Below are 72,089 nucleotides of genomic sequence, written 5' to 3'. Positions count from 1 at the left end.
TAAAATATATATCATATGTTAGTCATTCCATTGATGTAGTTGATAATTATACTGATCCAAAGGAAACCATTAGGCATGGGGAAAAAAGACTTTTAGTTATTTACTTAATTACTCATTGGTCAACTAAGGTTCCGCCAATCATATATTTATTGGACAACATTCAAAGAATTTGGAAAGTTTGGGCATGTAACTTTATCTGTTGAACTTGATTAGGGAAGACTATAGGAAATACGATGGGAGATGAAAGCATATTGTACTCGTCATAATTTACCTGTACATAAAGTAAGGTTAGCTGAATTATCTCGGAATTAAAATAAGGATATTCAGAGAGTTATAGCAAACCTTCAACTTGAGATTAAGAAAATGCATAATCATCTGGAACAATATCACACGCACATTAATCCATTTCAAAATATATGAAATAGTGAGGGTGTGCAAGATACTGTTGCAATAGTTAATTCAGAACCTGAGATACTAGATTTTAGTGATATTATTGACGATAATGACTTTGTTATATGCCTTGCTCACTGTTTACCCCCGTGCTGTTAGTGAAAAACAATTGAATGTATTTGTATTGTTTTAAATAAGACACGTGATATTGAAGAACCACTGATCTAAAATGTTTGATTTTTTTTCAAGGGAAATATCTATGTTATCGTCATTAAAAATTCATTATGTATAAGTATGCTTGTTCTTTCATTATTATTATATTATATTATATTATTATTTGTCACTTAGCTAATATGTAAGTTAACAAAATTTCTTTCGTTTTCATTTTGCAAGTGCAGCATTTAGACTACACAGGAGAGACTATAATCAACCAAGTCCATTAGACCAATTCCCATTGGAACAGCATCGCAGTCATAGATAAGAGGCTCTATGGTATGAAACAATAGATGATAGCACTTGCGAAGAGATGGAGCTTAGAGATGCACATATTTGTGGTGCCTAAGGGGAATGCACCGTCAAACTACAAGTATAGGGTTGCTTTTAGGGTTACCGATTGACGGTGAGACAATTGGCAAATTCTCACATTAACATTGAAAACGTATGTGAGGAAATATGAGAGTAGAACTTATAGGAGACATAATGAGGGGAAACACTTACTTTAACATGACTATCTCAGAAGTTCGCACATCTGCCGGTCGATGCTAATAAGATTACTGTTCCGCGTGAACTTGATGCACTTGTCGCTACTTGCTGATCTACAAAGAGCTGGTGCATGCAGTTGGGGTAGAGAATGCCTTGTAGACTTACAAATCTTTGACGTTCCACTAATCCACTTTTGAAATAATTGGCGGTGCATTACATCTCTTACAGATTTAGGCATGGGATCGATCCCAACAATCGCTCCTACTATTGCTGATAGAGCGCCACATGCAGATGCACTACTTGCTACTCAGTATGTACGTCTAACTTATTATTTTGTATAGTTTTGTCACTTGTCACATTAATTAAAATTTGACTATGTGAACTTGCATGTGGAGTAATGCATAATAAATTACTAAGGTAATAACTCATGTTGTAGCATAAATCAAATACAAGTTCGATAGGATGAGCCTTAATCAGGTAAAAATAATTTAGCTTTAAAAATTATTGTATGTAATTGTCGATTCATATCTCTAATCTATTGTCATACATGTTTTTCCATCCTCTCAATTTTAGATAATCTTTCAACCATATTCAGATGAGGAGATATACTAAACTCCCATATTATTGTATACAAGGAGAGCGCATATGAAGATCTGTGGTGTAACTATTATTTTATGTTGTCATATTGTAGAGCGGCACCAACCAGACATGATCACACATCAATTTGGTCTACAATGACCCATACCACGTGACCCCATACAATAGGATGAACTTCATTTAATGTTGTTGTTACTAGACTCGGATACTAATTAGGTCGTAGCACATGCAAGTTGGATCAATTTATGGGGTTGTCACGGACAGAGGGTTATATCAGGTAGGTCCACATCACAACCACTCCATTACCATTCACAGTATGTAGAGTGGCATAAGGGCATCATCTATGCACAGATGGATATCGCTTAGAGGCCTCATGGTAGGTGCAATGGTAATATTCATATTATTAATTTTTTTCATTCACACTGAATTTATATTATATAAAGATAACCATATGTTGTAATAAATTTGCTTATAGGAGGACAGGGTTAAGCACTTACATATTAAGTATGCACAGCTTGAGGGACCAGTGGCAAAGGGCAGAAGGCAAACTACAAAATCCATGTATTATGCTATGGAAGAAGAAAGGCGGTTTACACAAAAACCACCTCCACACCTAGCTCTGCCAGCAGAGCCCATCACCAAGAGAGGTGCCCATCCCTTCCACTATCCCTAAAATATATCCATTGCTACCGTCAATAGTATACCACACATTTGGCACATATACTGAACTAGGTATATTGTCCTCTACTCCAAATGTTGTGAATGACTTACATATGCAATTCACTGGTTAGACACCTGAACCTTCCATGCCTTTTCAATCTGTTTCCTTGATGCCATGGGGATTTGATTAGACTTTCGAAATAGTTCGCATGGGAATGTCTTAATGCTTTTTAGACGCTCTACACTCCATGAAACCTAGAGATGCAATGTTCTAACCATTTCCAAGCATTATGTAGATATTCCCTCAAGTTCTAGAATTAATCTATTTTTTGGGATATTTCTGAGATTCTTTCTAGTCCCTAATGCTCCGACATTTGATCAATCCCTTTGAATCATGGATTGTTCACTGTGCACGATGATTTTGTTTTGCCAAGTCAAATTGGAGATGCATCAAGACTGAGATCATGTTCACTAGATCTTAGCTGAGGAATAAACAGATATACCTGGTTAAAGTGCTGTGGAACCATCATTCAGGCTAAGAAGCTACTTGGAAACCTGAAGAGGACATGAGGAGACAGCACCCATAGCTGTTCAGAGACTGATGCTAGGTAAAATTTCGAGACGAAATTTATTTTAAGGGGATAAGAATTGTAACACCTCTGTGTTCGGTAATGCGTTCTACTGTTCCGGTGACCAGTGTTGTCCGGACAACTAGGATGCCTAGAACTACATTTAAAAGTTAGTGAGGAGATATAAAATAATGAAAATATAAGAAAGGAAAATACAAGAAAAACAAAAGAAAAATAATAGCAATTAAATGTAACCAAGTTAAACGAGCCAGCACCGCAGCTGTAACACCCCGAACCTCCGAGTTATGAATAGTACCATTTTTGATCCGTGACTAATACTATTCAAAGACACCTTGAGGACCAAAAATAAATATAAAATTAATTGAGATAGACACAATAAAAATTCTAGTGAACAAAAAAACTAAGGACTCATCGAGTATTATAAAAAGAAGGATTATGACCCGATGAGGGGCATTTTGGTCAATTCACCTCAAGAGTTGACTTTTGACCAAAATGTCAATTAAATTAAATGAAATTAATGAATTGAATTATGGGGTAAAAATTGAAGAAAAATTCAAGTAAAAAAATATGTAAGGGAAAATTTAAGAAATGAAAACTTAAACTTTCATTTCCATTATGACAAAATTAAAATGAAAGACTTATGGGCTTTTGATAGTTAAATTTAATTATTTAATTAAAAGGAAAAATTAAGTGTAAATGTAAAAAAAAAAAAAGGAATAAAAATTTAAGTTTAATTATCCTTATGACACAATTAAAATTTATAAATTTAATAAGCTAATTTTGGGGATATATATATATATATATATATATATATATATATATATAAGAAGACAAATGTCTTCTTCATTTCTTTTCTTTTTTTCATAAGAGGCCACCACCCTCTCCTCTCTCTTCCTCTCTCTCTCTCTTTTTCTCTTATTCTTCCACTTCTTCCCCTCATTGATTTCCCCTTCCAAGTTTTAATTCCCTTAAATTCCCTTCATAAATTCCATAGCCCACTAAAAGAAAACATCAAAGAGATCTTTGATTGAGAGATTAAAAGCAAGGAGAATAAGAATTGGAAGAAAAGTGAAGTTGGAAAGAAATCAACAAGAGGTAATTTTCTTTTCATGTTAGATTAGTTGTATAAGCTTGGAATGAAGTTAATTTATGATAAAATTTCAAAAGAAAATGAAAGAAAACATATATGGAACCTAAACTAGGGTTTTGGCCAAATGGGAGAAAAATTAGGGTTTTGAGCATTAGGGTTTAGAGACCAAAAATGTAAAGAAGTGCTAAATGATGTCTTTGACATAGTTTAAGGAAAGAAATGGCCATTTGTGACCTAATTAAGTGTGTTAGAAGTGTTTAAATCAAAGCCAAATTCGGATTGGGTATGAAGCATGACCAAGAGTCAACTTTGAGGGACCAAAAATGAAATTTTACAAGTCCAATTGGTATGGGACCAATTGGGACTGAAAATAGGTACTAAATGACATAATTTTCATTTAGGAAGTATGCTCAAAAAGTGACCAAAACCTAGTGAACAAACTGACCAAACTTGAAAAACTGCAGTATGAACAGTACACATGAACAGTAATCATGTTTGGGTCATAACTCGAGCTAGGCAGGTCAAAATGACCTGAAATTTTACCAGTAGTTAGATAAGATATAGACCTAAAAATTTCATGAAGAACACAAACCCAAATTATTCCATTAACCTAATCAAATTTTTGAGCAAAGTTGAGTTACTGAATCTGCAAAACTGCAGAATTGCCATATGAGCAGTAAAGTTTCAATGGCTATAACTCTCTCTAGAAAACTCCGATTTAGGTGATTCTTGAACCGATGGAAACCTAAAACATAGTAAAATATTTCATATGAAGAATGTTAGGCCAAATTATGAACTTAACTCAATCAAATTGCGAAACGAAGTCGGGTCACCGAATCTGCCAGAATCTGGGCACCTAAAATTGACCAAATAAACAGTAAACTTTGCAAGGCTATAACTCTCTCTAGAAAACTCCGATTTAGGCGATTCTTAAACTGATGGAAACCTAAGACATAGTAGAACATTTCATATAAAGAATATTAGACCAAATTATGGACTTAACTTGGTCAAATTGCTGAACAAAGTTGAATCTATAAATCTGCCAGAACAAAATCTGCAGCATGAACAGTGACGTGAACAGTAATGGTGTTTTGGGTATAACTTGAGCTACACAGCTCTGAATCAGGCGATTCAAAAAGAAAAATAAATTTAACACCTAAATGAACAATTTTCATGAAGAACATCTCACCAAATTATGATCGAAACTAGGTAAAAATTGGGTTCAAAGATTGGGGCACCAAGCTGTCCCAAAACCAAAATATTCTAAAATTTTCAAAGCTAACTTAGGATGCATTAGACATGCATATAATGAGTTCTTGGCAGCAATTGAGATTGGTATTGAGGTATTCTATTTGTGTAATTTTAGTAGAAAAAGAAGTTGGAATGGACAAGGAGAAGTAGGTAACAATAAAGGAGAGCATTGAAGGTTTGTGCACAAATAACCTTTTTCTTTGTTTTAGCTTCGTAAATTGATTTGAATAAGTTTATTTGAATGAGTTTGATTTGAAATGAGTTTATTTTGAATGAGGTATGTTTTTCTTTTATATTTGAGGAATTTGTGTGTTGCCACCCCTTTTATGGGTTTTATGATGATTTGAATATGCTATTGTTTTGCAAACGTGATTATTGATTTAGAAACTCTTGAAAGTTGTTTTGAAACCACAGTTAGCATAACAGTCCCTTCGGAACTCCCCAGTAGTAACGGCTACTTGGGGTTTTATAATTGATATTGATTATGTCTCCCATTAATAATGGTTTGTGGGGTAAGACTACATGAGTACTCATTAGCTAGCTAGCCCTTCCCTCATTAATAACGGTTAGTGAGGTTGAGATTGCTTTGTCGTGGTGTACAACACGGCACTGATCGTGAAATTTTGTGTCATGGCCTGAACTGTGTGTTGATGTTGGCAACACTAATGCTTTGTGAATTGTGATTTATGAAGTATGATTTCTCATTTGCAATGTTATTCAAATAAATGGCTCTTATGAACTTAGAACTCTTGTGAAGTTTTCATGCTTAAGAAAAATGTGATTTATTATGCTTTGACAAATTGTGTTTTACCTTAAGTTTTAAAGTTATTAGTTGTGCACCACTGAGTGATATACTCAGCGATAGCTTCTTTATGCTGTCGCAGGTAAGGGAAAGGAGAAGGCTGCCGAGTGAGAGACTTGAAAGCAGCATTTTGGTTTTATTTGTGGGTATTTACGTTAGGTATACCCTTGTGATTCGTTTGGATGTATTTTGCACCTATATGTATGGATGTACAGATATTGAGCAGTTTGTATTTAAAAGCATTGCATTGCTATCTCATTTTGAGTTTGTAACTATTTTGTATTTTACTTTGAGACTTACGAAAATGTAACTTTTGTAATATTTAGTCTATCATTATTTCCAATGAATGTTTACATGGAATTTTAACTATTCTCATGCAGTTTTCCACAAAAGAATTGATAAGATAAAAAGTTATGGTTTGTTTTAAAATCCTTTGTAGCATAACTAATGGGTTATCTGTAGGTGGAGTTTGGTAATTCATTAGGTATGCTACGGGAACATGTCGTGCCTTATAAGGGATAGGGTGTGACATGTTTTAGTGGTATCAGAGCTTTGGTTTTTATACAAGTTTTGAAATTGCATATTTGAAAATTTTTGATAAGTACAACTGCTCAATTGTCATTATTGATACATATAGTGCATTACATCATAAATATGGACTAATGGAAGGAAATCTCCTTGTGTTGGTTGCTCAGGGAGTAGAATTCCTTGTGATTCAATATGGAAGAGGGGGATCACACAGTAGAGCAATCAGTAGCAGCTGAGGTACAAGGGGAAGCCCCAGCTCCTCAGAATGCCAGTGGATCGACTGCACCAATCCCACCCATGCAGTTTCCTGCTCAGTTTGCTCAGCAGATGGCTGCACTATTTCAACAAATGGCTGGCAATATACCAGTCCAAGCTCCTGTACAAGCACCTCCAGTGCAACCACCATCCCCAGCCAGACAATATGACAAGTTAATGAAGTATGGAGCAATAGAGTTCAAGGGTACAGTGGACCCATTGGAAGCTGAGCAATGGTTAGAACGGATGGAGAGGGTCTTCAAGAAATTGCACTGCACAGATGAGTTGAAGTTTGAATATTCAATTTCCTTGCTGCATGGAGATGCATATGAGTGGTGGAAGACCATTCCCCACGCTTTTGGCGCTTGATCTTGACATGGGATGACTTTCTAAGGGAGTTTAGACAGAAGTATGTTCCTGATACCTATGTGGATATGAAGCTACAGGTGTTTCTTAGTTTGAAGCAAGGGAACAAGACTGTAGCCGAGTATGAGAGAGACTTTTCTCGCCTCAGCCACTATGCTGGAAGCCTACTCACTACTAGTAGAGACAGATGCAAACGGTTTGAGGCCGATTTGAGGCCTAGTTTGAGTTCTACATGACAAATTCTCTGGGTTGATATCACAGGCCCTTGAATTGGAAAGGATAGAACTGGAAGGGGCATTTGAGAAGGTAATCACTGAAAAAGAGAAGAGCAGTAAGCCTACAGGTCAAAGTCCAAGTAACAATTCGGGTAAGAGGAAGAGCTTTGGGGGACCAAGTAATGAGGATCTAGTAGGGAAGATTCTCAAGGCGAGAGGCCACCTAGATCCGCAACAGAGATCTAGGGGTTCCTTTCCTACCCGTGCTTGTGAAACTTGTGGCAAGACTCATGGAGGAGTATGTTATAAGGCCATAGGAGCACATTACAAGCTGTGGTGGAAGTGGGCATTTTGCTAGAGATTGCAATAGTGCAGATCTGGACCGCCTACTACCACTCGGGGATCTGTTCAGGTTACGCTTCTAGAGGACAACGGACAACTAGTAGAGGCGAGGCAGGGCGGGGGTAGAGGTAACACTTACAGCGGCGAGGCACGATGAGCCAACCGAGGCAGTGGTGCACGGTCGAGTGTACACCATGTGCCAGAGGGATAAAGCTGAGACATCAGATATTGTGGCTGGTACTTTCTCCACTTTTGATAGAGATGCATATGTGTTGTTTGACCCTGGTTCTACACATTCTTATGCTAGTGCCAGTATTGCATGCTCTATTGTTATTCCTTGTGTGAAATTGGATTATGATGTGCTAGTGACTAGTCCTTTAAGACAAAAGGTTAGGGTGAACAAATTATATAAGGATTGTCCTTTGGTGATCCAAGGACATACATTCCTGTCAGACTTAATTGACATGCCCTTCCGAGATTATGATATCATCTTGGGCATGGATTGGTTAGCCAGGCATCACGCCATGATCAATTGTAGACTGAAGACAGTCACTTTTGGTCTTCCCGAGTATGCAGACATAGTGATACACGGGGAGAGACAGTTATTGCCATCCAATATCATTTCAGCTACACTTGCTAGAAAGATGATTAGAAAGGGATGTGAAGCTTATCTAGCTCATGTGATAGACACCCAGGTGGGGAGTCCAGATCTTAAAGATATTCCTACAGTATGGGATTTTCCAAATGTCTTTCTGGAAGAATTATCGGGATTGCCTCCAGAAAGAGAGGTGCAGTTTGAAATTGAGACTATGCCTGGTGAGGAGCCAATCTCCATTACTCCTTATAGGATGGCACCTGCTGAGTTGAAAGAGTTGAAGGTACAATTGCAGGAATTGTTAGATAAGGGTTTCATCCGCCCTAGCGTGTCACCTTGAGGAGCACCAGTATTATTTATGAAGAAGAAGGATGGTACTCTCCGCCTATGCATAGACTACAGACAGTTGAATAAGGTGACCATAAAGAATAGATATCCTCTGCCACGGATCGATGATTTATTTGATCAGTTGAAGGATGCAACTGTATTTTCCAAAATTGACTTGAGATCGAGCTACTACCAGTTGAGGGTGCAGGAGCAAAGTATTCCTAAAACTGCCTTTAGGACTCGGTATGGCCACTATGAGTTCTTGGTAATGCCATTTGGGTTGACTAATGCTCCAGCTGCTTTTATGGGCCTAATGAACACTATCTTCAAGCCATATTTGGACCAGTTCGTTGTGGTGTTCATTGATGATATTTTGGTGTACTCAAAGAATGCAGAGAAACACGACAAGCACTTGAGGATAGTATTGCAGACCTTGAGGGAGAAGCAGTTGTATGCCAAACTGTCAAAATGTGAGTTTTGGCTAAAGGAGATTTCATTTTTGGGGCATATTGTATCTGCAGAAGGTATCCAGGTGAATCCTAGCAAAGTAGAAGCCATTCTCAATTGGAAGCCACCTAGAAATGTCACGGAAGTTAGGAGTTTCCTTGGTTTAGCTGGGTATTATCGAAGGTTTGTGAAGGGATTCTCCATACTAGCATCTCCACTGACCAAGCTACTTAGGAAGGATGTAAAATTTCAGTGGACTGATCGATGCCAGGAAAGTTTTGATGAGTTAAAGAGGCATTTAACTGAAGCTCCAGTCTTAACCTTGCCCACTTTGGGTAAGGAGTATACCATATACAGTGATGCTTCTCATAACGGATTAGGTTGTGTGTTGATGCAAGATAGAAACGTCATTGCCTATGCTTCATGCCAGCTTAAACCGCATGAGAGGAATTATCCTACACATGACTTGGAGCTAGCAGCCATTGTCTTTGCCTTGAAGATCTGGAGACATTACTTGTATAGGGAGAGATGTTATATATACACAGATCATAAAAGTTTGAAGTACTTGGGCACACAAAAGGAGTTAAATTTGAGGCAAAGGAGATGGTTAGAGCTGATAAAAGATTATGATTGTTTGATAGACTATCAGCCTGGAAAAGCTAATGTTGTAGCTGATGCTTTAAATCGCAAGACTATAGCTGGTTTGAGGGTTTCTCCTTTGTCCATGGTGCATGAATTAAGGGCATTGCATGCTAATTTGGAGATTAATGAAGATGGGCAGATGGTAGCTACTTGGCAAGTGAAGCCAATGCTGGCAGAACAAATTAAAGCAGTTGCACAGAAGGATGATAAGTATGTGAAGTTGATGGAAGAGGCTCGGGATAGCAAGAAACCAGAATTATCAGTAAATGATGAGAGCTTGTTGTTATATAAGGGCAGAATGTGCATTCCTGAGAATGTTGAACTGAGGCATACCATTTTAAAGGAAGCACATGATTCACCTTTTGCAATGCACCCTGGTGGAACCAAAATGTATAGAAGTGTGAAAGAGCACTATTGGTGGAGAGGAATGAAGAAAGACATTGCATAATATGTTGCCAAATGCCTAACTTGTCAGCAAGTAAAGCGAACACCAAGTGCTGCGAGGTTGCTCTGACCATTGCCAATTCCCGAGTGGAAATGGAAAAGAATCACTATGGATTTCGTGGTTGGACTTCCACGTACACAAAAGAAACATGATGCAGTTTGGTTATTGTTGATAGATTGACCAAGTCTGCACACTTTTGCCGATGAAAATGGATTCTGACCTAGAAAGATTGGCCAAACTGTACATTGATGATGTTGTGAGGTTACATGGAGTGCCAGTGTCTATTGTGTCGGACAGAGACCCAAGGTTTACTTCTAGATTCTGGGGTAGTCTCCAAAAAACCTTAGGAACTAGATTGAACTTCAGTACAGCATTCCATCCACAAACAAACGGCCAATCCGAAAGGATCATTCAGATTTTGGAGGATATGCTTCGGGCTTGTGTGATTGAGTTTGAAGGGAGTTAGGACACACACTTGCCTTTAATTGAATTTGGCTACAACAACAGTTATCAGTCAAGCATCGGAATGCCTCCATACGAAGCACTTTATGGCAGGAAGTGTAGAACTCCCTTGTGTTGGGATGAAGTGGGCGAGAGGCAGTTGATTGGTCCAGAATTAGTGCAACAGACAGAAGAAAAGGTTAAGCTCATTAGAGACAGACTCAAAGTTGCAACGGATAGACAGAAGTCCTACATTGACCTAAAGAGAAGAGATATTCGGTATAGCATGGGTGACAAGGTGTTCTTAAAAGTTTCCCCATGGAAGAGGATCATGAGGTTTGGTAGAAAGGGGAAACTAAGTCCTCGCTTCATTGGGCCGTATGAGGTTCTGGAAAGAGTGGGTCCATTGGCATATAGACTTGCATTGCCTCCGGAGTTGGAAAAGATATACAATATCTTCCATGTCTCCATGTTGAGGAGGTACAGATCAGACCCCTCTCACATTTTGCCAATAGAGGAGATTGAGGTGAATCCAGACCTGACATATGATGAAGAGCCCATAAAGATCGTGGCACATGAGGTGAAGCAGCTGAGGAACAAACAGATACCTCTAGTCAAAGTGCTGTGGAACCATCATTCAGGCCAGGAGGCTACATGGGAGCGTGAGGAGGACATGAGGAGACAGCACCCACAGCTATTCAGAGACTGAGACCAGGTAAATTTCGAGGACGAAATTCATTTTTAAGGAGGGGAGAATTGTAACACCCCGAACCTCCGAGTTATAATAGTATCATTTTTGGTCCGTGACTAATACTATTCAAAAACACCTTGAGGACAAAAAATAAATAGAAAATTAATTGAGATAGACACAATAAAAATTCTAGTGAACAAAAAAACTAAGGACTCATCGAGTATTATAAAAAGAAGGATTATGACCCGATGAGGGGCATTTTGGTCAATTCACCTCAAGAGTTGACTTTTGACCAAAATGTCAATTAAATTAAATGAAATTAATGAATTGAATTATGGGGTAAAAATTGAAGAAAAATTCAAGTAAAAAAATATGTAAGGGAAAATTTAAGAAATGAAAACTTAAACTTTCATTTCCATTATGACAAAATTAAAATGAAAGACTTATGGGCTTTTGATAGTTAAATTTAATTATTTAATTAAAAGGAAAAATTAAGTGTAAATGTAAAAAAAAAAAAAAAAAGGGAATAAAAATTTAAGTTTAATTATCCTTATAACACAATTAAAATTTATAAATTTAATAAGCTAATTTTGGGGATATATATATATATATATATATATATATATATATATATAAGAAGACAAATGTCTTCTTCATTTCTTTTTTTTTTTTCATAAGAGGCCACCACCCTCTCCTCTCTCTTCCTCTCTCTCTCTCTTTTTCTCTTCTTCTTCCACTTCTTCCCCTCATTGATTTCCCCTCCCAAGTTTTAATTCTCTTAAATTCCCTTCATAAATTCCATAGTCCACTAAAAGAAAACATCAAAGAGATCTTTGATTGAGAGATTAAAAGCAAGGAGAACAAGAATGGGAAGAAAAGTGAAGTTGGAAAGAAATCAACAAGAGATAATTTTCTTTTCATGTTAGATTAGTTGTATAAGCTTGGAATGAAGTTAATTTAAGATGAAATTTCATAAGAAAATGAAAGAAAACATATATGGAACCTAAACTAGGGTTTTGGCCAAATGGGAGAAAAATTAGGATTTTGAGCATTAGGGTTTAGAGACCAAAAATGTAAAGAAGTGATAAATGATGTCTTTGAAATAGTTTAATAAAAGAAATGGCCATTTGTGACCTAATTAAGTGTGTTAGAAGTGTTTAAATCAAAGCTAAATTCGGATTGGGTATGAAGCATGACCAAAAGTCAACTTTGAGGGACCAAAAATGAAATTTTACAAGTCCAATTGGTATGGGACCAATTGGGACTGAAAATGGGCACTAAATGACATAATTTTCATTTAGGAAGCATGCCCAAAAAGTGACCAAAACCTAGTGAACAAACTGACCAAACTTGAAAAACTGTAGTATGAATAGTACACATGAACAGTAATCGGGTTTGGGTCATAACTCGAGCTACGCAGGTCAAAATAACCTGAAATTTTACCAGTAGTTAGATGAGATATAGACCTAAAAATTTCATGAAGAACACAAACCCAAAATATGCCATTAACCCAATCAAATTACTGAGCAAAGTTGAGTTACTGAATCTGCAAAACTGCAGAATTGCCATATGAGCAGTAAAGTTTCAATGGCTATAACTCTCTCTAGAAAACTCCGACTTAGGTGATTCTTGAACCGATGGAAACCTAAGACATATTAAAATATTTCATATGAAGAATGTTAGGCCAAATTATGAACTTAACTCAATCAAATTGAGAAACGAAGTTGGGTCACCGAATCTACCAGAATCTGGGCACCTAAAATTGACCAAATGAACAGTAAACTTTGCAAGGCTATAACTCTCTCTAGAAACTCCGATTTAGGCGATTCTTAAACTGATGGAAACCTAAGACATAGTAGAACATTTCATATGAAGAACATTAGACCAAATTATGGACTTAACTTGGTCAAATTGCTGAACGAAGTTGGATCGATAAATCTGCCAGAACAAAATCTGCAGCATGAGCGATGGCGTGAGCGATAATGGTGTTTTAGGCATAACTTGAGCTACACAGCTCTGAATTAGGCGATTCAAAAAGGAAAATAAAGTTAAGACCTAAATGAACAATTTTTATGAAGAACATCTCACCAAATTATGATCGAAACTAGGTAAAAATTGGGTTCAAAAATTGGGGCACCAAGCTGTCCCAAAACCAAAATATTCTAAAATTTTCAAAGCTAACTTGGGATGCATTAGACATGCATATAATGAGTTCTTGGCAGCAATTGAAATTGGTATTGAGGTATTCTATTTGTGTATTTTCAGTAGAAAAAGAAGTTGGAACGGACAAGGAGAAGTAGGTAACAATAAAGGAGAGCATTGAAGGTTTGTGCACAACTAACCTTTTTCTTTGTTTTAGCTTCGTAAATTGATTTGAATAAGTTTATTTGAATGAGTTTGATTTGAAATGAGTTTATTTTGAATGAGGTATGTTTTTCTTTTATATTTGAGGAATTTGTGTGTTGCCACCCCTTTTATGGGTTTTATGATGATTTGAATATGCTATTATTTTGCAAACGTGATTATTGATTTAGAAACTCTTGAAAGTTATTTTGAAACCACAGTTAGCATGACAGTCCCTTCGGAACTCCCCAGTAGTAACGGCTACTTGGGGTTTTATAATTGATATTGATTATGTCTCCCATTAATAATGGTTAGTGGGGTAAGACTACATGAGTACTCATTAGCTAGCTAGCCCTTCCCTCATTAATAACGGTTAGTGAGGTTGAGATTGCTTTGTCGTGGTGTACAACACGGCCGATCGTGAAATTTTGTGTCATGGCACGAGCGTGTGTTGATGTTGGCAACACTAATGCTTTGTGAATTGTGATTTATGAAGTATGATTTCTCATTTGCAATGTTATTCAAATAAATGGCTCTTATGAACTTAGAACTCTTGTGAAGTTTTCATGCTTAAGAAAAATGTGATTTATTATGCTTTGACAAATTGAGTTTTACCTTAAGTTTTAAAGTTATTAGTTATGCACCACTGAGTGATATACTCAGCGATAGCTTCTTTATGCTGTCGCAGGTAAGGAAAAGGAGAAGGCTGCCGAGTGAGAGACTTGAAAGCAGCATTTTGATATTGTTTGTGGGTATTTACGTTAGGTATACCCTTGTGATTCGTTTGGATGTATTTTGTACTTATATGTATGGATGTACGGATATTGAGTAGTTTGTATTTAAAAGCATTGCATTGCTATCTCATTTTGAGTTTGTAACTATTTTGTATTTTACTTTGAGACTTATGAAAATGTAACTTTTGTAATATTTAGTCTATCATTATTTTCAATGAATGTTTACATGGAATTTTAACTATTCTCATGCAGTTTTCCACAAAAGAATTGATAAGATAAAAAGTTATGGTTCGTTTTAAAATCCTTTGTAGCATAACTAATGGGTTATCTGTAGGTGGAGTTTGGTAATTCATTAGGTATGCTACGGGAACATGTCGTGCCTTATAAGGGATAGGGTGTGACAGCAGGGATGGGTGACCGCACGGGGAAGTTACGGCGCAGGCAATAGCCAACCCCAGGACTGTAGGGAACCCTCGAAATTTAGTTTCGAGACATAATTAAAGACTTATTGAAGTATAAATGTCATTAGAAATATCAAAGAAAAATTAATTAATTAGTACAAAGAAAAACGAGAAATCAAGAAAACCACAAAACTCGGTGTTACAGAAAAATCGAGAATGCAACTCGAATAGGGGCATTTTGGTAAATTGACACCCTGAGTTATCTTTTGACCTAAATATCCATAAAAAAATAAATGATATTAAACCTTGAAAATATCATAAAAATTAAAATGATGGTACATAATGTAAATAGTGAAAGAATTGTGTCATAATTGCAAATGAAGGAAATTGGAAATTAATTAATCATTAAGCTAACTTAGTGCTCCACTAATTATATATTAAGTGGTCCACTAACTATGTATTAAGTGGCCATATATAAGGCCTTAGTGGACAGCTCAACATCATCTTCTTCCTCATAAATTCACTTGGTCGAATTCATCTTCCATTAGAACTCCATTGCTGTCCACCATGATTTAGCCATAAAAAAAAACTTAAGTTCCTTCATTAATCTTTACCTACACACCTTGGACAGCAATAAGGAAGCAAGAAAGATAAGTTTTGGTGGAGTTTTGAAGAAGTCCAAAAGAAGTAAGTGGTTATTTTCAATTCTTGTTTCATTAAAAGTGTAACTAAGGTTGTGGTTGTTTGATTTATGGAAGAATTTTTGAGGTTTGATGAATTGTTGGTGATTGAGCATTTCGGCAGCTATGGAACTTCACCATTTACAACTTATTTGTGCATGTAAATGGTAGTTTGGATGTTGATTTAAATGTTTAATTGTATTGAAGTTGAATTTCATGTGTGAAGTTGAATGGTAAGCTTGAAAAGTGAAAATGGAAGTTGATGTGTATGTGTAAATTTTTGACAGCCTCATGATGAAGATTGAAGTGTTTAAGTTCATGAAATGTTGTTGAAATATTGTACAAAAAAATGGCAGCATATATGTGTGTGGAATAGTAGTGATAAGGTATGTAAATTGATAATGGAAGTATGTGTGATAATTAGAAGTATTTATGTGTATATATTATTGGGTTTGAACTTTGTGAATTGTGACTGCATTTGGTGTATTTTGAAGTGGTTATATTTTGTCCAAGTTGACCTATAATGTAGAGAATTGAATGGTTTTGGTTAGTGTGAAATGCAGAATATTGTGGGGAAGTGAAGATGTAATTGGTAAACATGTGTTTGGTTTGGTGTTTGAAAAGCATGTAGAGGGCAATGTGCAAATGGACCTATAACCCTAAGTGTGTGGCTCCAATTGGTATGAGGCCAATTGGAGGTGAAACTAGGCATAAAATGTGCCAACTTTCATGAAAAAAGCCTACTTAAATTCTGTCCAGAAAGTGACTTGAGAAATGACCAAATCCGGATTAGTAACTTGAAAGCCTGAAAATTGACCATTTAGACAGCAGTTAGTGTTTTGGCCATAACTCACTCAAAACAGGTCCAAATTATCTGAAAGTTTTATCATGAATAGATTAGACATAGAGCTACAACTCTTATGAAGACGCCAAAACCCAGAAATGACCATAAGCAAGTCAAATAGCTTGCACAATTTCGGGTATAAAAACTACCAGAACCAGAAATGACCTAAAGTTGCCATTTTAGTGCACTCTGTCTAGCTTTAGTAAATTGACCATATCTTGGTCTTTTACAACTCAGAATGACCTGAAATTTTGTCCCAAGTGCAATAAGACATAGAGCTACAATTTTGCTTCTTTGATCAAAAGCTAAAAACCAAGAGAAATAGGACTTTAAGCTAGACTAATCTAGCACACAAAAAAATTGAGAACTTGACATTTACATACAATGATGCTTGAAATAATTTGTCAATGAATGCCAACTTGTAAAAATGGTAAATTGCAATGCCTAAGTGATTAAGGATGATAACGGTTAGATACTTGTGAAAATCACCATACTCAAATCTAAATCCGATTAATATTATTAAAATTTAAATTTATCTCAAATTCAATTAAAATTTATTTTCAATTATCTAAATCTATTTCAAATTCAATTATTATTACTCATAAAAAATTTAAATTCATCTAATTTTATATATTTTAATTAATATTTTATATAAAAAATTTATTTTAATTAATAATTTATATTTTGAAATTTTAATAATTTTATAAAATATTTAAATTTATTTTATAAAAAATAAAAAATATAAATATTATTATAAAAATTTTATATTTTATATTTAATTAAATATTTATATAAATAATAAGTTGCACGATTGCCATGCCCACAACCGATGGCATTTTCCTCTCCAGTTTTCGTGGTCCGGTCCTCTAATCAACCCCACCCGAAGCTAAGAAGGAGGAAAGACCCGCCTTTTATCATTAAGGAGGAAAGACCCGCCATTCTCACTCATGAAACTCAGTGTATGTAGTTTGTCTCTTTCCCTAACTTCACCTAGAAAGATTTGCAATTTAGTTGGGAGCCATTCTTGCATGGAAACCCATAAAATGCATACTCATACCCGTAAGCCAGAACCTTCGCTTGTCTCATTGGATACCCTGCTTGATTACTCGAAATTAAATACAGAGTCAAATGCCGATGAACTGTTCGATGAAACGCCCAAATTGGATGTCGTATCAGCAACAACTGCAATCGGACGGTTTGTTAGGCAGCACCGATACAAAGAAGCTATACATTTCTTCTCGAGAATGCTTTTTTTGAATATTAGGCCCAATGAATTCACTTTTGGGACTGTAATTCCCTTGTCAACTGCACTAGAAGACCTTTGTTTAGGGAAGCAATTTCATGCTTGTGCAATGAAGACGGGCGTTAACGGTATTGTCTTCGTGGGCAGTGCAATTCTAGATTTCTATGCCAAGTTGAGTTCAATTGAGGAAGCTCGGAAAGCTTTCGAGGACATCCAAGAGCCTAATGTGGTCTCTTGCACGACTTTGATACATGGGTATTTGAAGCAAGGTAGGATTGAGGATGCTCTTCTGCATTTCCGAGAGATGCCCGAGAGAAATGTGGTATCATGGAATGTGATGATTGGCGGATGTAGCCAAATGGGCCAAAATGAAGAGGCTGTAAATCTCTTTGTTGAGATGCTGAGACAAGGTTTGATGCCTGGCCCATCTACATTTCCTTGTGCCATTAGTGCAGTTTCAAATATAGCAGCACTTGGGATGGGCAAAAGTTTTCATGCTTGCGTCGTTAAGTCCTCGTGTAACTTTGATGTGTTCGTTGGCAATTCTTTAATAAGCTGTTATGCAAAGTGTGGAAGCATGGAAGATAGCCTTTTGGTTTTCAATAAACTTCCTGATAGAAATATTGTATCTTGGAATGCTTTGATATGTGGCTTTGCACAGAATGGAAGGGGAGAGGATGCTTTAATCTTCTTTGAGAGGATGAGAGCTACAGGCATGAGACCTAATAGTGTTACACTTCTTGGTCTTTTATGGGCTTGTAATCATGCTGGTCTTGTTGACAAGGGTTCTTTGTACTTCAATCAAATTAGGGTTGAGGACCCCAACATGTTAACACCTGAACACTATGCTTGTATGGTTGATTTACTCTCTCGGTTTGGTCGTTTGAAAGAAGCTGAGGGGCTTCTTCATGTTTTGCCTTTTGATCCAGGAATTGGGTTTTGGAAAGCATTACTTGGAGGCTGCCACATCCACTCAAATGTGGAATTGGGTGAGTTAGCAGCACAGAAGATCCTGGCTTTGGATCCTGAAGATGTGTCATCATATGTAATGCTGTCAAATGCTTATTCTGCTACTGGCAGATGGCAGAATGTGTCAAGAATAAGAAAAGAAATGAAGGAGAAGGGATTGAAGAGGGTTCCAGGTTGTAGTTGGATTGAAATTAGAAGCAAAGTTCATGTCTTTGTCAACAGTGATAGGAGTCATTACCAAAAGGATGACATTTACAGAGTCTTGAAGTTTTGCACTGAACAGTTAAGAGATAATGAAGTGCCAGACTGTTAATGGAGCTTTAAAGTAAGGTTTCTCACCATTGATTTTTCTGTGAGAACAGTAATTGGAAGTTTGTTCAACTTTATAACAACACTAGCTGGATGTTAAATCATTGTGCTGCTTATAATGTTTTATAATTTGTTTGTGGCTTTGTGCATTTAACTTGACCAAACAAAGAAGACAAATCTCTAGTAAATTTGTTTCTATTAATAATTACAATGGGTTCAAAACATCACCATTCTTCATCTAGGCTCTGATGAAGTTAGTGTTAACCTTGTTACACCATTCCTTTCTTTCTATCGCATAAAAAGTCAGCAAGTCTTTCAACTATACACATGGATAAAAGTTATGCCTCATTAGATTGATGGATTTACAGTATTGCTGAAGAGATTGATAAACTTAGAATGCCTATGGAGTAATCTTTTTTATAACCTTTATGCACGTACTTTGAGGAAATTTATTTTCATTGGTTGCATATTTATTTGTTGGTCTGCTGATGTGTGTGGAGCTGCAATTTGGCATATATGTTTCTAAATCTTCAACTGAAGCTAAATAATAAAGGTGAGTTTCCTTTCAGTTCTGGGTTCCAATATTTGGATGAGTGTTCCCTCTTGTACTATTGAGCAGGTACAAAGCCAAATCTTCGTTTAAATCTGTTGGATTTTGGTGCAGAACCTGATAACTGTTTTCTTGGCTTGATGTTGGCTGCCAATCCCTGTATTTCAAACTTGGGTCAATAACTAAATATAACTACACATCCCGCTAACATAGGGATAGTGATGGGCAGGTCAAAAGTTTCTGACCTGCCACGTCTCAATTCTTTGTCATAGTTAAATTCTAGGTGCTATCATTCTAAGTACTTTACAGGGCCTTGCAGCCTACTTTCTTCTTCTTTTTCTTCTTCTTCTTCTTCTTCCTTTTTTCTCCTTGCTGGAAGGAGTAGATGTTCCTTTTAAGTCATGTATAAATCAAGTGGGAAGATATAAATTATTATCTTTGGGGAATTCTCTTAAAAGAGATAATGTGTGATCTATCCAACGCTTTACTGGAGTTGCTTTATGAGCCTTTATAATTTGTTGTCCATGATTTATACTCTCTCACAATCACTAGCTCTCTCTCTCTCTCTCTCTCCTCTTTTTTTTTTTTTTTTTTTTCCTGAAGAAAAACTACTCTCTCTCTCTCTATTTTCTTTTTTTTTTCTTTTTTTTTTCCTGAAGAAAAATTACTTATCTAAATATAACACTTATTTCCTGCAGAGGCAGTTCATAAAGTTTCGCAAGTTGTGGAAGAGGTGAGTTTGCACAACTACATTCAAGATCATCGCAACTCAAGGTATGGAAGAGGTGAGTTTGCACAATTGCATTCAAGATCGTCGCAATGTAATTGTACTTTATGACTTCATAACATTACTATATATTTGATTTTTGATAAGATTATTATATATTTGATGAAAAAAGAAAAAGAGGAATAAAAAAACTACCTACTAAAATTTTGTAAATTCCTTCATGCGGACTATTCTGTTTTGCTTGGATTTCATCATCAAGGACAATCAGGTCATTGTCTGCACATTCTCCTACCTAATTAAGTGGGTGACATTTCCTAGAATGAAATGAGTTGTATTTAGTACTCCTTTGTTTCTTTGGAAAATAATTCCTGAGCATTCTTCCTTTATTATTTGTGGATACTTTAGTGACATATTTTCTATATAAGCTTCCTGAAAAAAATTTTAACCTGGAAACAATTTTTTTTTTCTTTTCCAGAAATGTCTATGGTCAAACTAAAAATGGCAATAGGAGGCAGGTCATAAACCAATTTAACATTATAGTACCTTAATCTTGGGTCATTGCAGAAACCATCCCTGCCACAGATCAATTCATTCCTCCTTCAAGGGATTTCATCAAGCTATACTTTGATGCAGCTTGTGATGCAAAGAACAATGAAGGTTCGACAGCTGCTTTTGCTGCCGAGGTCTTCCATGTGGATGGTCTTGCAGGAAGTTTTCGGCCATTTTGGAACCTCTTATTCTAGAAAGTCTGGCATGCGGGGAAGCTATCTCCTGACCAATTCAAAAGGCTTTACGAAGGTTGTTTTAGAAGGGGATTCCCCTTCAATTATCCAAGCTCTTCGAGGAGGAATTAAGCCCCTAGCAATTCAGGGAGTGCTGCAGGATATCATCACTCTTACCTGAATCTTTTGATCAGCTATCCTTCTTCTTTGTAAAAAGAAATGGTAACCAAGCTCCTCATAGCATAGCTTCCTTAGCTCTTCGGGATATGTCTTTCTATTGTAATCCTCTCATGCAGCTTCATTTTGTAACTCTTTGATGCCCTGTTAGTCCTCAATTCCTTGTTGTGCAAGGCCGCAGAAAGGGCATTGAACTTCTGAACTTCAACATTTTCAACACGTACCATTTCTAGTTGTTAATTTATGGCTCTCCAACTATTAGCCATTAACCACTAATATTTAATTATTAATTGTTAATTACCAATAGCTAATCAAATAATGTCTTTGTTTCTTAAATTTTGGTTAGTATTGGTTGTATCTTCCTTGTATTAGAATTAAATTTTTAACGCATAAAAGATTTTTCTAAATTAGGAGTTAGTAAAATTAAGGTTTTTTTTTATAAAAAAAATTAACAAAAAATATTTTCCTAACTAAAGAAAATTATGTTGCATTTAAAGAAAATGACTTTTCATATTTTAATTTGATAATTTTATTAAAATGTAAAAATAATTATATATATCTATTATATAAATGTGTATTATTAATTTAATATTATAATTAAATAATAAAAAATTATTTTCATATTTTTTATAAAAAATATTTTTTTATATAAATTATTTTCTATAAAATAAATAGAACTTTAAATTTTTAACATTTCACATTATAAATCAATCACTTCATTATTAATGTAGAACATATTTGATAATAACATTTAAGGTAAGATTTAGTGTTTTGACTAACATTTGTTATTTATATTATAGTGTAGTGTTTATGGTAGTATTTAAAGATTGAGAGAGTGATTTATACAAAACGATCGCTTAACTTTTAGATTAATTATTAAAAAACTAATATTTAATAATTAATAACTAATAAAATAGTTAATAATTTCTAAAATCACTATTATTAGCAAACAGAAACACACAACCCCAATGATTGGGGCTTAATCTTGTTAGATTGTGAGTCGTTTATCATTAGAACAATTTAATATAGGAATGATAATATTTAAATTTAATTTACAATTTCAATATTTGAGTACATCTCAAATGTAAGTAAAATTTATTCTAAATTATTAATATTTGCATCTGCTACAAATCTAATTACGATTATCTGAATACTGCTTAAATTTGTTTATTTTTATATATTTTAATTAATAATTTATATAAAACATTTTTATTAATTTTATAATTTAAAATTTTAATAATCTTATAAAAATATTTAAGCACAGGAAGAAACGGCACCGTTCGATACTTCTCCTCGGTCAAAAAAAACAACAAAAATGGCGTATTCCTCTTGTCCGGGTTTTGAACATTCTCTTCTTCTGTAGACTGTAGTATCCTTCCCATAAACGTCAGGGTTTTAGCTTCCTCTGCAGTTTTACTCTCTAACAAACATGGATTCTATTGCTAAATTGCACTTTCCTTCTCAACCCTCTCATTTCTCCCTTAATCCCCACCGTCCATCCTTCTCCAAACCCATATTTTCCCTTTCCTTCAGAACCCCTCCTCCGCTATCATCATCATCACCACCGTTCAATTTTTCCTCCATTAGAGTCTCATCTTCTCGCGCTTCACTCTATAAAACATCGCAAACCCCTCAACCTTCTCTTCTTCAAACCCTAAACCCTCTCCTCAAAACCACTTGCATCACTCTCACTTGCGCTGCTGCAATCCTCTTCTTGCGACTCCAGGCTAAACCAGCAATTGCTGCCCCGGTTGCCGAGCCGGCCACGGTTGAACCCACCAAGGAATCATCGAAGGAAAATGTATCATATGAAGAACAAGAACGAGACCTTGAGCAGCATTTGGCTCGACATCCTGATGATACTGAAGCTCTACGATCTCTCATGGAGGTGAGGATCAAAGCCCGGAAGCTTCTTGGAGCAATCGAAGTCGTGGACCGCTTAATCGAGCTGGAGCCCAATGAGGATGAGTGGCCGTTGCTAAAACCTCAAATTTATAGCTACAGTGGAGAATTTGAATTGGCGAGAAAGGGATTCGAGGAAATACTAGAGAAAGATCCTCTTCGGGTGGAGGCTTATCACGGTCTAGTGATGGTGCATTTTGAATCCGGGGATTCATTGAATCAGGTGATAAAAAGAATTGAAGCAGCGATGGATAAATGCAAGAAAGAGAAGAAAGAATCTGACTTGAGGGATTTTAAGTTATTAATTGCACAAATTAGAGTGATGGAGGAGAAATATGTGGATGCTTTGAAGGTTTATGAGGAGTTGGTTAAGGAGGAGCCAAGGGATTTTAGGCCATACTTGTGTCAGGGAATTATATATACTCTGTTGAGGAAGAAAGATGAGGCGGAGAAAAAATTTGAGCAGTTTAGGAAGCTTGTGCCTAAGAATCACCCTTACAGGGAGTTTTTCCTTGATAACATGTTTTCAACAAAGTTCTTCCCGGAGAAGGTCCAAAGGGAGGGAGCAGGGTCGAGTATTTGAGAGAAATGGGAAAATAAATTTAGGTGAGGTTTAATAGCAAGTTTTCTTCTTCTTTTTTTTTTCTTTTTTTCTTTTTTTCGTTTTTTTGGGTTTTGTTAAATGCTTGGATAGTAGTTTTTATAAAGATTTCACTTAGCATCTGGTTACAAGTAATCTCAGTGAATATCTGTTGTTTGTTTGGATGGCAATCTTCAATATGCTCTAAGTAGAAAGTGGTACAGAATTGGACATGCTAGTTATTTAGATACAGGATATAGTATTCATAACCAATTGATTCCAAACCTTAATGCATATATCAGCATATATGAAAAATGAAGTTTAAAATAAAATATAAACATTTCATAATCTACGGTAGAAGTTTTAGAAAATGCTATATTCATTTATGTGGGAATGAATCATTTTAGAAAATGCTCGTTAAATCTACAGTAGGTTTGAATTATTTTCTTTCACAGGTGGCAGGTATAGAAGTTTTTATTTTTTCATGTTGTTGCATGTTCTACGTTCTATCCTAATTAAGGCTGTAAACGCATTTGCTCATTTGATAGTTGGTTTACATATTTAGAAGCCTCCCATCTTAGGTTCATTTTTTATGCCAATAAGTTGAAATAGCAGGATGAAGCACCTGTGCCTTCAATTGCATTCTTGTTTGATCCTTTAGCTTGTTTGGTGATATTGACTTCACCTGAAACTGATTTTTGCTATCATTCTGCCCAATTGCTAAAGTATGCATTTAAAACTCTCCTTGATTCCTTTCTGATTTATTTTCTTGAAGCTTGTGAACTGTAAAGCTACTCAATATAACCTATTATTTCTATTTATCCCTCACCTGAGTTCAACATTTTCTTCATGACCTAGTGATTCTCTTTTTGACTTGCCATGGTAGGACTGTTCAAATTTGAACAAATTATAACTATGGTGCTGTTAATTTGAACAAATTATAACTAGAATCACTAGGTCAAATTCTAGGTTAGAACAAATTATAACTATGGTGCATATATCAGCATATAGAACAAATTTGAACAAATTATAACTATGGTGCATATATCAGCATATTTGAACTATGGTGCTGTTATAATTTGAACTATGACCTAGAATCACTGTTATAATTTGTTCATATAAAAATAAGCCAAGCCAAGCCAAGCCGAGCTTTGGCTTGTTCAAGCTCGGCTCCTTGGTATTGGTTCAGGCTTGAGCTTGGTTTGAGCTTTAACATTAAGGTTAAAGCTAGCTCATTTGAAATATATTAAATTTGAGCTCGCGTTTTAAGTTTGTTTATTATATTAACGAGCTAAGCTTGAGTTTAGCTTATGTAAAGCTCGATGAGATTATTAAAACAAATTCGAATGCGAGCTCAGTAAGCTTAAACTCAAGCTCGAGTTCGATAAGCTCGAGCCTGAGCTCGAGCTCGACTGTTATTGTATCTATTTTAACTCACAATTATTTTCATAATATATTATTACATGAGTCCATAGTCATTAAAAATGGAAAATAACAAGAAAAAATAGTTTAAAACACATTGCAACTAATTTTAAAATAACACAAATTATAACAGCACCATAGTTCAAATAAAATTAATTATTCTTTATTCTTTCAATTAAATACAATATACTTTTGAATCAAAACTACGTAGTTTTAAAATTACACTATTAACTTTATGTAATTATAATTAAATTATTATTTTATTTTTTAATGTTATTCTAATAAAATGTATTACTTTTGCATTATTAATTAATTCATACTGTTAATGAATTAATTTATTAATTTTTAATTTAAATATATTATAATTTGATTGTTTTAACTATTTTTATTTTTAATTTATTTAAGTCAGTTCAAAAAAATTAAATATATTAGATTATTTAACTCGTCAAATTATATTTGGTACTTTATGCCTTTTACTAATACTCTATTTAAAATATGAATAATTTAATTTGTATAGAATAAGTAGACAATATTTAGTAGAATAGTAATCATGAAAGCACATATCTAAGTTTGAAAGTATATACTGAGTGAGATGGCCTAGTGTTAAACTTGAATTTTAACCTTTTAAAGATTTACAGTATAGAGAGAGAGATATATATTATAAACACAGAGAATAGGAGAGGGATAGTATATAGAGTAATAATAATGCATAGATAGATTAGTTAGTATTAATAGAAAAAAATATGTGGGAGACTGCAAAGAGAGAGAGAGTAAAAATAATGATTGGATAAATTAGTATTAAACTTGAAACTTTTTCTTCTAAAAATTCAAAATAGAGAGAGAGAGAGAGAGAGAGAGATGGATTCATGTTTTAAGTTGTACGACTACCATCAAAATTACGTAGTTAATATTTTATTCATTTAGTACTTTAATATAAATAAAATATTTATTATATAATATTCTAAATTTATTTCACATATAAAAATTAATTTTATTTTTCATAAAAATTATATTTAAATTATAAATAAGTATATTTTATAAATGCACTTTTTATTTTGATTATATCATAATTTTATATAATAGTATAATATTTAATAATATATTATTTTATTATATTGAAAGCATATATTTAATATTCTTATTTTATTTTTATGGAAATTAACTGCATTTTTTAAAAAAATAAATTACAATAGCTATATTTTATTTATTATATATTGATTATATTATAATTTTAAATAATATATTTTTAGATATTATTTTTAGAGCAATTATAAATAAAATAATATATTTACAATATTATAAATTACAATTACTAATATAAATGTTTTGATAAACAAGCTAGTTCACGATCTAGTTCGCGGGCCGAGTTAGATCGCGAGCCTGTTTAACAAGCCAACTCGCGAACTTGTAAATGAGCCAAGTTTGAACTCGAACTCAAACTCGAGCCAAATGCTGTTGAGTTTAAGCTTGACTCGTTTATTAAACGAGCCTAAAATTTGAGCTCGAGCTAAATCGAGCCAAGTTTCGAGCAGTTTGTGAGCAGCTTGGTTCGTTTACACCCATAGTAGGAATGTAAGGGGAAGTGAATGTGTTCAGTGTTACATATATAGGAGAAAGAAGAGAAATAGTAATAAGCAATAGAAAAGTCGAGTAGGAAGTGTTTTGGAGGAAAATGTTGTTAATTTAGAAGAAAGTATTTTAGAATAACAAAATTAGTTTGTAGCAGTTGCACTACTCTTGTATAAAAGGAGAATCCTAATCTGTATTCATTCATGCTATTCCATGAATGAATAAACAAGAATACTCTTTTCTCATCTCTGAATATTCTCTCTCTCTTCTCATCCAATCTATTTCTCTTCTCATCTACTTTATCTTCTCTTTTCTCATCTACTTCTATTCTTTTCTCATCCAATCTGTTCTTCTTTAGTTATCTTGAGTTTCGAAGGTGTTCAGGGCTGATATGTGACATTTCAGTCCCTCGCAATGAGTCGCAAAGGCTGACCACGTTGCCCTATTTGCTGCTGCTTTTTTCAAGTTTGGGAAATACATGTGACAATATTGCCCGAAATCTGAATGAACACGTATCAAGGCAGAGAGAATATTAAACTACTTATTATTTTTATTCAGATAAGAATTTTAGGGAAGCCTGCCTTTGTCAGCTCCATTTGACAATTTTTCTTTGTTGATTGGAACAAAAAATGTTAGTCTTGGTAGAATGGGCTTCAATATGTGTTTTTAAGCAGATTCAGTTAATATGTAGAATCTACAACATTTGGCTTAGGCTGGAAGGAAATTTAGTGTTTAGATTAGTCTTCAAGTAGAAGTATGGTATTCTGATTTATGGTGTGGAAGACCTTAGAAATAGATAAATTTGTTGAATAGATCTAAGACAAAATTCAGGAGTACAAAATTTGACGGTAAGAACTTTCAGACAGAGACACGTAACTTCTGTGATTGTTGGAGGAATTTGGAGTATATTGTGTGCAGTTTATTTTGTTCTGTGGTTGCCTGTCTTCCCATTAATTGGTCTTCACATTAAGGTTTTTTGCCATCTTTACACTTGGGACAGAGAGCCCACCGCAGGAGTTTGAAATCTAGTGCCTCTGCTCTTCCTGGTCAAAGGTTTGGATGATCTGGCTTCACAAGGTAAATTTTGTATCATGCTTTCTCGTGTTTTTTGGTACTAGATACTTTTCTGACTTGAACTGAAGTGTGATAAGGTTTTGTTTAATCTGTGTTTTGTTAGCTTGCTATTTTTTATTTTAAAAATTTTATTGTAGCAAAACTCAAAATGAAAAATGAGCAACTCTAGCAAGCTGACCAAATAGAGCCATATTAAATGAAATATTGCAACTTGGTAATGTGTATATAAAATGTCATGTATCAAATAGTTATGACACAAAGGCACCAAATTTCCTGTTCTGGACCCTCTGGTTAGGTTTTACTGAATGTGCCACTGCACTGGGTTTCATGATGGGTTGAATTTATGTTGCTGTTATTTTTTGTTTCTTATTTGTACAGGTTAATATTTTTATGATTCAGTCTATTAATTTTAATTGGCCATTTCCTTGTATTCAAGAAGTTGTATTTTATTAAAGAGTACTGCTAAATAGCTCAATTTGAGCTAGCTCAAATGGTACTAATGTATATAGTTTTACTATTATACCCTTAAAAGAAAGAGAGGAAATAGCTTAAAAATAACTTCAAAGCTTGGAGTTGGTGAGATAGCTTATTTAATGGCTCATGCAAAGGAAAGTGTGCATGCAATAAGCTATTATTGCTTGCAGCCATGCACACCATTCAAGAACTGATGATTCGAGAAGTGTGTCTATTGCATTAATGCATGCACATATGAGCTACTACATGCAGCAGTGATGAGCTAGCATAATGAATTAGATTGCAGAGAAGAATTAGATATAAATGTAAAAATAAATATTACTGGACATGATATATAATTTTGACAAATAAAATTTATATTTTCGAAAAAAATAATATATATACACATTAGAGCTTGTATAATATATATATATTTCATGCAATAAAATGTTAAATGAGAGTAAATAGCCCGACTGGCATAGAAGTACGCATTCCAGTGCGGTTCAGGGTTCGAGCCCTCCTTATGTCAAATGTCATTTTTTTCCATTTATAAGCGCACCTAACACAATATATTCTTTATATATGTATATATATTTTTTCGTTGATTTAAAAAGTGGATGAGGGCTAATAGTTCGATTGGCACATGCTCCCAAGCATAAGATAGAGGTTTTAGGGTTCGATCCCTCCATTTGTCCCTTTTTTTTTCTTTTGTGATTCTTTATAATTATTTTCATTCCAAAATATAATATTAAATTATGATGATTGTAAGTATTTTTAAATCCTAATTAACATTTTTCCTTAAAATTATAATATAACAAATTTTTAGATTTAAAATTATAAGATATATATAAATCAAATATTTATATATACCTAGTTTTACAGTATTAACACCACTTCACTACTATTAGAATAATCACCTATACAACGATCAATCGTTAAATCAACATCACTGCTACAATCACCACGTGTACAATATTATCACGATTATCATCACTAAATTATTGTTTTTAATTTAAATATAGAGGGAGCTAGTTAAAGATATTTAGAGAATAATAGAAATAAAAAGAGCTATAGACAGAGATATTAAGATTATCATATATATAAAGATAAATAGAGGGAGAGAGATATATAGAAATGTATAAATCAATATGTGTTGATTTTGAAATAACTCTTGTGTGTGTGTGTGTGTGTGTGTGTGTGTATACAAAAATTTATCGGATGAGAGCTAATAGTTCGATTGGCATATGCTCCCAAGCATAAGGTAGAGGGTTTAGGATTCGATCCCTTCATTTGTCCCTTTTTTTTTTTTTCCTCTTTTGTGATTCTTTATAATTCTTTTCATTAAAAAATATAATATTAAACTATAATAATTGGAAGTATTTTTAAACCCTAATTAACACTTTTCCTTAAAATTATAATATAACAAATATTTAAATTTAAAATTATAAGATATATATATATAAATCATTTACTTATATACACCTAGTTTTATAGTATTAACAACACTTCACTACTATTAGAATAGTCACATATACAACTATCAATAGTTAAATCAGCACCACCGCTATAATCACCACGTGTACAATATTACCACCATTATCATCATTAAATCATTGCTTTTAATTTAAATATAGAGGGAGATAGTCAAAGATATTTAGAGAATGATAGAAATAAAATGAGTTATAGATAGATATATTAAGATTATCATATATATAAAAATAAATAGAGGGAGAGAGATAAAGATGTGGAGAGAGATATATAGAAATGCATAAATCAATAAATCAACACATATTGATTTATGCATTTCTATATATTTCTCTCCACATCTTTATCTCTCTCTTCCTCTATTTATCTTTATATATATGATATATAGAAATGTATAAATCAATATATGTGTTGATTTTGAAATCAACACATATATTGATTTATGCATTTCTATATATCTCTCTCCACATCTTTATCTCTCTCTCCCTCTATTTATCTTTATATATATATGTGATAATCTTAATATCTCTATCTATAATTCATTTTATTTCTATCATTCTCTAAATATCTTTGACTATCTCTCTCTATATTTAAATTAAAAACAATGATTTAATGATAATAATGGTGGTAATATTGTATACGTGGTGATTATAGCGGTGGTACTGATTTAACTATTGATCGTTGTATAGGTGATTATTCTAATAGTAGTGAAGTGATGTTAATACTATAAAACTAGATGTATATAAGTAAATGATTTATATATATCTTATAATTTTAAATCTAAACATTTGTTATATTATAATTTTAAGGAAAAGTGTTAATTAGGGTTTAAAAATACTTCCAATTATTACAGTTTAATATTATATTTTTTAATGAAAAGAATTATAAAGAATCATAAATAAAAAAAAAAGGGCAAAGGAAAGATTCGAACCCTGAACCCTCTACCTTATGCTTGGGAGCATGTGCAATCGGGCTATTAGCCCTCATCCGCTTTTCAAATCAACGAAAATATATATATATATATATATAAAGAACGTATTGTGTTAGGTGTGCTTATAAATGGAAAAAAATAATATCTAATATAGAGAGGGCTCAAACCTTGAACCACGCTGAGATGCATGCTTCTATGCCAATCAGGCTACTTGCCCTCATCCAACATTTTATTGCATGAAATATATATATTATACAAGCTCTAATGTGTGTGTTTGTATATATATATATATATATATATATATATATATATATATATATATAATATTTTTTTCGAAAATATAAATTTTATTTGTTAAAAGTGTATATCATGTCAAGTAATATTTATTTTTACATTTATATCTATCTATATTCATATAATTTGTAAGTAAATGATTTAAATAACGATAATAGTGGTGATTGTAAACCGTGGTGATTTGAGTGTTTATGGAGTATATATGATTTAAAATATATATAGTGAAATTTATATCATATTTTAATATTTTATATACTGAAAAAATATAAATATAACTAGTTTGACCGTCACCCTACCTACACTAATCAACCACCGCCATCATTATCACTCTAACACCACTATCAAATTTCAAACCAATTTTAATATGATACTTTAATATCAATATTTATTGTTATAATATTTAATTTCATTTTTGAAATGCTATTTACTTCATTTCAATTAATATATATCAAATTTATATTATATTTCAAGTTAAAAAAAATAAATATAACTTATAGTATAACTTATCATTAAAAATCAATATATTTTATCTTATAACAAATATATTATATGTAATAACTTATAGTATACAATATCTCTAAATTTGTATATTTCCCATAGCATTAATTTTTAGAGTTCCAAAAACTGCTAGCATCTTAATTTGACATTGGAAAATGTTGTTTGGTGAGTAGATATTAAATGAAGAGATTTTATAGTCAAGTGGCTTATAAATGAGCTAAATAGCTCACAAGTCATCATAAATGGCTCATATATTAAAAGGGTAAAATGGTAATGAGTTTCAATTTAATTACTAATATGCCATTTTGAGCTAGCTCAATTTGAGCTGTGTAGCATTTTTGTTTATTAAATAACTCAAATGTGAATTAATCATTACATATAGTTCGCTTCATCTCAGATGCTAATTATTGTACAAGTGGAAACCTCAAAAGAGAGAGAACTTTATTTGTTGCTGGTCTTGCCTTTCCATGAATCCCACATTAATTTCAGTTTCTGAAAATTTATTCAGTTGTCTGCAGCTGAGGTTATTTATTGATTTGATCAGTTTCATTGTATGGTAAGCATCACATTTAAGGCATCTGCATTCTTCTTATGGAGACAGTATTCTTATATATTAACTCGAATGGTGAATTTGCATGATAAGTATTATGTTCATAAATACTAGTTGTGTTGTGGCCACACCTGCTGATTGGGGGAAAAAGTGTTTTGAGAGCTAACATGCATGCAGTCTGAACATTGGGATCATTAGCAGGATAGGTTCCAGGCACTTCTGTTTTAATGTACTTCTTTTGCATGGTGAGCTGGAACCAGTCAGAATTTGATAACATAAAAGTTCTGGTTGAAGCACAACAATTGAGTAGGTTCTGTTTGTAGTGGGTAAATACTTGATGAAATCTTTAATTCTGGTCTCATCACGCATGGTTCCATGCTGAAATGTCTACGTCAGTTCAAATTTCAAATATGGAATTTGTGGTGTACAAATTCCACACACATTGGATGACTCAAAATAGTTATTTCATTACTAATTTGTTCTATTTTACAAACAAAACAAAGCCATTTGAACATGCTTCAAGGCATGTTTGCTTTATAAAAGGTTGTGGATTGCCATCTTATATTGCACATGCACTAGCCAATGCATATCATTGCCTCTTTTTATTGTTTGAGGTAAACATGGGCAGTCTACTGATCAAACTCTACACAGTGCCAATTTTCACCCCACTGCCACCCACATTCTGCAATTGCTGACATTGTGGTTCAAATGTTGGATGAGTGTGGTTGAGGATATTTTTGTGATGCATGGTTAAGTAACCAATTAAGTTTATGCACGGAGATTCTAAGGGTTTACACTATTCAGTTTGAACCAAATAAATCAAATCAAATCGCCTTAATTTGATAATTCGGTTCGGTTTTTAAGATAATTGAGTTTGATTTGGTTTTGTATTTTAAGAATTTCAGTTATTTGGGTTCGGTTCGATTTTAAAGAGTAAAAAATCAGTTGAACTAAACTACTTTATTGATTTTTAAATTGATTTATTTTTATAAGGAATTATGAAATATATGTAATTTTATATATATCTAAATTGTTTAATTCCATTTATTAATGGTTGTTAGGTTCAAATCAATGTCAAAATTAGATTAAATAACTTAAAAATCAAGTCTAAATTAAAAAATCTATCGAAATTCAAAAACTGATCGGTTCAAATTGATTCAAATTGAAATAGAGCGATTTGGTTTGGTTTTTCATTCATTTTGATTCGGTTTGATTTTTAAGATATAATAATTCAGTTAATTCAATTTTTATAATTTGATTCGGTTTGATTTGATTTGAACTGAATACTTAGTCCTAAGAGATTCTCCCTCCATTCATTGTCTTGTATTAGGTCCCACTTTCTAAGCAAATGCAGGTTGAGGTTTCTGTTTTCTTTTGGGTCGGGTCCTGCCAAATTGAATAGGGTCATTTTGGATTCATGTCCGGGCCTAACCATACAAAATTTATTAAAACATATAAATATGCTTGTTTTAAAATTACATGGATCTTTTAATAATTTTGTCTAATTCTTTTAAAAATTATATGAATTTGGGTAAAAGTTATTATTATTTTTTTATCACAATTATAAACTGTCATTGTTTTGATAAAATTAATATTAAAATTATGGCATATCAATGTTGTGGGACCAATAATTTGACAGAATGAAATTCTAAAGCCTCTACAATGCAAACTTGTTTTATTGTTGGAATTAGCAACTCCCTTAATTAAGAAATTAATTAATATAAAAGATTTTTGTTTAATTATATCTTGATGACACTAAAGTATCCAGGTTCACCCAATTTCATGCTTTCACATCCCTTGAATTTGACATTGATGTTAAGTGTAGATTAGCAAAATCAAGCATCTAAAAATGGATTGGATTGAGTTGCTAAATGTCAACTTCAAACTATGACAATTCTAGTTATGTGGGTTAGGTCAGGTCTCACTCTTCCAAAAGATGAAAGATATCATACAATTTGTGGATAAATTCTATGTATGTGATCTTCTGTGGTAATAGAAACATAGGGCACTCTTCTTAATTTGGCTTTGCAGCAAGTCTACAAATTCATATATAGATGGCAAGTTTGCTACCCCCAATTCTAAATAAAATCATTTTTATATAATACTTAAACAAATAAAATTTATATTCAATTTTTTTTTTTAAATCAATTCGTTTGCCGTCTCATGTGTTGGTAATTTTGTGAGTAGGAATGGGATTTTGGTGTGCCAGTCTGATACCACTTGTTGGATCAGTGTTTTAATACTTCTTGTATGGGAAATTAAATACTAGAGTAATAATTAATGAAAATAATTCATAAAAATTTAATGTGGTTTACTTTGAATTTTGAGCTATATTCACATGCCAAATTCCGAATAAATTTTCCATTGTTACGAATAGTAGATACACAAAGAACTTTTTATAAAAGATATTAATAAAAAAATAGTATCACTCAAGGTGTTTCTTAAAATGCCCATAATAATTTTCTCACTAATTTTGTGTCCCCCTTTGTTTAAGGAAACTTTTCAAAAACTCACATAAATTCTCTCTTAATTTTCTCAAAGCTACAAGTTTTGGATTACCCTTCAAGAATTTGAGCAACTGAAAATGGTTGAGCTATTGCCTATTTATAAGTAAAGAAATACAAATTCAAATTGAATTCTTATTTTCTGAACTTCTAAAAATAAGTGCAATCTCGAATTGCATATCATCAATTTGGGTGCTACCAAACTTCATAGTAGCCATAAACTTTTACTTTTGATTTTTTTTTTTTTTTTTTTTTTTTAGAAAATTGGTAGCCACAATTTCATGGTGAGCACCCTTTATGAGGAGAGACCCACTGCCCAACAATTCTCCCCCTCCTGACTACGTGGAGAACTCCACCATTCTTGCTATCAACCAATAGTATTCAAACGTTTCTCTTGGAAGAATGTCACACGTCTGATTCATTTTCATCTGTATGGATCTTCTCAAGCAACAGTTGCATCTCCTTCTCTTATACAGCTCTGATCTAGTGATATCTCATATTGATATGTTTTGATCTTGAATGGAAGGAGGAATTTTTTTTTTCAAGGAGAATAGCACTTTGACTGTCATAGAACAATTAATACTTTTCCTGATGGACACCAAGTTCTCTCAAGAACTTTTCATCCATAGCAACTCTTTATATGCTTTCGTTGTAGCAATAAACTCTGCTTCAGTAGTGGATGGAGCAACACATTTCTATAACTTTGACTACCATGACACAACTCCCCTTGCAAATGAAATTAGATATCCTAATGTAGACTTTCTTGAGTCAACATCACTAGCCATATCTGCATCTATTTAACCTATTAGCATAGGATTGGAATCTCCAAAACATAAATATATTTTTGAAGTTCCATGAAGATATCTAAAGATCCATTTCACTACAACCCATGAAGATATCTGAAAATCCATTTCACTATAACCCAATGTTCCTTTCCTATATTTGAAAGAAACTGACTCAATACTCCAACTAAATGATTAATATCTGGCCATGTACAAACCATGGCATACATCAAACTTTCAACTGTCGAAGTGTACGGGTCCTTGTCCATATCTTCCTTCTCTTCATCTGTAGAAGGGCTTTGTCTAAAACTCAGACTAAAGTGATTAGTAAGAAGATAACTAACTGCTTTAGCTTTATCCATATTAAACTTCTAAAGTACTTTCTTAATGTACTTCTCTTATGACAACCATATCTTCTTGGCATTTATATCTCTGATTATCTTCACGCCAAGGATCTCTTTTGCTGGCCCCAAGTCTTTCACGGTAAAAGACTTACTTAGGTTGTTCTTTAAGTTGTTAATTTTGGAAACATTTCGACCAATGATCAATATATCATCCACATAGAGCAAAAGACCAATAAAATCATCATCAGAGAATTTCTGAACAAAAACATAGTGATCTGAAGTAGTCTTTATGTAGCTTTGCTCCCTTACAATAGACTTAAACTTCTTGTACCACTGCCTTGGTGCCTGTTTCATGCCATATAGACTCTTCTGCAACTTGCAAACATGGTCCTCTTTCCCTTTCTCTTTGAAACCCTCTGGCTACTCTATGTATATCTCTTTTTTCAACTCACCATGAAGGAATGCAGTCTTTATATCCATTTGCTCAATCTCCAAGTTGAGACTAGCTACTAACCCCAACATTATGAGTGGATGTCATTTTCACCACCGGTGAAAAATTCTCATTAAAATCTATACTTTTTCTTTAGTTGAATCCTTTAACAACCAACCTGGCTTTGAATCAGGAATGGAAATCGTGGTCTTCATGTTTAATCCTGAACACCCATCTATTTTTCAAAGCCCTCTTGCCTCTTGGCAACTTCACCAGCTTAAATGTTTTATTTTAATGCAAGAATTTCATCTCCTCTTGCCTGGCTTCAAGCCATTTCTGCTTGTGTTCATCATCCATAACTTCTTCAAAGCTTTTAGATTCTCCCTCGTCAGTTAGCAACACATACTCATCACTAGGGCATCTGGTATAATGTTGTCTGGTCCTATAAGATCTCCTCAGTGGAACTGGAGAAACCATAGGTGTTGGTGGTTGAATGTGAACACCTTCATCATCAATGGAAGCATCATCAGCATTAGCTGGATTATCCTGAATGTCATCTCCAACCTCTCTTGGCACCATTATTGGAGGGATCAACTCTAATTTTGTAGAGTCATCATTAGATTTTGAAATGGTTTTCTAAACCTTGTCAATATATGATAATAAATAATTAGTGTGCTACTAATCTACCTTGGAAGTGTTTGTATTAAGATTGTAGGTCCCAAGTTCAAAATTGTGAAATTACTTCAAATCAAGATTGAAAGAGAACAAGGAAATAAAGCAAAGCATAGTGGGATTCTACAAATGTAATTTTTATTTATTTTTAAGATATGTGAATCTCATTAATTAATTGTGTTAACTCAAGTCTAAGTATTTCTAAAAATTTCTTAGTATCATATTTCTACCTATTTATTTACTAAAGGGGAGTCAAATTTTTGTGTGATACAAAATTAGTTTTTGAAAGTGATTTTGTTGGGTAATTTATTGAATTAACTTTTCAAAGGTTCAAACAGATCAAAAAGTCGACTTCGAGAGCAAAAATTATGTTGTTATTAAACTTTTGTGTGTTTTAGTCCAGAAGGGACTTCGGCAATCGAAGTAAGGGACTTTGGTAGCAGAAGTTATGATTTTAAACTTGTTATTTTGGTGCTCTAACTTTTGGCAACTGAAACAAGGGACTTCGATAGCCAAACCTGAGTTTCTGAAACTCAAAATAACAGGCTTTTAAGTAGTTAAACAGTTATATTTGCATTTAATGCACTCTCCAACGATCATTTTGTTACCAAAACTATAAATAGGGGCCATTTATGAATGAAGGGAAGTTACAACAACTTACCATTTGAGAATTTATTGTGTTTCAAAGCTTTTCACTCTTTCTCTCTCTAGAACTTGAGCCTTAGCAATTAATTTTCTTGAGAGCTTGTTTTGAGCTGTAAGTTTCTTATGTTTTGAGATTGAAAGTGAAGTTGTTGAGAGTTTTTATTGTACTTAGATTGTATTTCAGTATTAAGTTACTTTTGTGAGAAAAGGGGCTTGTAAAAGAGTAAGGATTTGCTCTTGTAGAGTTAACTCTTAGGGAAGGCCTTGAGGAGAGAACATAGGCTTGGGATAGTTGAACCTTTGTAAATCCTTGTGTCCACCATTCTTCTTTCTTCTTTTTTTGTGTTTTTTTTTTTTCTATTGGCCTTTAAAATTTTTAATTAGTACCCAATTCACCCCCCTCCCCCCCTCTTGGGTTGCTACAAAAGACAACAATATCTTTAATCGTCTGATCTTAAAAAAACACAGCATCGTGACTCTTTACGAGCTTTGTCTAGATGCACTTAAGCTTCTTCCTCAGTTTATCTCTCAATTAAGGCTAGAAATTGTTTAAAGACATCCAGCACTTAATCTTTAGACTTCATAGTATACACCCACGTCTTCCTAGAATGATCATTAATTAAATTCACAAAATATTAAGTACCACCAAGTGACTTTGGCATTGGCCCATACAAGTCTGAATGCACTAGATCTAACACGCTCTGCATTCTAGAAGAAGAGGAACTCCTAAAGGCAACTTTGTTTTACTTTCCTACTAGGCAATTAACACACTTTATTAAGTGCACTTAGTTTACTTTGGATAACACGTTCTTTTTCACTAACTGTGTCATCCCTTTCTCGCTTATGTGCTTCAGTCGTCTGTGCCATAATTTAGCTGTGTTATCATTCTCCACGGTATTCATAAAAATCATTAGAGAGCTTCGCCTGCATCACAAAAAGCTTTGAGTGCTTTATGCCTCTAGCACCACTATGGAAGATTTGGTCAACTTCCATTTGCCATTCATGAAAGTGTTGCAAAAACCTTCATCATCAAGCTTGCTTGTAGAGATCAAATTCAGTTACATATTTGAAATATGTCTAACATCTCTCAGGACTAATCTCGTGCTATTTTCCATCATCAAGCATGCATCTCCTTTGCCAATAACTTTTGACAAATTATCATTTCTTATTTTAATGACACCATAATCTCTCGGTGTGTATGATGAGAAAAACTCTTTTCGAGATGTAGCATGGATGGTTGCACCATTGTCAATCACTCAACTAGTTTGATGGGTCATCAGATTGACTACATCATCATCATAGACAACAACGAACTCGTTGTTGACAACAACGAACTCCTCGTTGACAACATTTGATCGTTCATCATCACCACTATCATCCTTGCCTTTGTTTATTTCCTGATCTTTTATGAACTTTCAATAGAACCTTTTGATGTGTTCCTTCTTCTTGCAGTGATGGCACTCAACATTAACTTTTCTCTGCTCTTGCTTTTAGGATTTGAACCCCTCGATCGGCTCCTTCCTCTAGAATCTATATTCAAGATGTCTGACTATGATGAAGAGGCTAAATTCTATGATCTTCATCTCATCTCTTCATTCAGAACACCACTTTTGATGGATTCCATATTTACTACACCATTTAGTGTAGAATTTGTAAGTAATACCTTCAAAGTCTCCTAAAACTCTAGTAAAGAAGCAAGCACCATAAGAGCGAGCACTTCATTATCAAAATTTATGCCCATTCCTGACAACTAATCCATGATCCCTTGCATTTCATTCAAGTGATTTGCTACACAAGAGCCTTTCTTGTATTTTACTTGCATCATCTTTGTCAAGTAAAATAATTTATTATTGCTAATCTTTGAAGGGTACAACTCTTCTAGTTTGTTTCAGTGTCCGAGCATAAATCTCATTGCAAATGTGGTTATATACTTTATCTTCAACACACTGTCAGATGAAATTGCACACTTGCTCATGCTTAAATGCCCATTCCTCGTCTATTTTTTCTTCAGATTTAGTTTTACTAAACACTGATAAATGCAATTTCATCACAAACAAGAGATCCTTCATCTTGTTTCTCCAGATGTGGTAAATTTTGTCATGTAAATTAATCATCTTGGTTGTTTTTGCCTCCATTTTTGCAGTACTCTAGACACAGACTAGTAGCTCTGATATCAGTTATTAGGATCAAAACTCTAATACCACTTATTGGGTTAGTGCTCTGACACCCCTTATAGTGGAAATTAAATACTATAGCAATAATTAATGAAATCCTGAATTTTGGGCTACATCCATGGGCCAAACTCCAAATAAATCTTTCATTATTACAAATAATAGGTACAAAAAGAGTTTTTACAAATAAGATTAACCCAAAAATAGTGGCACTTAAAGTGTTTTCCAAAACATCCACAGTAATTTCCTCACTGTTCACTTCCCCTTTGAGGAAACTTTCTTAAAGCTCACATAAGTTCTCCCTTAATTTTTTCAAAACTACAAGTTTTGCATTACTTTTCAAGAATTTGAGCTACTGAAAATAGTTAAGCTATTGCCTATTTATAGGTGAAGGAATACAAATTCAAATTGAATTCTCTATCTCGAATTACATATCACTGATTTTCTAAACTTCAAAAAACACGTACAATCTCAAATTGCGTGCCTTCAATTTGCATGCTACCAAACTTTGTGGTAGTCGTAAACTTTTACTTTTCATTTTTTTTTAGAAAATCAACAGCCACAATTTTATGGCTAGCGTCCTCTATGATAAGAGACCCACTGCCCAACAAGTACACTCCCCCACAATTCTTCTTTTTCATTAAGGTGTAAAGACGAGTAAATTCCATTCTTTAAAAGTGATGATTGTTAATAAGGATCTTCTATAGAGATTTATTAACATCTCACTAAGGTTAACCCTTACGATCCCACAATGCTAAGAGATAACTTTGATAAGAGTGATGAACATAGAAATTTCACTTAGGGACCCAATTAAAATATATTATTTATTAATTATTTGCTTAGGTGTTGATTTAATACTTTAATTTATTAATAATGATAATTTTGTAATAGTTGACTAATACAATCATTTCATTAGTATAAAAATAAAACATTTACTAAATATAGTGACAAAAAAATTAGTTTACTAAATATTAAATGGAATTGCTATATATTAATTTAAAAATATAATGAATTTTTAATATTATGATTTATTGAACTTAAAATACATTGATGATCTAAAATTAAAAATTTGTTCAATTTATTTCAATTTTTTTTTTCAAAACAATAGTAAACAAAAATTTCAATTAAAATTATAGATTAAATAAAATAAAAGACATTGACTTTCTAATATTTTGAAAGATTTTTTTTTTACGTGAAAATGAAATTAAACATTTTAACAAGAAAGAGATTCGAACAATAGCGATGAAATTATGAAAAAAAAAACATTAAAATTTTAAATTGATTAAAAAAGTGATGAAAGAATTGTACTATACTTCCCTTCAATAATCTTATCCAATAATTTAAATTTCAAAGAATAGAAATCACTAACAATTAGTAAAAGAAAATTGATAAAGAATAAAAGCCCACAAGACAATAATGATTTGGATGATTTTTACAAGAGGATTTGTATTTTATTGTAGGTATCATCCTTTTAATAAGATGATAAAGAATCTGGAAATTTGTTATTAAATTGCTAATTAATCTCTAAAAGTTTTAAAAATACACAAAGATTTAGTGACCACCAAAATTTAAAAGGTACAATAAAAATATTATTCTTTTATTAAATTATTATTATACCCAAAAAAATTTAAAATTTCAAGGGACTCAGTGTCCTCCTTGACCCGATGCTAAATCGGTCTTTGGAGAAAAACTTGAGTTATCGCTAGAATTTTGGTAAAGAGAAATTTGGGTCTATTACAACTGCACTAAAAGGTTTTTAGGGATTTATAAATTTACATATATACTGTAACGCCTTCACTACCAGTAGTTCGTACATTCTACTATTCCGATGACTAACATCTGTTTGAACAGTCAGGATGTCTGGAACTATACTTAAACTATAGTAAAGAGACATAAATTGATGGAATAAATATCAAGAAAATACAAGAAAAATTAAGGAAAAATAAAAGAAATGAAATGCCAATGGGTTAAATGAAATGAGCGAGAAATGAAATGAAAATGGGTTCCAGAGATGGGTGACGGCACTGGGAAGCGACTGTGAGGACAGTTGTCGACCCCAGACCAGCGAGAAACCCTGTGGAATAAATATTTTGGATTAATTGAAGGTTTTATGAGGATTAAATAACATTAAAAATGTCAAAGAAAATTAGCCATTCGGTAAAGGGAAATTATAAACCGATAAGTTTAACGGAGGGCATTTTGATCATTTCACACTTAGAATTGAATTTTGACCTAAATGTCAATTAAAATAAGAGAGGTTAAAACACATAAAATAAATTAAAATCATAAAAAATACAATGAAAATGAGAAAAGAAGGAAAAGAAAAAGAAATTAAATTATTATATAAGCATGACATAGGGATGATGTCATTAAAATTTATATTAACAAAAATTTACACATAAAATTCTATGGATATATATAAGCACAAGATGACAAATTGTCATTAAAAGAAGCTTTCTTCTTCCTTGCTCTTCTACCATGGCCGAATCACCCTCCCAACAAGCTTCCTCCATTTTTCTTTCCAAGCTTAAAATTCTCTCCTTTCTCACCATAAAACCCTAAACTCCTTTCATTAAACATTGTCCCCACACCTTGGAAAAGCTTTTGGCTGCCAGGAAGTGAAGAAATTTCAAAGTTTATACAAGTCTAAGAAGTGTCCACAAGAGGTTGGTGCACTAAAAACCTTCCTTTCAATTCTAGGTGTGGTAAGCATGCCAAATTAGGTGGAAAATTCAAGAAATTGAAAGAAAAGGTTAAGGAATTAAACACTCCTAAATTCGGCAGCCTTGGTAACCATATGGGGTTTGATGAATTCTTGCATATACACAAGATTAATGATGATGATTGATGATTATTAAGTATATTAGAAGTTGAATGAATTGTATTTGCACAAATTGGACAATTGAATTAGGGTTTTGACCATAAATTAGGGTTTTTGTGTTATTGTTAGAAATTGACATTGTTGAGATGAATTGTTGATCAATAGAAGTGCCATGTATGCCAAATTGTAGTTTGAGAGATTGGAGGAAATGAATTGGGAGTGTACTCTTTATGCAGGTTGTGGGACTCTTCCAGTGTTGATTTTGACCTATAACTAAAAATGTGTTGCTTCAATTGGTATGAGGCTAATTGGAGATGAAATTAGAGTCAAAATGCCTCATTTTTCATGAAGAAATCATGCCCAAAAACTGTCTCCAAATTGACCTAAAAACTAAACTACGTGAATTCGGTTGACCATAACCTAAATCTAGAAAAATGACCAAATAAACAATACATATTCATTTGGCTATAACTCCCTCTAGAAAGGTTAGAATGACCTGATTTTTATACCATTGGAAAGTTTATACATAGGAGCAAAACTTTCATGAAGAGCACAGAACCTAGAATTGCCTCTAACCAAACCAATTTTCTAGCATTAATTAGGTCACAAAACTGTCTAGAACAAACTGCTCAGAATTTTCTAGACATGAACCTACCTGACCAATTTTGGCAAAAAGGCCATAACTTGGTCTACAAAAATTCAAATGCAATGAAACTAGTAAAAATTTTTCATAAGACATAAATCTACAATATTGGTATTTTGACCAAAACCCAGAAACAAAGGGAACTAGGTCAATTGGCTAGGTCAAATTAGCACACAATTTCTGGAAAATGCCTAAGTTACCACTTGACCCCAGAACAGTCTTTAAGTCATATCTCCCATTAGGAAACTCCAATTGGGATGAGTCATACTGTTCCGGAAACCTAAGAAACAGGGCTCCAGCTTTGGCTTATAAACTTTCCTCAAAAGTGGAGTCAAAGCCACCGACCTGAAGCTGGAATCCTGTTGGCACAGGGTACATGAGTCCAGGCCAGTTAATTGGCTATACTTAATTCTACAAAACTTAAAAAAATGTAATTCAAAAATATGAGCAATCTTAAGACATAGGGTAACAACTTTTGTGTGGAATATTAGGCCTAAAAGTGGCTGTAACATGTCCAATTAATTAGCCAAAAATTGACTTCAGAATCTGCTTAATTCTGGACCCAGAAAGAAATAGTGAACCAGCTGTGGTTGTTTGACCATAACTTGAGTTTTAAAACTTCAAATGACATGATTCAAAAAAGAAAAACAAAGATAAGACATAGAGGAACAACTTCTATGAAGGGAGTGTGACCAAACAATGGCCATATTTTGCTCAATTTGCTAGGTGAATATAGGATACCAAAACTGAACCCAAAGAAGAGTTCAAGAAATTGGCTAATACATAAAATGTAAATTACCTACTTGAATTACCAAATGCATAAATTACATGAAAATGTGTGTGGGACCTACTTCCCACTACAAATTGACATAAAATTTTTAAAGTAATTAATAATACTAATTTATCCAAAGTATACCCAGACTTATGTATATAGCCTGGACACCAAATAGGAGCTACAGATTGCAGTACTGCTCACATGAATGATCATTGACAGACAACATATGTCTGAGATGGTTGTTCTACTGGCTTTATGCCTGCCTGTTGGCCATAGTGTAACGATCGGGCTCCAACCACTAGAGGAATTGTCCGCTTTGGCCGTAAGCCTCACGATTTTATCCCATAGGTGGAGTGGAGAACTTCTCAAGAGGTCACCCTTCGCTGTGACCCTCGGCTCATTTAACTTTTTATGCTTTGTTTTTCTTATTTTTACTTTTCCATATGGTAATCACTATTTATTTTCGATCAGGGCTTTTCTATATATCTTAAACATAGTTCTAGTCCTCTTAATTGTCCGGACCAACACCGGTCACCGGAACAGTATAATTTACCAAGCTATGCAAATAGGGGTGTTACAGTGCCTATTATCATTTCTAGCTTTATGCCTGCCCGCTGGCCTTATGCCTGACATGATCGATGTATACTTGATAGACATACAGATGTCTAATTAATATACTCCCGGGTATTCAGCCTTTATAATCTGTTATGGGTTACTTGAGCATTGATATAAATTTAATTAGACAGAATATTGGAGAAATAAATATAAAAGATATCGATAAATTTAATTATTCCTAAAGTCTAATAAATATGTAAATGACAAAAATTTATGCAATTATACATAGATTAATTATGTTAGATTATTTTTGTTACTTTTATTTTAATTTATACATCATAAGCAATTCGCTTAGCGCGTTGGTTTTCCATCGCGTAGGTACTGGAGACCAGTCACAGCCACAACAGCAGTCGCAGTAATAGTGCTCTGACAGCGTTTGACCAGAACTACCATTGTTTGTTAGTCACCTCAACAGTTTGTATTTTGTTGGTAGGGCCCATGTATTAGATTTTATATTTTTTTATCATTGTACATAAATAGAGTGTAATTCATTTTGATATTGTAAATAAATTGTAAATTGTTGTATATTAATCTTTTATGAATTAATGAATGAATTATATATTTTCTTGAAATTTTATGAGTAACTATGATATGACATGATGACATATGGAACATGAAATAGATATGATATTGATTTTTAACAGGTGAATAGTGAAATCCGCCAGATACTAATAAAATAGAGGAGGCTCTGTCTGGGTCTCCAATAAAATAAATTGTGATATAAAAAAAATTTTCACACATGGATAACCTGAATAAATGAAATTTAAAATTTACAATGTACATGATAAGACAAGATAGAGTGCTCCGGCACCGAATGTAGCACATTTTGCTCGGCTACACTGTAGACAGGTAAGGGGCGTCACATATACCCTTGAAATTTTTTAAATTTGGGTCTACTATAGCTACACTAAAAAAGTTTTTAGGGATTAATCTTACGATTTTACATTGCTAAGAGTCAATTTTGGTAAGATGTTAATCAATGACAGAGCTATAAATAAATTTTATGGTGGCCTAAGTAAAATTTCATATATATATATATTTCTTTTCATAAAAATTTGTAATAAAAGACTTTTTTTTTTTTCATCTAGTGGCACCCCTTAGGTCTTTTTAGGAAAAAAGTCCAATTTCCTCCCTGCACTTATTAGAAATGTTCAATTTAGCCCAATTTTAACTTTTGGTTCAATTTAATCCAGAAATTTTAATTTATGTCCAATTTAGCCTAATTTTGAGAAAGGTGCAATTTACTCGCCACTTTAGTGCATGAATTGAATTTTTTTAAATTTTTTTATATATTTTTAAAGTTAATTATTTTTTAATGTTATTTGCTTAGTTAATTATTTTTAATCTTAATTAATTAACTATAATTAGTTATTTTTATATTTTACTTTTTTAATATTAATTAATAATATGGAAAAAAAATAATATTTTCATATTTTTAGTTTTATTTAATTATAATTTTCTAATTTTAAATTAAAAGCATGAAATACAAAAATCATATTTTTTTCATTTAAATATTTAAAATTAATTAAAATTTTAATTAATTTTATGAAAATATAAAGATTTTTTTTATATTTTCAGTTTAATTAATAATATTGAATAATAAAAATAATATTTTTATTTTTTATTTAAATAATTATACAATATAAAAATAATATTTTAATCTTAAAAAATAATTAAATATTAAAAATGGCACATATTAATCAATTGAGCTAATTTGAACATAAATCAAAACTTATGGATTAAATTGGACCAAAAGTTAAAAAAGGGCTAAATTAAACCTCCCCAATAAGTAAAAGGGGTAAATTGAGTTTTATTCCGTTCTTTCTAACTCACCCTCTTTTTGTAAGTCAGTTTTCAAAATAAGTTATATTTAAATGACTTGTTCTCACGTAGTTGTCGAGCCATTCCTTTCAACTTTTTCCTTGCCAACTCTTCTTCGATTGTTAAATTAAAATAATTTAAAATTAAATTATTAACTTTTAATAACCCAACTGAATTAAAATAATAAATAAATTGAATTCAACCAAAATATTTCATTTCAATTAGTTGGCTTGGCCATTCTTACTTTCCTAGAGCAGATGACTCAGATGCTCCGTCAGATTACTGGAGCCATACCACAGCCACAACCATAGCCACCTCCACCTCCACAGCCTCAGCCACTGCCACTGCCACTGCCACCACCTGTATAGCCATCACCACCACCACCTCCACAGCCACAGCCAGTACCGAGGTCCCCACTGGATAAGTTGAGGAAGTATGGGGCCATCGATTTCAAGGGTAAGAAGGAGGATGACCCAGCCACCGTAGAGTATTGGCTAGAGCGGACTGAGAGAGTATTGCAATAGTTGCACTGCACTCCAGAGCAATAGTTGGAGTGTGCTTTGGCATTGCTTCAGGAGGAGGCGTACCAGTGGTGGGTGACAATGTCGAGAGTGGTATAGCCTACACAGATCACTTGGGATTTCTTTCTGGCTTAGTTCAGAAAGAAATATATCAGCCATGTGTACATAGAGGCCAGAAGGACAGAATTCCTGGCATTGAGACAGAGGCAACTTATAGTCTCCGAATATGAGCGGAAATTCATGAGACTTAGTAGATATGCATAGGAGATAATGCCCACAGAAGCTGATAAATGCAGGAGGTTTGAGGATGGACTAAATGAGAGCATCCGATTAATAGTGACATCTCACCACTTCACATATTTCTCCCTGTTAGTAGCATCAACTCTTGATGTGGAAAGAGTGAGAGATGGGGAGCAATCCAGGAGGGACCGACAGCGTAAGAGGGGTTCTGGATCTGGTCAGTATGGTTCAGTAGCCACTGGTAGTAAGAAGCCCTAGGAGTCTTAGGGTCAGACTCAGGGTCGAGGTAAGAAGCTGAGATCCTAATTTACCCCAAGGAGAGGAGGACAGTCAGGTGCATCAGTGGGTAGTTCTTCGGGTGCAGCTACACGGGGATCAGCCCTGATACCAGCTTGTATACAGTGCAGGAGGAGCCACCAAAGTGAGTGTAGACTATTGACTGGGGAATGCTTTAGATATAGGTCTACGATCACTTCTTGAAGGATTGTCCACAGAGGAGTGCTAGTGCTCCCACTGCTCCACCCCAGATAGAGAGGTCTACCCCAGCAGCACAGAGGGGTAAAAGACCTACGAGGCCAGATACAGTTGGTCCATCATAGAGGCCTACTACAGAGACTGCTGAGAGGCAGAAGGTCAAGGTAGCACCTCGTGCTTATGCTATGAGAGCTCGGGAGGAGCCAGAGCCAGCTGATGTCATAAGGGGTACCTTCTTACTTCATGATTTATCTATGTGTGGTTTAATTGATCCTGATTCCAAGCACTCTTATGTGTGCATAACACTACCGGTTAGTAGAGAGGTACAAATTGAGGAGTTAGAGGAGGACATATTGGTTACTAACCCTTTAGCCCATAGTGTTATGGTGAAGAAAGTCTATAAGGGTTGTCCTCTGAGGATATAGGATCATGAGTTTCCAGCTGACTTGATTGAATTACCATTCCATGAGTTTGATGTGGTACTGGGAATGGATTCGTTATCACGTCATCAGGCAATGGTAGATTATTGGCTGAAGAGGATTTCATTACAGATAGTAGATGGGGATGAGCTTACAGTTGTGGGTGAAGGAACGGGTTGTCTTTCTACCATTATATTAGCCACAGCAGCCAGGAGATTGATAAGAAAGGGCTGTGAGGCTTTCTTAGCGCATGTGGTTGACACCAGAAATACTAACCTGAGTTTACAAGACATCTCCACTGTATGTGATTCTCTGGATGTATTTCCGAAAGAGTTGCCGAGTTTGCCACCAGAGAGAGAGGTGGAGTTTGCTATAGAGGTTATGCCGGGTACTGCACCAATTTCCATTGCTCCATATAGGATGGCACCCACTGAACTGAGAGAGTTAAAAGTTCAATTACAGGAGTTACTAGACAAGGGTTTCATATGCCCTAGTGTGTCACCCTGGGGAGCACCGGTGTTATTTATGAAGAAGAAGGACGGTACACTCCGATATTGTATAGACTACTGACAACTGAATAAGGTGACTGTGAAAAACAAATATCCTTTACCACGGATAGGTGTATTCTCCAAAATAGATCTCAGATCAGGCTATCATCAACTAAGGGTAAAGGAGGTAGATGTGTCAAAAACTGCTTTCAGGACCCGGTTATAGGCACTATGAGTTCCTAGTTATGACATTTGGGCTAACGAATGCACCAGTGGCTTTCATGGACCTAATGAACCGTATCTTTCATTCCTACATGGATCAGTTCATAGTAGTCTTTATAGATGATATTCTGGTGTATTCTAAGAACCGGGAGGAGCATGATGAACACCTGAGAGTAGTACTACAGACACTGCAGGAAAAGCAATTATATGCCAAGCTGTCCAAGTGTGACTTCTACTTAGATGAGATATCTTTCCTTGGGCACATTGTATCAGCAGATGGGATCAGGGTAGATCCAAAGAAGATTGAAGCAATAATTTAGTGAAAGCCTCCTAGAAATGCAACAGAAGTCAGAAGCTTCTTGGGGTTAGCTGGTTACTACAGAAGATTTGTGAAAGGGTTTTCCCTCATAGCTACTCCATTGACTAAAATGCTGCATAAGAATGTCAAGTTTAACTGGAATGACAAATTCCAAGCTAGCTTTGAAAAGCTAAAGGCTATGCTTATAGAGGCTCCAGTGTTGACACAGCCAGAGTCAAGACTATGTGATCTACAGTGATACCTCTCATAACGGGTTTGGGTGTGTTCTGATGCAAGAAGGTAAAGTGGTTGCTTATGCTTCCAGAGAGCTAAGGCCACATGAAAAGAACTACCCAACACATGATCTGGAATTGGTGGCAATAATATTTGCACTGAAGATATGGAGGCATTACCTGTATGGTGAGAAGTGCTACATCTACACAGATCACAAGAGTCTGAAGTATTTGCCAACCCAGAAGGAACTCAATCTGAGATAGAGGAGATGGATTGAATTCCTTAAGGATTACGATTGTGTGATTGACTATCATCCTGGGAAGGCAAATGTAGTGACTGACGGACTAAGCAGGAAGTCCATGATGGCTTTAAGAGTACTGAATGCTCGATTATTTTTAGCACAAGATGGGGCTCTTTTGGCTGAGTTGCATGTAAAGTCAAACTTGCTACAGCAAATACAAGAAGCACAGATCAGGGATGAAAAGTTGCTAACTGTTATGGGCAGAGTTAAAGAGGGGAAGGAGATTGATTATGAGCTGAAAGGAGATGGGTGTCTATATTATAAAGGCAGAATATGGGTGCCAGGAGATGAAGAACTAAAGAAGAATATCTTGAAAGAGGCGCACAGTAGCTTCCATGCCATGCACCCAGGAAGTACCAAGATGTATCATGATTTGAAGGCACACTATTGGTGGCCTGGAATGAAGAAAGAGATTGGTAATTTTGTGACCAGATGTCTGACATGCCAGCAGGTTAAGGCTGAGCATCAGGTTCCATCAAGGTTGTTGCAACCTATATCTATACCATAGTGGAAATGGGACCATATCACTATGGATTTTGTCACTGGGTTGCCATTGACACAGAAGAAACATGATACCATCTGGGTAATTGTTGATAGATTAACGAAGTCAGCTCACTTCCTACCAGTTAGAGCCGACTGCTCACTAGAGAGATTAGTAGAGATCTACATAGCTGAGATAGTACGGTTACACGGAGTGCCGACATCGATCATATCTGACCGAGACCCGAGGTTTACTTCGAGATTTTGAAAGAAGTTACAGGAGTCATTGGGCACTCAACTGCACTTCGTATGGCTTTTCATTCTCAGACGGATGGACAGTCTGAAAGGGTGATTCAGGTGCTGGAAGATATGCTTTGGAGCTGCATCATTGATTTTGAAGGAAGTTGGGAGAAGTATCTTCCCTTGGTAGAGTTTGCCTACAATAACAGCTACCAAGCCAGCATAAAGATGGCTCCATATGAAACATTATATGGGAGGAGATGCAGAACTCCTTTATGCTGAGTAGAATTAGGCGAGGACAAGATAGTGGACTCATATTTGGTGAGGCAAACTGAATAGAAAGTGAAACTCATTAGAGACAACTTGAAAGCCGCCTCATATAGACAAAATTCATATGCTGACCTGAGAAGAAAGGACATAGAGTATGAGGTTGGCGATAAAGTGTTTCTCAAGGTATCACCTTGAAAGAAAGTGCTAAGATTTGGCAAGAAGGATAAGTTAAGCCCTAGGTTTATTAGTCCATACGAGGCCATTGAATGTGTGGGTCCAGTAGCCTATAGGCTAGCCTTACCACTTGAGCTAGACAAAATTCACAATGTATTCCATGTGTCGATGCTCAGGAGATACAAATCAGATCCTTCATATGTCATCTCAGCAGAGGAGATAATTGTACAACCTGATTTGACATATGAGAAAGAACCAATCAGAATTTTGGCACGAGAGATCAAAGAACTCAGAAACAAGAGGATCCCACTAGTGAAAGTCTTGTGGAGACACCATAACATAGAAGAGACGACATGGGAGAGCGAGGAGACAATGAGGCAGTAGTTCCCTCAGCTCTTCACATCAGAAAAATTTTGAGGATGAAATTTTATTTAGAGGGGAGGAATTATAACGCTCTCACTAATGGTAGTCCGTACATTCTACTGTTCCAATGACTAACGTCTGTTCAGACAGCCAGGATATCTAGAACTACATTTAAACTATAGTGAGAAGTCATAAATTGATGGAATAAATGCCAAGAAAATACAAGAAAAATTAAGAAAAAATAAAAGAAATGAAATGCCAATGGGTTAAATGAGCCGAGGTTCCGGCGATGGGTGACCGCACCGGGAAGCGACTATGAGGACAGTTGCCCACCCCAAACCCATGAGAAACCCTGTGGAATAAATATTTTGGATTAATTGAAGGTTTTATGAGGATTAAATAACATTAAAAATGTCAAAAAAATTCAAAAAAATTAGCCATTCGATAAAGGGAAATTATAACCCGATAAGTTTAACGGAGGACATTTTGGTCATTTCACTCTTAGAGTTGAATTTTGACCTAAATATCAATTAAAATAAGAGAGGTTAAAACACATAAAATAAATTAAAATCATGAAAAATGTAATGGAAATGAGAAAAGAAGGAAAAGAAAAAGAAATTAAATTATTATATAAGCATGACATAGGGATGATGTCATTAAAATTTATATTAAAAAAAATTTACACATAAAATTCTATGGATATATATAAGCACAAGATGAAAAATTGTCATTAAAAGAAGCCTTCTTCTTCCTTGCTCTTCTACCATGGCCGAATCACCCTCCCAACAAGTTTCCTCCTTTTTTCTTTCTCAAGCTTAAAATTCTCCCCTTTCTCACCATAAAACCCTAAACTCCTTTCATTAAACATTGTCCCCACACCTTGGAGAAGCTTTTGGCTGCCAAGAAGTGAAGAAATTTCAAAGTTTATACAAGTCTAAGAAGTGTCCACAAGAGGTTAGTGCACTAAAAACCTTCCTTTCAATTCTAGGTGTGGTAAGCATGCCAAATTAGGTGGAAAATTCAAGAAATTGAAAGAAAAGGTTAAGGAATTAAACACCCCTAAATTCGGCAGCCTTGGTAACCATATGAGGTTTGATGAATTATGTCATATACAATAATTAATGATGATGATTGATGATTATTAAGTATATTAGAAGTTGAATGAATTGTGTTTGCACAAATTGGACAATTGAATTAGGGTTTTGACCATAAATTAGGGTTTTTGTGTTATTGTTTGAAATTGACCTTGTTGAGATGAATTTTTGATCAATAGAAGTCCCATGTATGCCAAATTGTAGTTTGGGAGATTGGAGGAAATGAATTGGGAGTGTACTCTTTATGCAGGTTGTGAGACTCGTTGAGTCCAGTGTTGATTTTGACCTATAACTAGAAATGTGTTGTTTCAATTGGTATGAGGCCAATTGGAGATGCAATTAGGGGCAAAATGCCCCCATTTTTTATGAAGAAACCATGCCCAAAAACTATCTCCAAATTGACCTAAAAACTATTTGAATTCGGCTGACCATAACCTAAACCTAGAAAAATGATCAAATGAATAGTACATGTTCATTTGGCCATAACTCCCTCTGGAAAGGTCCGAATGACATTATTTTTATACCATTGGAAAGGTTAGACATAGGAGCACAACTTTCATGTAGAACACAGAACCCAAAATTGCCTCTAACCAAACCAATTTGCTAGCATAAGTTAGGTCACAAAACTGTCCAGAACCAAACTATCCAGAATTTTCTAGACATGAACTTACTTGACCAGTTTTGGCAAAAAGGCCATAACTTGGTCTACAAAAATCTAAATGCAATGAAACCAGTGGCAAAATTTTCATAAGACATAAATCTACAATATTAGTATTTTGACAAAAACCCAAAAAAGGAAACTAGGTCAATTAGCTAGGTCAAATTAGCACACAAATTCTAGAAGCCTAAGTTACCACTTGACCCCATAACAGTCTTTAAGTCATATCTCCCACTAGAAAACTCAAATTAGGATGAGTCATACTGTTCTGGAAACCTAAGAAACAAGGCTCCAGCTTTGGTTTAGAAGCTTTCCTCAAATTATGAGTGTAAAAACCCTGAAAGTGGAGTCAAAGCCACTAACCTGAAGCTGGAATCCTATTGGCACAGGGTACATGAGTTCAGGCCAGTTAATTGGCTATAATTAATTCTACAAAATTTGAAAAATTGTAATTCAAAAATATGAGCAATCTTAAGATATAGGATAACAACTTCTATGAAGTACATTAGGCCTAAAAGTGACTGTAATATATCCAATTAATTAGCCAAATATTGACTTCAGAATCTACCTAATTCTGGACCCAGAAAGAAATAGTGAACCAGTTGTGGTTGTTTGACCATAACTTGAGTTCTAAAACTTCAAATGACATGGTTTAAAAAAGAAAAACAAAGATAAGACATAAAGGAACAACTTCCATGAAAAGAGTGTGACCAAACAATGGCCACATTTTGCTCAATTTGCTAGGTGAATATAGGATACCAAAACTAAAACCAAAGAATAGTTCAAGAAATTGCCTAATACATAAAATGTAAATTACCTACTTGAATTACCAAATGCATAAATTACATGAAAATGTATGTGGGACCTACTTCCCATTACAAATTGACATAAAATTTATAAAGTATTTAATAATACTAATTTGCCCAAAGTATACCCAGACTTATGTATATAGCCTGAACACCAAATAGGGGCAACAGATTACAGTACTGCTCACATGAATGATTATTGACAGACAACATGTGTCTGAGATGGTTGTTCTACTGGCTTTATGCTTGCCCATTGGCCATAGTGCCTATTATCATTTTTGGCTTTATGCTTACCCGCTGGCCTTGTGCCTGACATGACTGATATATACTTGATAGACATACGAATGTCTAACTAGTATACTCCCAAGTAACTAGCTTTTATAATCTGTTATAGGTTACTTGGGCATTGATATGAATTTAATTAGATAGAATATGAGAGGAATAAATATAAAAGATACCGTTAAATTTAATTATTTTCAAAGTCTAATAAATATGTAAATGACCAAAAATTTATGCAATTATACATAGATTAATTATGTTAGATTATTTTTGTTACTTTTATTTTAGTTTATGCACCACTAAGCAATTCACTTAGCGCGTTGGTTTTCCATCACGTAGGTACTGGAGACCAGTCACAAGCGCAGTAGTAGTGCTCTGACAGCGTTTGACCAGATCTACCATTGTCTGCTAGTCACCTCAACAGTTTGTATTTTGTTGGTAGGGTCCATGTATTAGATTTTGTATTTTTGGATCATTGTACATAAATAGAGTGTAATTCATTTTGATATTATAAATAAATTGTAAATTGTTGTATGTGAATCTTTTATGAATTAATGAATGAATTATATATTTTCTTGAAATTTTATAAGTAACTATGATATGACACGATGACACATGGAACATGAAATAGATATGATATTGATTTTTAATAGGTTAATAGTGAAACCCACCAGATGCTAATAAAACAGAAGAGGCTCTGTCCGGGTCTCCAATTGTAACATCCCTATTTGCATAGTCTGGTAAATTATACTGTTCCGGTGACCGGAGTCGGTCCGGACAATTAAGGAGATTAGAACCACATTTAAGACAACTAGATAAACCATAAATACAAATAATTAGTAACTATCAATTAGTTAAGTATAAATAAGAAAAACAGAACATAAGAAGTTAAATGAGCCGAGAGTCACAGCGATGGGTGACCTTCTCGGGAACGACTGCGAAGTCGATTTAAACTCAAATTTTGAACCGTAAAATGTGACACCGCGGTCCTTAGGACCATTACGAACACAGTGGAAAAGAGAAAATCACGAAAAAGAACTGTTAAGCTAGTCAAATAATTAGGTCAGGGAGCTGGAAGAAATATTGAATTATTTGCAAACCGGGTTGAACCGGCGAGGGGCAATTTGGTCAATTGACCCCGAGAGCTGACTCCTGACCTAACTGTCAAATAAAATCGGAGAAAAGAAAATTTTAGTATCGAGAATTAAATTAAAGAACTAATAGAAAAATAAATTAAAAAAAAAAGAAAAAGTAAAAAGTGATGACATCATGCATGACCTCATGCATGATGCAATAAATAGATATTTAATAAATTTAATTAATTTGATTTTTTGGTCTTCCATAAGACAAAAGACAAAAAAAAAAAGAGAAAAGAAAATAAGGATTAATGACATCATAAAGCTATAATTAAAATTTAGGAAATTATGGGATAAATACAATACAAAAGGCACCAATTAAAATTAAAGGATAAAAAAAAAAGTAAAAACTCAAATTTCTTCTTCATCACCCGTCACTCCCTCTCTCCCATTTCTCTCTCTCATTTTCTCTTCATTTCCACCATTTTTGAACTTAGAAAGCTTGCTTTTCTCTAGTTTCTTCCCATAAATTTCTTAAACTCCAACACAAAATCACACTCTTATACCTAGATACATCACCTGGGAGTAAAAAGGAGAAGAAAAACTTGAATAAAAGAAAAGGAAAAAGGGAGTGAAATTGAAGAATTGGAATTCAAGTGAAGGTAAGTAATTTACTTTGAAATTTTAGTTTTGATTCACATGTATTAAGTTAATTTAACTTAGATTTTAATCTAAAAATCAAAGGAAACAATTGTTGGGGGACTTTTAGTGAATTTCAGCCAACCATGGATGTATGAGAATATGATGTGTTTTGAATGAATTAAATGTGTTAGGAAGCTTGAATGAGTTGAGAAATGGTGTTTGTATGTTTAGAATTAATTAAATGTAACAAAGTAGTGAGTTAGGATTTTGGAACCTAGGGTTTAGAGACAAAAATGTGAGAAACTTGTAAATGGTGTCTTTGACCTAATGTGAAGTGAGAAATAGTCATTTGTGACCTAATTAAGTGTGTTAGAAGTGTTTGAATTAAAGCCAAATTCGGAGGGAGTGTGGTCATGCTGCTGGCAGTATGACCAAGTCAAATTTGAAGGACCAAAAATAAAATTTTACAAGTCCAATTGGTATGGGACCAATTGGGAATGAAAAATAGACACTAAATGACACAATTTTTATTTATAAAGCATGCCCAAAAAGTGACTAAAACCTAGTGAATAAATTGACTCAATTCGGAAAATCTCAGTCTGTCCCTGTACAAACTGACCAAATGAACAGTGTTTGTTCATTTGGTCATAACTTGAGCTAGGAATGTCTAAATGACTTGAAATTTTACCAGTGGTTAGATGAGATATAGACCTAAAACTTTCATGAAGAACACAAACCCAAATTATGCCATTAACTAAGTCGTTTGGCCACCCCAAGTTGGTGACCCAAAACTGCCAGAACCAAAAATTGCCTAGAATTCTGGGTTGAATCCAATCCAGCAGTCATAGTTCAAATGGCTATAACTTGAGCTACAAAACTCCAATTGGGGTGATTCAAAAAGGAGAATAAACTTAAGACATTAGGGAACATTTTCTATGAAGAAAGTTTTGCCAAATTCTAACAGTAAAATGACCAATGGAACAGTGCAACCTAAGGCACCAAAACTGAAAATTTGCAAATTTGCCTAAAAGACTTAGAATTTGAGTAAACAACCAAAACCAACAAATTTAGTGACCAAAATGTGGTATGTGGGTGAAGTTGGAATTCCCATACCTATTAAGCCTTAGAAAGTCAACAAATTAACTTGAATAGTATTATGAATAGTAACTCCAAAATGAAAATTTCCAAGAATGTTAGTTTAAGCATATTTGGGTTAGAATTAAGTATTTATGAATTAATTATTGGATTTACTATGAAATAAGATACTAAAACACTATAAATGTTGTGTTTCAGCTGAAAAAGACCCAAAAGGCCTAGAGGCTATTAAGTCCAGGTTTGTGCACAATAACTTTAAATTATTGTTTTTCCACTGAAAACTTGATTTGTATGCATTGTGTTAATTATGGGTTTTGAGAACTATGGTGTTGCCACTTGTTAATGGAAATTTGATTTTGAAAATTGATTGTGTTTATGCATAAAAAATTTTAAATTACAGTTTTCATAATGGAAATTGATTTGTTATACATTGTGAATGCTTTTGTTCATTATGAATTTCGAGAATGTTGTGTCGCCTATTTTACAATGGAAATTTGGAATGAAAATTAATTATTGATTTATAGGAAATATTTGAACAATATGGTTTTGAATTTAGTTATGGCTTTGAAAATTTTATTTGAACAATAGTGTGTTGCCTACTTTGTAAATGAAAAGTTTGGAATGAAATATGATTTGTGAATTGTATGAAATATTTGAATAACTTGATTTAAATTGTTTTTATTCACACTTAGCATGACAATATTAATATGTTCCTCCTCCACTTGTGGGGTGAGTATGATATTTGATCAGTTTCCTCCCTCTCTGGCTTCCTAGTCTGAGGGGTGAGTGTGAATGAGTACTCATTAGCTAGCTAGCCACCTCCCTCATTGATTTCCATTAGTGAGGGTGTTTGCCTTGTCGTGATGTACACACGGCATGTTCGAAAATTTTGTGTCATGGCTTAAGTTGTGTTATTGTTTGGCAACACTATGTTTATTAAATTGTTTGATCAAGTTGTGCTATATTAAGCTTTGAAAATTATGATTTGTTATAAATGTGATTTGAGAAAAAAAAAATTGTGAAATGCGACTATGAGATTTTTGAATGACGATTTGTTCATAAATATTTTATATTTTGCATTTTATGCTTTATTGTGCACCACTGAGTATTTATATACTCAACGATAGCTTTAACTTGCTGTCGCAGATAGGGAAAAGGACATAGCAAAAGCGAGCTACTCTGATTAGAGAAGAGCACAATTGAAGAATTTTTGTACGGGTATTTGTCTATACCCTGGTAGTCTAGTTTGATGTAAATATGATAGTATGCATATGTATCTCTGTAATTTGAACAATTGTACAAATAAAATTGTAATAATATTATTTTTGAGATTTTGCATCTATAAATTAACTTATGATTGTAAATTAATGTTTTAAAATGCCATGTGCACGAGTTATGAAATGTTTTGAGATATTAAGTCTTGATTTGAATTTTGGATTTTGAATTGAAGTGTTGCTATTGCTGTTGATTTGAAGTTTGGTGGTTGCAAATGGAGTTGTGATTGAGAAATTTATTGGGAGTATTTTTATTTTCAGGTTTTGAAGAACTGTTTTCTTAAAATATAGACGGCACTCTGCCGAAATTTTTGTAAAAATTGTAGAGATTTTAAATATCTAAGAATTTAATTTATGTTTGGACTTTAAATAAAGGTTTTTAAAATTAAAAAAAAAATTTTACCCACCAATTCCAAAATGAACGAAAATTATTTTAAAATCCCTTGTAGTATATTTAATGGGTTACCGGTAGGTAAAGTATGGTAATTCATTAGGTGTACTACAGGAACATGTTACATCTTACGAGGAGTAGGGTGTGACACTAATAAAATAAATTGTGATATAAAAAAAAAATCTCCACACATGGATAAACTGAATAAATAAAATTTAAAATTTACAATGTACATGATAAGACAAGATAGGGTGCTACAGCATCGAATATGGCACACTTTGCTCAGCCACACTGCAGACAGGTAAGAAGCATCACATATACCCTTGAAATTTTTTAAATTTGGGTCTACTATAGCTGCACTAAAAGAGTTTGTAGAGATTAATCTTACGATTTTACATTGCTAAGAGTCAATTTTGGTAAGATGTTAATCAATGACAAAGCTATAAATAAATTTTATGGTGGCCTAAGTAAAATTTCATATATATATATATATATATATATATATATATATATATATATTTCTTTTCATAAAAATTTGTAGTAAAAGAGATTTTTTTTTTCATCTAGTGGCACCCCTTAGGTCTTTTTAGGAAAAAAGTCCAATTGCCTCCCTGTACTTATTAGAAAGGTTCAATTTAGTCCAATTTTAATTTTTTGTTCAATTTAATCTAGAAATTTTAATTTATGTCTAATTTAGCCTAATTTTGAGAAAGGTGCAATTTACTAGCCACTTTAGTGCATGAGTTGCCTTTTTTTTTAATTTTTTATATATTTTTAAAGTTAATTATTTTTTAATGTTATTTGCTTAGTTAATTATTTTTAATCTTAATTAATTAACTATAATTAGTTATTTTTATATTTTACTTTTTTAATCTTAATTAATAATATGGACAAAAAATAATATTTTCATATTTTTAGTTTCATTTAATTATAATTTTCTAATTTTAAATTAAAAGCATAAAATACAAAAATCATATTTTTTTCATTTAAATAATTAAAATTAATTAAAATTTTAATTAATTTTATGAAAATATAAAGATATTTTTTTATATTTTCAGTTTAATTAATAATATTGAATAATAAAAATAATATTTTTATTTTTTATTTAAATAATTATACAATATAAAAATAATATTTTAATATTAAAAAAATAATTAAATATTAAAAAATGACACATATTAATCAATTGAGTTAATTTGAACATAAATCAAAACTTATGGATTAAATTGTATCAAAAGTTAAAAAATGACTAAATTAAACCTCCCCAATAAGTACATAGGGTAAATTGAGTTTTATCTCGTTCTTCCTAACTCACCATGTGACACCCCTTACCCGTCTACAGTGTAGCCGAGCAAGTTATGCCACTCAATGTGTCGGAACACTAATTCTTGTTTCAATTTCAATTAATCCCTTTTTATTCATTTATTTATAATTTTTGATAAATCTAAATTTTTTCACAAATTTTATAGAAAATCCGGCAGAGTGCCGACTATAAATTGGAAAACAGTTCTTCTGAACCTGTTTAAAAACACTTCCAATATAATTATAATCTCAATCTCAGTCAACCACCAACATTTTTCAACAATTTCTCAAATCAATTCAGTATCTCAAAATTCACATTCATCTCATATCACACCCAATTCAATGAAAAATACTCATATTTATTTCTGAACACAGCTCATAGGTAATTATAGCAAAATTATGATTACATGAGTTTATAATATACATAACAAAAGTTTACAATACAAAAGACTTAGGTAGCCTAATGTCCTACCAATGCACTGCAATTTGTAAGGTGACTTTGAACTCTGAGTGCAGATCTGAAAACTTACCCTGTATGAGGTCTGCTGGACTCCCCAGTTATGTCTCCAGTACCTGCGCGTGGCAAAAGCGACGTGCTAAACAATTCTGCTTAGTGGTGACAATACAAAATAAAATAAAATAAAATAATAACATGTATGCAGAATGTATGTTTACATTTTTGGATAGACTTAATTTCAAATATTTATTGCAATATTATTCGATTAAAGTTTGGTAAGATTTATTAATATTGCCCGAGTAACCTATACTAGTTGACTGGACTGGATAAACGGGTAAACTGGTACTGAGTACTAAGTACCTCGGACCATCACACCATCGGTCACATTGTGTCTCCCGGTGTGCAACAGAACAGCTAATAAGCTGTAATAATTATCGAGGATTAAACCCGAGTATAACAACTCAATATTATAGCCAAAGGCTATTATGTCACAGAATGGCATGAAAAGCCATGAAATACAGAATGGCATGAAGTCATATGCAGTACTGCTAACAGAACCCTATTGGCATGCCAACCTATCCAAACCAATCGCATTAGGCCTACTAGGGCATTTAACACTTTTCATTTATGTAATTCTTTGAAATTGAATTTTTATGATTACTATTCATTTTATTGGTCAACCAAAATGTTGACTTTTGCATTGAAAATAGGTAAATTAGTTTAAATATCATCAACATACCACATTTTGTATTTTAAACTTGTTGGTATTGGTTGCCAATACCATCTCTAAGCTTAATGTGAATTGGACAAAATTTTTAGTTTTCAAGCTTTGGGTTTACTGTTTCATTAGTCACTGTTGCAGTGGGAATTTGGAAAAATGATCAACATGAAAGTTGTTCCTTATTTTGTCTAGTTGAATTTCTTTTTTTGAATCACTCCATTTGGAGTTTTGTAGCTCAAGTTATGGTCCAAAAACCACAACTAGCCGGATTGAAATTTTTCTGGACTGACCATATCTACAGTGCAGTGAACAGTGACTTCAACTCATTTGTTGGATAGGTTCTAGTCATAATTTGGGTTAGGTTTCTTCATGAAAGTTGTTGTTCTATATCTCAGCCTGTTGTGGGTAAAATTTCAGGTCAATTGGACCATTCTACACTAAGTTATGGCTAAATGACCAAATACTGTTCATTTGGTCATTCTGCAGAAATAGACTGCAGGTCACCGGGATTGGGGCAAGCTTTTGGTCCACTTGGTTTGGTCTTATGGGCATGGTTTCTTCACCAAAGTTGTGCCATTATGTGTCTAGTTTCATGTCTAATTGGCTAAACACCAATTGAACCTCTACAATTCAAGTTATGGCTGCCCAAACCTGCTGGACTCATGTCCAATTCTGCAAGTCAGCCATGGGCAGCATACCATTTTAATTCCAATACCACATCAGTCTCCAATTTAAGGTCAAAATTCATCAAATGGTCACTAATTGACCATTAGAATTTAATTTAAACATCTAAGCATTAAATCCTCAATTAAATCTCAAAACCCTAACCCTAACAATCTATCACTTTATCTAACATACCCAAATCAACATCTAGCTCAAATATCCTTATCAACAACCATTTCTAAGCTATTTAGCTCAAACAAATCAATAATTTCCAAACTCCTCCCATGGCTGCCAAATTTCTTGGTGTTCATACACATATATTTTATTTCAATTCCTTATAATTTCTTACTCAATTTAAGCCTCTAACATGGAATAAAGAGTGAGAGATATGAAAATATGCACTAACCTCTTGTAGCTTAAATCCAAGCTAACCAAGACTTCAATTTTTCTTTACATTATTACTCTTTCTTGGCTGCCAAACACTTCTCCTTGGTGTGGGTATAATTTTTAGTGAAGGAAGGATAAAGTTTTGAGGTGAGGAAGCTTAGGAAAATCAACCTTTAAAAGAAAAAAATGGAGAGAAAGCTTCTTGGCTATGGTGGACGGGAAATGAGGAAGAAGAATTCAGTTTTTCATTTCAATTTTCTGCCCATTTGACTCATTTTAAGTGGTTTATGGACATGTGTCACAATGTGATTGGGTGAGAGTGCTTAGTGACATAAGCATGAGGTCAAAATTATAATTTTAATTCATTTTTTTTTCTTTTCTTTGCTACTCATTTTCAATTCAATTTTTAGCAATATTTATTCATATTTTATATCATAATAATTATTTACTTAACTAGACAAGTCGGCCAAAAATCACCTCTGAAGGCGAAATGACCAAAATGCCCTCCGTTTGGCTTAACAGACTAAAATTGTCTGTACCGATTGAAAATTTTTCCTAAGTATTTTCTTGGCATTCTAATGCCATAGAAACCTCAATGACCCTTCTCTGGAGTCTCAAAAATTATTTTATGAATTTTTCCCTAGGTCTAGGGCTCCTAGTTGCGAGAACCGCAACTTCCTACTAGGTTACCCATCACTTGGGCACCGGCTCATTTAACTTGGTTGTATTTTATTTCTAAAATTTTTCCTAAATTTTTCTTATTAATATTTGAGTTAATTATGGTTCCTCACTTTAGTTTAAATATTTTTCCAGACGTTCTAGCTGTCCGGACTGACACCGATCACCGGAACAGTAGAATGTGCGGAATTGCTACAGGGAGGGTGTTACAACTCTTCCCCTCTAATTTAAATTTCGTTCTCAAAATTTACCTGATGCAAACAGTTGAGGGAACTGTTGCCTCATCGTCTCTTCACTTTCCCAAGTTGCCTCCTCAGTGTTGTGGTGCCTCCAAAGCACTTTCACCAGTGGAATCTGCTTATTCCTCAACTCTTTCACTTCCCGAGCCAGGATCCGTATGGGTTCTTCTTCATATGTCAAATTCAGTTGTACTTCAATTTTTTCCATGGAGATGACATGTGAAGGATCTGAGCGGTATCTTCTTAACATATATTAGCTGTTCTGTTGCACACCGGGAGACACTATGTGACCGATGGTGTGATGGTCCGAGGTACTTAGTACCCAGTACCAGTTTACCCGTTTATCCAGTCCAGTCAACTAGTATAGGTTACTCGGGCAATATTAAAAAATCTTACCAAACTTTAATCGAATAATATTGCAATAAATATTTGAAATTAAGTCTACCCAAAAAAATATAAACATACATTCTGCATACATGTTATTATTTTATTTTATTTTATTTTATATTATCATCACTAAGCAGAATTGCTTAGCGCGTCGCTTTTGCCACGCAGTGCGAAAGATATAGCCGGGAGTCCAGCAGACCTCATCTGGTGAGTTTTCAGATCTGCACTCAGAGTTCAAAGTCACCTCACAAATTGTAGTGCATTGGTAGGACATTGGGCTACCTAAGTCTTTTGTATTTGTAAACTTTTGTTATGTATATTATAAACTCATGTAATCATATTTTTGCTGTAATCACCTATGAGCTGTGTTCAGAAATAAATATGAGTATTTCTCATTGAATTGGGTGTGATATGAGATGAATGTGAATTTTGAGATACTGAATTGATTTGAGAGATTGTTGAAAAATATTGGTGGTTGACTGAGATTGAGATTATAATTATATTGGAAGTGTTTTTAAACAGGTTCAGAAGAACTGTTTTCCAATTTATAGCCGGCACTCTGCCGGATTTTCTATAAAATTTGCGAAAAAATTTAGATTTATCAAAAATTATAAATAAATGAATAAAAAGAGATTAATTGAATTTGAAACATAAATTGGTGTTCCGACACACTGAGTGGCATAACTTGCTCGGCTACACTGTAGACGGGTAAGGGGTGTCACACACCCTCTCTTTGTAAGTCAGATTTCAAAATAATTTATATTCAAAATAAGTTCTATTTAGATTACTTGTTCACGTAGTTGTCGAGCCATTCCGTTCAACTTTTTCCTTTCCAACTCTTCTTCAATTGTTAAATTAAAATAATTTAAAATTAAATTATTAACTTTTAATAACCCAACTGAATTAAAATAATAAATAAATCGAATTCAACCAAAATATTGGATTAATTGAATTTGAAACATGAATTGGTGTTCCGACACACTGAGTGGCATAACTTGCTCGGCTACACTGTAGACGGGTAAGGGGTGTCACACATCCTCTCTTTGTAAGTCAGATTTCAAAATAATTTATATTCAAAATAAGTTCTATTTAGATGACTTGTTCACGTAGTTGTCGAGCCATTCCGTTCAACTTTTTCCTTTCCAACTCTTCTTCAATTGTTAAATTAAAATAATTTAAAATTAAATTATTAACTTTTAATAACCCAACTGAATTAAAATAATAAATAAATCGAATTCAACCAAAATATTTCATTTCAGTTAGTTGGCTTGGCCATTCTTACTTTCTTAGGGCCTGATTTATTGAACTGTAATTATACTCTCTTATCACAATTCTTTCTGTTCTCTGTTAAATTGGCTTCCCATTTCTTAGTCCAAGGTTAGAATTTCCAAATCTTATTATTATTATTATTATTATTATTATTATTATTATTATTATTATTATAAGAAAATCTACCACAAAAAATTTGAAGAATTTTTTATTTAAACCTCTGTTTATTTTCTTAAAAAATATTTTTCATATTTTATAATGTTTAGGATACTAAAAAAAATAGTCATTTCAAAAGAAAAAAGTCATTTTTTGAACTATATATATGACATAGAAAATATTTATATATATATAAATTATTTTTAATAAAATAAATAAAGTTTAAAAGTAACAAAATTTTACTTATAATAAAAATAATAATAATTAAAAACTCCACAAAAAATAATTAAAAAAATGAGACAAGTAGATGGTAAGACAAGAGTAGTAAAAAATTAAAGAGTGGTGGGGCTCTTAAATCTTCAACTTTCACATGCTTCTATGAGTAAAACCTTTGGATTCCAAATGAAAAAGCATTGAAGAAGAAAAAAGAAACAAACCCTAATCATTTTAATGCAATGGAACAATGAATCAACTTTAACGTAGGGATTGGAGACAACCATGATGTGGTTGTTGTAATGTCCTTTTTTGATTTTTCCTCCCTTCTCTCTTTCGATAATTTCTTTCTTGTACACTGAAATAAAGGGTTCTTCCAAGCAAGCAAAATAATAAAGTCTAAGCATTTGGGTTGGCGGTCCACATCATATCAAAACATAGACAAGATTGCCTACACATTAGGCATTTATAGGGAGACATGGGCCTTGTCCCATGATGGAATAGCCACACTTGCTACTGTTTGCCCTTGCCTTTTTGACCTTTGTTCACCCAATTATAGGATGCATTAACTTAATTTTCTAGATATAAATTAATACAGTAAAATAATATATAAAATATCACAACTTCATACTATACTTAAACTTAGGGGTGTGCAAATAATCGGTTCGGTTTCGAATCAAACCGAATCAATAAAATTAAAAATCAAAAATTAAAAATTTTAAAAATCGAATGAAACCGATTGATAAGAGAAAATCGAATCGAACTGATAAATATCGGTTCGGTTCGATTTTAAATCAATCAAACTGAAATTTAAAAAATTTCATATTTTTAACATTAAATCTAAATAATAAAAACATAAAAACAAAAAAAATTAGAAATCAAAACTCAAAAATCTTAAGGTTCAGTTCGGTTTTCTTTGATTTCGGTTTGATTCAATTCAGTTCGATTTTTTTGATTTCCTATATATATTAATAATTTCGATTCGGTTCGGTTTTTTTTTTATTTTTTTATGAAAATAACCGAATCGAACTGATTAATCAAAATTATCAAAATTATAAATCGAATCGAATCGATTGAATTTTAAAATCGAACCAATTAAATTGAATTCAATCAATTCGATTCGATTTTTTGGTTTAAACCGAAAACTGCTTTCCCCTACTTAAACCTTAATAAGTGGATCAGCCAGCTTTAATTTAGTGTTATTCAAATTATTTTTAAAATTATAAAATATTGAGTTTTTGTTTAAAAAATAGTTAATTTTATATATATATATATATATATATATATATATATATATATATATATATATATATATATATATATATATAAAAGAGTTTTATTCGTGATTGATTGATGTAATATGCTCTTAAAACCATTTGATTTGAAGATGCTTTCTCCTAGGCTCCATTATCCAACTCACTCTATCTTGGGATTAAAAGGACATTGGACAATTGCCTGCAACGGCTCTATGTCTTATAAGATAACACCACTTCATTTTTAGGTATACTGACTCTACCAAATTCTCTATTCAATTCTACATTTACTCTTTAAGTTTTTTCACATAAAACACTAACTAGAGTATTGGAGGGATTATTGGAGGCCAATCTACATCACCCATTTTCTTTGCATGTCATTGACATTGATTTAGAGGACTCACGGCAGCATCAGTAGAACATTACTTTTATAATTTTTCTCTTTTGGTATAATTTGTTTTTTCATGGGAAGGAAAAATAGTACTCATGAGAGAGCAAGACAATGGAGAAGCTTTGTCTCCTAGGAGGCATACTTGAGCAACTTAATTGACCATTCAAAGCAGCATTGCTTAGCCAAATAAATGCCCTAATTACGGTCCTAATTAGAACTTGCTTCACTTATAAACTTGCACAAAATCATTTGTGAAGCTAATTTTGATTGCGCATGGGAAAAAAACAGGTCTTCATACTAAACATTTTGCCCAAATTAATTACTTATTTTATTGTCAAATTGATCAAATTTATCTAACTATAAGCAATTTTAATGTTCACTTAACATGTTAATAAAAAGGCACATAATTAGTAAGGATTTTCAATTATGTATGTTCCCATCTTTTGAATAAAAAAAAGGGTTAATTTTAGGGTATTATACGAACTCAAATAATAAATATTACATGTAAATAATTTGCATATGAAAATGTTTTGTCTTAGTAATTTTTACAATTCTAAACCAAAAATAAAATCATTTGATTTATTATAATATGTATCTATAATGATTGCATTTGCCAAAGAATACGTGTAATACATACTAGAAATAAAATGAGAAAGCGTCATCTAATATGGTTTGTACATTTACAACGTGGAGAATTAAATGTCAATATGAAAGTATGATAAGTTAGTAGGGGAAACTGAAAAAAGGTGAGGGAGACCTAAGATGACTTAAAAGGAAATAATATCAAAGGATTTACAAGTTTTAAATATTGGTGCGGACCTGTGTTCAATAAATCTGAATAACAAAAAAGGATTCATATAATTGATTTCAAGTAATTTGTGATAATAGATAGTTATTGTCATTGTTATTATTATAATATGTTTTTATAAATGTAAAATATCAATTTGTTCATTAATATTTTAGTTTTAGATAAGCACTAGACAATTAAAATTGTAACTTTTTAAAATTAATAAATTTTAATTTAATGGTATTAAAATTATTATGAACTCTAAAATTTAAATTTAAATGGAGACTATATATAAAATTATAATTCGAAAAATAAAATATTTTAAGAATCTTATAAATATTAGAAAATGATTCCATTTTAGTAATTATTCTTTCTGTACTTTTATTTGTGATTTAAAATTTTTGTATAGTGATTAAAAAAATAATTAAATTATCTAAATTATAATAAAATATTTTTTAATTTTACTAAATTATTCTTTATCTCATCTAATAAAAAAAAAGAAAAAATTGTATTAAAATAAATTTTAAAAGATTATACAAATAATTATTATATTTAGTAAATATACAGATAAAATTAAAAGAAAATAATTAATATTTTTTTATTTTTTTAAAATGTTAATTTTTTTAAAAAAATGATAGATAATTATAAATAAAATAAGTTTTAAAAAATTGGTAAATAAAAGTTAAGAGAGGGAGTGGAATAATACAGTTATAATGTCACAAATCCCAATCAATATAATTACCTTCCCTCCTAAGGACAAAAATGGAACAAAAACAGAAGTTTTTGGCTCTGATGGATGAAAGTTAGGAAAAATTCGAGATTCCCAAATCATCTTTCACTTTGTTTTCTTTAGGGTCAATTTCAGTAGTCATTTTCTTATCTTATTATTCTTCCCTTTTTCATCTTAATTTATTAGAAGTTGAAGCAAAGCAAGCAATTTATGAAGTTTTCTCACTTGAAAACGCAACATAAAATCATTTTAAATGTAGAGTTAGGTTAGAGATGTGATTAGCACAACCATCTAGATCAAGTAATAGTAAAAGAATTTGAGAATAATGTCACCACACAGGACACAAAAACCCCCCAATCCATTTCACTTAAAGGGGAATCACAGATGAGTGTAGATTAGGCAATGTTGACAATTTGTATTATTGTCTGTACTTATTGGATTAATTATTTCATCTTCAATCATGCGTCTGAATGATTTATATGCCAATTCAAAGAGACTCAAATAAATAGTCTAATTGAAAATATTGATGTAGTGTTACTTTAAGGGCCTGTTTAGTATTGCTGTTGAAATTGTTATTGAAAAAATTATTTTTTTAAATATGCTAATTAGAGAGTATTAAAAAATAATTTAAAATTAAATTTAATAAATTTTAGTTATAAAAATATTAAAATAACAAAATAGCATTTTTTAATAACATTTAAAATGATATATTTATTTAGAAAAATAATTTTGATCTTTTAAAAGCAACGTCAAACAAGCCTAGAGCTCGTTTGGTATTACTGTTGAAACTTTTATTAAGAAAATTACTTTTCTAGATATATTAGTCGAAGAATATTAAAAAATAATTTAAAATCAAATTTAATAAGTTTTAGTTATAAGAAAACTAAAATAACAAAATAATTTTTTTCAAACTACTTTTTTTAACGATATTTAAAATGGTGCTTTTATTCTAGAAAATTAATTTTGGACATCCAAACGCAATATCAAATAGGCACCAGAATTTATTTAGGAAAGTAGTTTCAATCTTCTAAACGCAATGCCAAATAAATACTAAAAAATTAATTTTTTTTAATAGCGATTTCAATAATAATGCTAAACAAGTTTATAATTAAACATTATTTTTTATTTCCTTTTTAAATTTTGATATTTATAATTTAAAAATAAATTTAATATAATACTGAAAATTTAACTTGTAATATATTATTTTCCTCCTTTTGAGAGCATCTTTCTTTACCGTATTGGTTCCAATTGTACAAAGGAAAAAAAAAAACAAAAAGAAAAATACCCTTATAATAATTTACCCAATGATATTTTGAGGATGGCTCCATTAGTACGGGTAGTCCAAATGCTTAGTAAATATAACATGGAAAAAAAATGGTTATTTGATATATAAAAATGATAAATAGGTTGAAAATGCCCTTATCAAAAAATTTTCTCTCCATCATTCCTTAAATTCTTTCTTAAATGCTTTAAACTATTGTTTAAAATACACGTCACAAATACCGTTAATATCATTATTAGTATAAAATATTTCATATTTATTCTAATTTTTCAATATTTAAATTTACTATACACTTAATAATGACAATATTTATGTTATGTGAATCTCTTATATTATGAAACATGTAAATTTATTTTATATTTATTATTATATTTTTAGTTGGTTTATATGTTTGTTATACATTTATTAGATATAAGGTTTTTTTAATTCTATAGAAAATTATAATTTTTTAATTTTATATTTTTATGGTAGTTTAGGAAATAAAGAAAAATAAATTTCAATTTTGGAATTATATCAAACATGAAATATGGAATTTAATTGAATTCAACATTTTAAGTTGTCTTATACCAAACAGTAAAATTCATTTGAAATAAATTTCAAAACTAGTGGTAGAATTAAACTAAACACTATGCCAATGTGTAGATGAAGGAAATAAGATGGGTTTTTCTCATTCTTTGATTTTTGGATTGTTTTTTTTTTTAATTAAAAATAATAAATATTTTTAATATATAAAATAAAAATTTTATTAATAAAAATTTGGAAAATGTTTACTTTAATAATTTTTTTGACAAAAATTGGTTCTATTTCACCCTAAATATAAAGTTCTAGGTTTATTGGGTACAAAGGGTTAAAAATAAACTTATTTGAACATAGTGAAAAAAGTTCATAGGCTTATTTAAATTTATTTTCCAGACAAAAATATTAAATAAGTGATAACAAATTGAAATTGAGAATTACACTAAAATTTTCATTTAAAGAAGACTCCATTTATATCTTCTAAACAAGTAGTTAATAATTAGGAAAATTATTATTTATTCTCTTTATTTTAATAAAATTAACTATTTAATTTTATTATTTTAAAAAGTACATTAGTGAAATTATTGTATTTTATTTTATTTACTCTTTAGTTCTTTTGTTTTGTCTAGTTTAAATCAAGTTTTATATTAGTCAATATATTCAAATAAAAGAGATTATCCAATCAATGAGTCTTTGTATTTTATTTTATTTACTATTTAATTCTTTTATTTTATATAGTTTAAATCAAATTTTATACTAGCCCATGTAATCAAAGGAAAAAAATTATGTTATACAAATTAAATAGTTTAAGATTTAAAAAATAGGTGGATTATATAATTATATTTTAAAATTATGAAGGTTGATAAAATTCAAATTAACGCTTAAAAGCTTAATGAATAAAAAAGCTAAAAGTATAGGCTTTTTTTTAATGATAATTATTATTTTTAGTACGTTTTTAGTAGAAAGTATGAAGTATAAACTTAAGAACGCGTTAGAGAGACCTTTCGATGTGATTATTAGTAAAATGTATGTAAATAAAAATTTAGGACATAAAATTTTAGATGTTTAAAACTTTTTGATTTATTATTAATTAATATAGTTATTTTTTAGAAATTTTAATTTTATAATTAATTTGTTCTCTAATTAAAATAAAAAAGAAATTTTAATTATAATTAAATATTTATTGGTCATACATTTAATATATAATTCACTCTAATTAATATGTATATTTTATTTAATATATGCCACAATTTATGTGGAATATATTCATTATAATTATATATATATATATATATATATATATATATATATATATATATATATTTAAATTTACTTTGTAAAATAATACAAATTTATTTTTATATTTTATTATTGAATCTTGTATTTGTTTGGTTTGATTAAAAAATAATTAAGTTAATTTTAATTAATAAAAATACTTTTTAATATAAAATATTAATTAAAAATAAATATAAAATATATTTTATATAATAAATAAAAAATATTTATTTTATATATAAAAAATACAATATATATATTTTTTAAATTTAAAATTTAAACAAATGAACTTTGTATTAAATAAAATTTCTTGACTGTTAGCTTTTTTAAATTTAATTTAATTATTGTATAAATCATAAAGATTTAATGTAATGGACGAAATTAAAAGAATTAGTTATAATTATAATTTAATGATAACTTGCTTAAATAAAATAAAACATAAAAATTAATTTTTATATTTTTTAAAATAAAATAATAAAATAATTATTTTTTTAAAAATAAAACATTAAATAGGAATTTCCCTTTAATAAACAGTCTTTACATTATTTCTTGTTGCCTAAAGAAGCGAAGGAGAGGAGCGACCCATGAGTCTATGACGACCTACCAGGAAAAGGGCCAAAGAGGGGTCGACGTGGCCACTCTTGATCAAAACACGTGTAACAAAAAGGCTCGATCGCTTGGCTCTCTTTGCCATACCAGATTACCACTTGCCCGCGCAGACGCTCAGCTCTTGTCAGTATTTTTTGAATGTTCAAAAACTAAGCCTGTGTTTGGAAAGACAAAAAGAGGGTGGGAAGAAAGTAAGAGCGGAAAAATAACTAGGAAAAGACAAATTTAAGAAATTACTTTAAATTAAAAAAATTAAGCTTATTATTAAAATATACTTTTATACCCTCAATCTTATGAAGAATTCATCTGCTAATAATTAATAAAAATTGTTATAATCATACATTATAATTAAAATAAAACATGATATTTATTTAAGAAAGGACAAAATATCAATATATTTTTTTAACAGAAAAATACAAAGAATAGTTTCCTCAACTTTATTTCTTTTCCCTTATTTCTTTTTTTGACTTCCAAACAGAGTACAAAACTCTCTTTCTCTCTACCCATTTATTCTTCTAACGGATCTCTCTCTCTGTCTCTCTCCCTCTCCGTTTTGGTGTGCGTCTTTCACTCTTTTTCTCTCTCTTTCTCTAGAAAGTCTCTCCCAATCTGCAGACTAAGATCTGGAGACAGAATGTGAGTGAGTGCAAATTTTCTTTTTGAAAGAAGCTGAAATTTT

The 72,089-nt window shown here is 32.5% G+C and overlaps 3 protein-coding genes across 19 annotated transcripts in view; all 3 read left to right on the top strand.

The window, feature by feature from the left end:
• Positions 1-17,202: 17,202 nt before the first annotated feature.
• LOC110662814 (pentatricopeptide repeat-containing protein At5g42450, mitochondrial) lies at positions 17,203-21,315 on the top strand. Of its 11 annotated transcripts, none has more exons than XM_058144694.1 (4): positions 17,203-18,915; positions 20,148-20,234; positions 20,403-20,444; positions 20,810-21,315. In XM_058144694.1, the coding sequence occupies exon 1, from the start codon at positions 17,326-17,328 to the stop codon at positions 18,901-18,903; it is 1,578 nt and encodes a 525-aa protein (XP_058000677.1). In that variant the 5' UTR covers positions 17,203-17,325; the 3' UTR covers positions 18,904-18,915; positions 20,148-20,234; positions 20,403-20,444; positions 20,810-21,315. The 11 variants fall into 11 exon arrangements, with proteins under 11 accessions (XP_058000677.1, XP_058000674.1, XP_058000672.1 ...); XM_058144691.1 differs by having other exon boundaries at positions 20,741-21,315; XM_058144689.1 differs by having other exon boundaries at positions 20,652-21,315.
• A 1,070-nt stretch (positions 21,316-22,385) lies between these two features.
• LOC110662815 (protein SLOW GREEN 1, chloroplastic) lies at positions 22,386-31,925 on the top strand. 2 transcript variants are annotated; one of them, XR_009147806.1, is made up of 3 exons: positions 22,386-23,583; positions 27,549-27,625; positions 31,681-31,925. XR_009147806.1 is itself a non-coding variant. In XM_021821943.2 (2 exons), exon 1 carries the CDS (start codon positions 22,505-22,507, stop codon positions 23,558-23,560), a length of 1,056 nt encoding a protein of 351 aa, XP_021677635.2. In that variant the 5' UTR covers positions 22,386-22,504; the 3' UTR covers positions 23,561-23,583; positions 27,549-27,853. The 2 variants fall into 2 exon arrangements, 1 of the variants encoding a protein (XP_021677635.2); XM_021821943.2 differs by lacking the exon at positions 31,681-31,925 and having other exon boundaries at positions 27,549-27,853.
• Positions 31,926-71,892: 39,967 nt separating this feature from the next.
• The window catches only part of LOC110663305 (uncharacterized), a 7,749-nt gene continuing 7,552 nt past the window's right edge, over positions 71,893-72,089 (top strand). For 5 of the 6 annotated variants that reach the window (XM_058144684.1, XM_058144687.1, XM_058144688.1 and 2 more), the window contains exon 1: positions 71,901-72,089. This exon is cut by the window's right edge and continues 228 nt beyond it. The gene's annotated coding sequence lies outside the window, so the exon portion shown is untranslated. The other variant, XM_058144683.1, reaches the window with a different exon arrangement.

This window comes from Hevea brasiliensis, chromosome 3 (assembly GCF_030052815.1).
Source record: "Hevea brasiliensis isolate MT/VB/25A 57/8 chromosome 3, ASM3005281v1, whole genome shotgun sequence".
Lineage (NCBI taxonomy): Eukaryota > Viridiplantae > Streptophyta > Magnoliopsida > Malpighiales > Euphorbiaceae > Hevea > Hevea brasiliensis.
Note: the sequence above shows the minus strand (reverse complement) of the source record. Positions and strands in the feature narration are given on the sequence as shown.

Excerpts from the sequence above, each read along its gene's own strand:
- LOC110662814 (XM_058144695.1), top strand. The coding sequence starts at position 17,326 with ATGAAACTCAGTGTATGTAGTTTGTCTCTTTCCCTAACTTCACCTAGA.
- LOC110662815 (XM_021821943.2), top strand. The coding sequence starts at position 22,505 with ATGGATTCTATTGCTAAATTGCACTTTCCTTCTCAACCCTCTCATTTC.